Source organism: Ptychodera flava, chromosome 21 (genome assembly GCF_041260155.1).
Source record: "Ptychodera flava strain L36383 chromosome 21, AS_Pfla_20210202, whole genome shotgun sequence".
Lineage (NCBI taxonomy): Eukaryota > Metazoa > Hemichordata > Enteropneusta > Ptychoderidae > Ptychodera > Ptychodera flava.
The window spans coordinates 7,164,722-7,236,810 of record NC_091948.1 but is presented as its reverse complement, the minus strand read 5'-3'; the positions used below and the strand labels follow the sequence as shown (position 1 = coordinate 7,236,810).

The window sequence follows — 72,089 nt, the reverse complement described above, 5'->3', positions numbered from 1 at the left end:
ACCCATTTTATTCATTTATCTAAATGGAGCGAAGGAAAATTTAACCATCCATGTAACTAAAGTGCGACCCTGACCTATATATGAACTCACACGCAACAGCTGTTGCGCAGCAGTGCATTGTCCTGAACTAAGCGGGAAATTCCCTGCTGAGTCAGGTCCTGGACTTGCGCAATACACTAGCTATGACTCACCCCCACTATCAAAACGGAACGACATTCTATTCTCTCTCTCATTTGTTAGATAGATTCTGACTGAGCCGTACCGGAGCCGGTCTGCTCTTCAACCCGTACCGGAACAGTTCCGAAGGTGCGGGTCTCGTTTCTGGATGTGAATTTTATCTGCTGGCTGTTCCCTTTTCACTATGTTGGAGTCGTCGGAACGAGCGGAACCATAGGGATGTTGCGCAATATCCCTATCAGAAAACTGTTGTGCAATACCCCTATCGGTACGTTTTCAGGCAGGAACTTTCCAGCAGGGAATTTCGCAATACCGCTTTCGCAATACCGGGCTTCGAATGTTGCTTAGTAACTTGTGATGTCATGTTCAATGTCTGTCATTCTACAGTTTTCAGAAAATCGTTCCGATAGGTTTCTGTGGAATTTTTTCTGAACGCTCTAGTTAACTTGTTCACCCGATAGATAAAATTTTAGTAATTTCCTCTGAACTTAAAATATGTCGGAAGACCATTACTTCAAACAAAATGAGACGTTTCAGATGAATGGTACTGATATCTAAAGTGTTCACTCTTTTATCTCTACGTACAAATGTAGTTCCTAAGTCGTTCTCTATTCTATTCCCACCAACAAAACATTCAATACTCATTTCCCCTCCCCGATCTTTATCAATACTTATAATAATATCACAAGTTGTTCTGTTATCTGTTTTCATAGCATAATATCCAACCAAATCGTCAAACTCGTCTCCCGTAGCTAACTTTACACATCTAATGAGAACTGTACCATGTTGAAGTATTTTCATATTATCAGTCATCTGTTGATTTACAGTCTGTAAAGTGAGAACAGCTGCCTCATCACCGACACTTTTAAGACCCAGTTTCTTTAAAGTTGTGTCCCAAAATAATCTAACTGGAACTCCGCTAGCTGTATACGAGCAATAATTCTCCCCCTCGTTTATCCACCTTCTTAGTGTATTATCTGCCTTCATTATTGTATTAAGAGGACTAATTTTAAGTGAATCGGTATACCAAGAAGTGCAATGTATGGATTCGTAGGAGTAAGCCAACTACGAAAATCTAGCAACTTGTATTTGTTTACATTGCTATCAAAATAAATCACATTCGGAGTTCCTGGTGGTTCAGCAACACCTCCTGCAATTTCACTATCCAATATATCTAAGATGTTACGCGGCACATTATAAGGCATGAATTTCTGACTATCCTCATCCCATGTCAGAGCAAAGGAGTAGGATCATTCGAAGCCTTTGTGGCGTCAATTACAGTTTCATCAATGTCTTTAAGTTCGGAAAATTCTACAGCATGCTCGTGGGATTGCACCGCGGCATTGGCTAAAACGAAATATTTTTCGCGGTCTTTATAACGAAGGACGTAATCCTTATTATGATTAGCAGCCATCTTAGTATTATGTTAACTTTAACATCACTCAGATCTTCAAGCTCAAGATTTTGCATACGAATTGTACCTAGACCGAAGCCACTTGGATCAGACATACTCCGTAGGGACCTATATACAGTGAAAATTAAAATAATACCTTGTAATATACACAATCATGGCTTCAGCTATAGGAATGACAGTTCTCGGTGCTGTATTAAATGCAACGGCATTCACAGGAGGAAATATTATCGGACAAAAGCTTTCTGGTAATGGTGATGCTCTTATTGAAGAGAAAGTCCGACATGATAAAGCATTAGAAAAATTTGAACATGATCGCAACGTCTGGTCAGAAAAAAGATTACTACAGGCTGACTGGGAAAGAGAAAATCAAGCAAAGGATGCACATGCTGCGGCAGAATTAAGAGATACAGATGCAGAAATCCTGGAAGAAGCAGAAGCGGTGCAAAGCAACTCTACGTCAGGTCGTTCCGAAGGGCCAGTTCAATTCTCAGATTATTATCAACCCAGTCCTGAGCAAAAGAAATATGAAATGATATATATTGCTGGAGGATTGGTCGTGGGATGGTTTATCTTCCTATAGGGTTACACCGGCCCCGCTTCTGGACTACAATAATTCAATACAAAAGCTAATTGGCCAGTTATTGAAATCGATCATGTTTCCATCCTGATCCGTTATCCAGATACGAATTGAATTCATGTAATCTCCCCCTTTTCTCAATGGCATAGAAATTGCTCCGTTTTTAAAATCGTAAGTAACCTTTTCACTTATTTCTCTCGTATCCCGGATGGGAAGTATTTGTAAACAGTCCGATACTTTCCCCTGTATGTATCCTCCGGAGGCACCCGAACCAAATGAAACATAATTTCCAGTAACATCAACGACATCTGAATGAACTATGTATTTAGTGACTGTTAAGAAATCCACTTTCTTCGGACTCATAGTACTTTTTATAACTGGGTTGTTCTCAGGTTTATCTGAAAAGCCGACGACGTTGGCGAAGCTACCTGTGGCATTGAAATAGACTTTAATATCTTTAGCCAAAGTTAGATAAACATGGTTTGTCGGCAGATGTTTTTCAAAATTAATTTTTTGCTTCAACCCGATTGCTTTGTTTAACGTATCGATATTGTAGTTACCTGGACGTATTGATTTAGTCTTCTTTGGTTGGTCACCTTCTTGATATTTTAGTACATTATTTGTCGATGTTATGTTATGCCATGAATTATATAGTCCACACTCTAGCAGTCTTATCTTCGTAAACTGTGTCGTGTCAATACAAGGGTAAAAATTAACAGTAACAGGTTCACCTGTTTGGCTTTCAATCCAAATGATCATTGTTGTACGTCGTATGTATATATTACTAAGTATAATTTTTTGATGAATAATATTCCGAAGGTGCCCATTACAAAGTATAAGGTTCAGCAGGAATAATATTTTTCTGTTCAAGGAGATCTTTGGTCGCAACCGCGGCAGCAGTAGCACCGCCTAATTTTGCCAAGCGAGTTAAATTTGGTCGACTTGGATCGCCAACCTCTATTTTCAGAAATTTGCTGGAGATCATAAGATATCCCATCGCAAGTCCTGCGATTACAATTCCATCGTACATTGTGTTTACAACTGTTTTAGTATCCATGATTGCTGACAAGTATATAAAATAAAAAATAAAAAAATATGGGGAGTTAATCCATCTCATACAATGTAGAGGAGCTGGCCCCCGGAGCCGCTACTGGCTCTGTTTTTTCCGCTTTCTTATTTTGGGGAGGATCTTTCCGAACGGGACAAATATGCCGAGCACGCCCCCAATATAGCCCTAATGCAGTCAATGAAACTCCCACAATTCCTAAAACAAGATAACATTTATTATACCAGCTATCGCGTGAGCTATCGCGTGAGCTATCACACTGTTCTTTCATTGTAGGCGGTAGGTCTGCCGCTACCGCATCGCTATCATTCCCCACCATTGCTTGGCGTTTCTTCTCCTTGTTTTGCCTGTTCCATTCCGCTAGTCGCTTGCCCGCAGCAACTCTCCCTGGATGCTTCGGCGGCATTGTAACTTTCTCTATGTTGCGCTGTGTCGGAGTCGGGAAGGTCGTCGTTTGCGGTGTGGGGGTCGTTTCCGTTTGCTGAGTCGGAACCGTTTGCGAAGTTGAATCCATTTATTTCGGGTACTATATTAAACCCGATTTTTTTAAAATTTAAATGTTTACCTGTAATTAAACCGGTGGAAATTAGAGCAAGTATGGGCCCCCACGTGTAGGCTATCCGTCCTGATAATCGTTTTATTTCACTGTTTAGAATAAAATCCTTTTTAAGATCACCTGCATAGTTATCTCGGTCATTGATTGGAACTACCTGACTTATTGCGCGGGCTCCTAGATCTATGAAACTTTGAGTGATATTATCACTTATAAGAGAACTGTATTTCGCTTCATAGACTTTAAATGCTTTATTCACCGTTTCATCTCCCCATTTTTCTACGTCAGCAATTGAAATCTCCTTACCAAAAAATAACTTACTTTGACCACTTGCGATGGCCCAGAGTATTTTTTCACGCTTTGTTTCTATTATGGATCGAGCGTCCGACGCTGCGATTGGCCCTTCGGAACCGTTCCGATAGGGCACTGTTGTATTTGCCGCTGCCGATGACTTTATTAAATTCTCCATTGTTTGCAGTATGTTATCTATTCTTAGTAAAAAATAAAAAATTCGTTTAAACCTGAATCCGAAATATAATATTAACATGGTCTGGAATGTTAGTACCCCTAACGGAACGATTCCGATAGGAATTCCGGGAAAATTCTCCTCCATTAAAATCTATCTGTATATAGAAACACGAATAATGAGTACAGACGCATTCCCAGTTGCTTTTCAGTTGAATAAGACGAGCGTACCGACAGTACAGCATGCTGATATTCCTTCCAAACCGAATGGGGGAATAAAACCTATTCTCATGGACTTAGAAATATATGTAACGCCGACAGATAAATTTACTTTTCATCCTCGAGATATATTTAAAGATAACGTAATCACTCATCAAACAGCGAAAGAAAGTAATGTCTGGCTGGGCGGCCCGCACATGAAATACTGGGACCAGCAATTAAATTTTGCCGTATGGTGCAGCACTACTGGTTGTGGTATATCATTCGCCCATCTCTTCGATAAGAAATTTCCGCCACAAATACGATCATTCTGCCGTTTTCATGTATATTTTACAATACGTCGGATCCTTCATGAAATGGGCGTTGCACTTCCAGACGATACCCCCACCTTCAAAGCCGGCGACAATCCATACAATCTCGTTCAATATGAACTTCTATGTACAGAATTTGGAAATATAAGTCCAACGAAGTCCGACTTTCGTTATCGAAAAGGTCAAAACTCAGGTCTTGGTTATGGTTATGAATATTACACTAATCGTGGGCCCGTTCGACAGCCAAAAGCAATATACAATGGTCACGACTTTTTCCTCTCCGCCGACGGAGGCGTTTTCTATACACATACAATTTTTGGAAAGAAAAAACATGTACTGACCGACAAAGACCGACCACACTATTATTTCTTCCGAAATGATGGATCGGAGGAACAATATAATAGTTTCATTCCTCTGACGGGAGACTCAGGATTAACAAAGGCCGGTCTCGCTCGCCTCAATGAAAGCCTTGAAGCCTATGTATATTGCATACTCGGTGCACAAGCAAATATTCGCAGTACCATAGTGGGTGATACTGGCAGTGCAGAGCAAGTAAGAAAAGAATTCGGCGTTCTCCTCGAAGATGAAATTCGCAATACCGACAAAGTAATCAGTTATAGGCGATATCAAGACACAATAATGAATACTGGTGTCAAACTTGATATGGCAGTCTCACCCAATTTACTTCTCTTGCCGTCTAAGATGGTTATTCTTTCAGGCCCGGCAATCTCGGGTTATAATAATGAATTACAATACGCAACAGAATCTATGGTCTTCGGGGTAAATGGTGATATAAACACGGAAGTTCGAGAAAGTGCTATACACGAGATGGAAGGGAGGGAGGATCCTGTGAAGTGGCAGGACGAGCCCGGAGGACCACCACCTCACAATGACACGACTCGGTCCCCGAAGGCGCCTTCGGAACGGGCAGCAGCAGTGACCGGCGCAGACCCTATTCATGAATATGGTAAAATTGGTTTGTTATCTTTAGCAATATTCATTACATTTATGTACAGTATATAGATTCGATGTATGCAACCGTGCCATTCAACATGATTGTAACTGGACCGACAAATTCTGGCAAAACGGAATATGTAATGGATCTCCTCACCGGTCCGTACCTAGGAAAATTTGAATATATAGTTTTCATTTGTCCGACATTCATGAACAATAAAACGTATAATAAAAAATTCATTTTCACCGATGACAATGTGTTTGTGTTTCCAGTCGGACTCGATGCTGTGGATGATACACTAGCCTTCGTACGGAACGAATGGGCCGGTACAAACACTTTAATAGTACTCGACGACTGCGCTGCGTCCAAAGATATGAAGAAGCGCAGTGACATTTTAGTCAAACTTGGTTTCAGCGCAAGACACGACGGACTATCTGTCTGGGTTCTGACTCAACAATATACTAGTATTAGTAAACCATTCAGGGAAAACATACAAATGTTAGTACTATTTTACACACCAAGCAAGACAGATAACAAGACTATTATAAAAGAATATGGAATGGAGGTGTCAGAACGGGAGGCCACGGACCTGGTCAGACAATTGAAAAGTAGACCATTCAGTAAACTAGTATTTCATTTACGGCATCCGTACGGCATAAAATTTTTCGTATAATATAGCAATTATGGAAGCTGAAGGTTCTACCCCCGAAGGTGCTCTTAGAGAATTATATTACAACCCGAAAACTGGTTTTGGAGGTGTACAAAAATTGTATGACGCAGCACGGGCCAGCGGACTACACGTTACTAAGAAAGAGGTGCAGGACTGGTTAAAAACTCAGCTAACTTATAATCTACATAAACCGGTCCCTCGTACTCGTGGCGCGTTCCGAAGGGGCCGGCGCGTTTTCGTAACATCGATAGACGCCCAGTGGGAAGCGGATCTCGTGGAATTCCCTTCATCATTCGCAAAGAGAATAAAAACATTCGATACATGCTAACAGTAATCGATGTGCTCAGTAAATACGCATGGGCCAGGCCGATACAGTCAAAAACGGCTGATGATACGTTACAGGCGCTACAAGACGTGATTAAGAAATCCGGGAGAAGGCCCGACAAACTTCAGACAGATGAGGGGCGGGAATTTACTAATCGAAAAATGCAGGGGTGGTTGGAGGAGGCGGGAATTCACTGGTTTCACACCTACAGTGACAAAAAAGCTAGCGTCGTTGAACGTTTTAATCGGACTCTTAAGACGATGATGTGGAAATACTTTACATATAAACAGACACGTTCCTGGCTCCCCATTCTACCACAACTTCTCGAGAATTACAACAACACCGTTCACGGAAGTATCAAAATGAAACCCAGGGACGTAACAGAGGAGAACGATTGGCAGGCATTTTATACACTATTCGGTCTGAGTTGGCAGCCATGGGAGTTGACCCTGAATTCAAGCCGGGAGAACGTGTCGAATTACAAAATACAAGACCACTTTCAAGAAAGGATATTTACCAAATTGGACAGAGGAGATTTTCGTGGTTTCAAAAGTTGTGTATGCGGCTGGACTGGGAACGCCGCCAGTTTACAAATAAAAGATCTGAATGGAGAGAAATACTCGGCACTTTCTATTCTGATGAACTTCAGAGCGCCCTTTCGGAAGGTGCCGACGAGCTGTACAGAGTAGAACGAATTTTGAAGACGAAAAAAATTAGAGGAAGAAATATTATCTGATAAAATGGCGCGGTTATCCGGAAAGTTTCCAATAGTTGGGAGCCAGAAGAAATGTTATTAGAACTTCGTAAGTACTTCGTAAGTTCCTGTGCTGGTTCTTGTCAAGTACTAACGTAAGTACTAACGTAAGTATTTACGAAAGTTATTCAATAAGTACCATGGAAAAAGTCTTAATTTCTTGAAAGAAGAAAGTGTCAGTTACCACCTCGCTTCCACCCACCTGGCCAAGTATTTATCATGTACTGTCGTAAGTAATGTTCACTTATTGCATCTTTTTCGGCAGTATGTGGATGAGGTGGTACCTCAGTTCCTGAACATATTAAGTTTGCAAGATCTTCAAAGCGACTTCTCATGTTGCCACGGTCCGTTCTTTCCAATCCTCCTTGTTCAGCTTTATCGATAAGTTCTGGCTGAAGTATAATGTACACAACTGACATGAACCATAGACAAGTAACTCCAAAGTCCACCCTTTTCATCATATCAAGTGCCCGTAAGTCAAACGGAGCATTATAAGCACACACTGTTTCACAAGCATAAGAAGTTTGTGTAGGTTCTTTAGTGAGACTCGAGGTTGTTCTAGTTGTTCTTGACCAGGTGGAAAGTAAGCTTTTTCAAGTTCCTCCTCCTCGAAACCGTCTATTAAAAATCCCTGGCTGCCGCCGGTCCATGCAATTCCAAAGTCAAAAGCTTGTGGAAAATCTACTGGTCCGACTGTCTCGGTATCAATTGTTGGATTAAGTATATTCTTGAGAACTTCAGGCGTAAGAGATTGATGAATTACCAAACATGGAAGCCTGTAGTCGTGGCAAATTTCTAAGAAAGTCTGTTTGAACTTGTTGTGAATCTCTTCTAGTTCTTTTAAGGCGGTTATTTCGTACGACCTGGCTCGAGTCAACACATTCCGCCTGCAATAATCCCAAGGCATATCTTTGAATATGATAATGAAACTATGCAAATGGTCAAATGCTCTAGAAACAATCTTTTTTTCTTCCCACTCCGTGGAAACGCCCCGGATTCTAGAAAAAGTTAGATGTTGAATTATGGAAGAGTCACAAATAATGTAGCGTTCCGAAGGAGAGGCCCTCCCAGCCCGACATTGTAAACTAAGAGTATGTTCTATAAACTGATTCTGAAAATCGGCAATCGAAACGTGGCGTCCATTATAAAAGTCGGCAATGTTGCTGGAAAAACTAGTGTCAAATTCTGGTACGTGAGTCTCTGCCAAATTTACTGCATCGTAACTCTTACCACTTCCAGTTGGTCCATTTATGAATATGTATGACATTTTGGGGGATACTATATCATAGAAATTTTTAAAAAAAATTTTTTTTTTTTATTAAGATATATACGATAAGACAATGACAATCCTTTCTATTTCAGATGCAATAAAAATACTTGAAACCGGAGAAAACATCAAAATTGATGATGGAGGCAAATTAGTATTTGGTGAATATGTAGATCCTTTCATATACGTAGACAGTGAGCTAGAAGTAGTTTTCAATATCGGACCTAAGTACGGTTCAAAAGATCCAGCTACATGCGATGGGGTGTGTGTCCGTTGGCAACAAAGTCTTCAAAAGTTTACCGATCTGATAGTATTCCGTACCCTAGGTGAAAGTTTCGATGCAAGCACTGCTAAAAGTTATGCTGCAAGCCTAGCCGCTCACTCCAAGAATACTACTGGATTTTACAATCCATCTAAAGTGTATCAGAAGCGAGGGAGCGGGGCACAGGGCGTGGCGTATTTTAAATTTCGGTTTAAAAGAGGGGCCGATTTCGATACATGTATTGATATGGTTCAAGAAATTGACTGTGCTTTTAAAACAGTGAGCCCATTGCCAGTCCGAGAAAATCCTGCTATTGTACCTCGTAATATCCGGAAAGGTAGTAAGATAGAATTCTTAGCATTTAAACCGCGCTTAAATAAACGTGCCCTTTCTTTCACTGTTGAGAGGTTATTTTGTGCTGCGCCTAATAAACCAGAAATTCAAGATGTGGAAGAACTAGTCGACTTAGAAAGATTAGGCGAGATATATAAACAAATAAATGCTGCCAAAAATATTATAGTGGATTTTGATGACCTATCATAAAATAATTATTTTTCATTTTTTAAAAATTTTAGGATAGTATATATCATAAAGATTATTATGGCCCGTCGATTACATACAGCATTCAAGGGAGCAGTTTTACGAAAAGAATTTCCTGAAGTCAAGCGAGTCGAGGATATCGGGGAGCTGGTGGATATTGAAGGTATGGCCAAAGAAAGAAAGATGTACTCTGTTTATACTGAAATGGAAGTCAAATTATCGGATCCGAAAACTGGTAATACACAACCGCGTACATTGCCTGTTAAATTAAAAGATACATACACAAAAGATGTAGGAGGGTCGGGTGTGAAAGAACAATTAGTAAAACGCTACGACGATATGCTTGATACAATTCAAGCTGTTGAGGGTTCTGGCCTCGTTCTCGAGGAGATACTTAATTTTAAAGTAATTCTAGTAGAAGTTTTACTCGGGGCTGGCGCAGTCCAACTTCCCGGATGGTTAAAAATAAGCATTGTGTTAGCGAAATTATTCTACCGGTGGGGTCTGAGAATTGTTTTCAGTATGCTGTCGTAGCAAGTATAAAGTTGAGCGATCCCGAGTTTCGCAAAAAGAAATGTGGTCAGGTAAGGAGAAAATGGAATACGTTTTACAAATTTATTGCTGACTACTGTTGGGATGGGGTACCATTTCCTACGCCCGCTGATCTGACCGTGTTCAGGCGCTTCGAGCAGCAAAATCCAGGCACGAAACTTCAAGTGTTTCAGATCTATGAGTCCGATCCCGACCCGTCAGACATAACTATGTTATATAGCGGAGTCCCTGACGGCGGAGCGGATCGGGTAGCAAATATATTACTGATAGTTGGAGGGGAGGGCGGGGGTCACTTCGTGCCAATTACTTCATTAAATCGTCTTCTTAATTCATATACTAATCGCAAGAATGAACACAGAAGGAAGTGTATTTGCTCGGTTTGTAAAAGAGGTTTTAAGTCAACAGAAGAATTAGAAGAACATCAGGTATACTGTGGAACAGACCTGCCCAGCCAGTTTTTCCTAAGGAAGTATGTCAATTCGAAGGACATCGGAAGAAGGTCCCCGCCCCCTACGTCGTCTATGCAGATACTGAGGCAATTATTGAGAAGGGGACCGGCCGACACATTCCAATTGTCTTTCGTATGTTATGGTGGAACGGGGGTGGACCCTTCGGAACGGCGGCCCACCGTTTATGGTAAAAGAACATTCACAGGTCTCTCCTGTGTTACAGAATTTCTAAAAGATATGAAGGGAGGGCTGAGAATTATTCGAAATCGTATTATTGGAAAATAAAACCGATGGGGGATCCTTCTAATTACGGCAATCCAGTCTGTATTGCATGTGGAGATCCGGCAGGATACCGAGTAGTGAAGGAGGAGGCGACTTTTTATTGCGAAGGATGCCGGCCGTCGAGAACCATTCCTATCTACTTTCACAACCTCAAGGGATACGATGGTTCTTTTATTTTGAAAGAATTACATGAAATAGATGATGGTCCCGGACAAGAGCCAAATATCATAGCTAAGACGAGCAATGGAGGAATTATGGGTCTCTCGAAAACATTTATCTTTAGCGCCTCAGTTGTTGTCGGTGGAGAGTGGCCGAACCGGAAGAGGGAGATAAAGAAACGTTTCTTTTCTATAAAGTTTATGGACAGTGCTCAGTTGATGATGGGGTCGCTCGCGAAGTTGGCAACGACTGTGCCGGACCACGGATGGACGGTACCACTTACGTACCCGGACATTCAAAGGGCGAAAGGTTTCTTCCCGTATGAATATTTAGACTCGGTTGACAGACTGGGAGAGGAGGAGCTCCCGGAGAGGGGGGAATTTTATAGCGAATTGACGGAAGAGGGGATTTCAGAATCTGATTATGAGCATGCATTGAAGGTGTGGGATGAAGTGGGATGTAAGACGATTAAAGATTATATGGAATTCTATTGTGAGACGGACGTTCTCCTTCTTGCAAATATATTCGAAAATTTCCGCGACACATGTTTAGAAGCTTACAAGTTAGATCCAGCCCACTATATGTCGGCGCCCGGTCTAACATGGGATGCTATGTTACTTTATACAGGTAATAAGTTTGGGCTCATTCAAGATGCTGAGCAGATGAATTTCGTACAGAGGGGGATTCGAGGCGGTATCAGCCAGTGTAATATTCATTACTTACAGACAAATCATCCTGCTTACGTCGCCGAAGGGGCTGGCGGGAATTACGACCCTGAGAAACCGTTAACTGAAATAAAATATCTCGATGCAAACAATCTCTACGGCTGGGCAATGAGTCAACCAATGCCCACGGGCGGACTTCATTGGATGACGATGGAAGAATGGTTAGAATGCGGAGCAGGCTTGGGAGGGTGGGGACCCGGTTCCACCTTTCCACCAAGTTTTCTAGAAGTAGACTTAGAATATCCGGTCGAATTACATGAAGAACACAGCGATTTGCCATTAGCGCCACATCACTATGAATTTCCGAGGCAGGGCACTCGATTGATTACAAGTGTGTTGGACAGAGAGAGATACGTCTTACACTACAAGTTGCTGGAATTCTATCTTCGGATGGGAATGAGATTGAAAAAGATTTATCGGGTGCTTGCTTTCGATGAGGCGCCATGTCTTGCAGAATATATTGACTTTAACACTAAAATGAGGGCAAAGGGAAAGACAGATTTCGAAAAGAATTTCTATAAGCTGATGAATAATGCAATGTTCGGTAAGACAATAGAGGATGTTCGAAAGTACAGAGACTTTAAATTTGTTTCGGACTGGAACGGTACGGATAGCGGCCGTTAAAAAGATTCAGAAGTATAATCCAAAGACGAAACATATAACTCTCATAACTTCCGAAGAGGATGGCGATTCCTGCGACAGTGCCCTACTGGAACTGAAAACGGATGAGCATAGATATGTAAAACCAGTTTTCATCGGCGCCGCAGTACTCGAACTTTCTAAGCTGCTTATGTATGAGACGCATTACAATTACTTTCGAAAGCGGTTCCCTGGAATACGATTAGCCTACATGGATACTGATAGTTTTGTTTACAGTGTGCCACTTCCCTCCCCGGACGTAACTTTCAATGATATAGTTCGGGAAGATGTGGAAAAGAATGGTAAGGAGTCGATCTACGATACTAGTGGGATGAGTGGGCCCAACTTTCCGAAGATTAATAAAAAAGTGATAGGTAAATTTAAAGATGAGTTGAATGGTGAACCTATTCTTGATTTTGTCGGCATACGCTCGAAAGTGTATGCTTTTCGAACTCCCGTTTCCGAGACGAAAAAAAATAAAGGGGTTAAAGATGTTTGTGTTAGAAAACATTTGAAATTTGAAGACTATTATGATCTGTTTAAAACTGGGAATAAGCCGGAGCCGGCACAATTTGTACAGTTTGTACGGAAAAAGGCTGGAGAAATTCGTAGTGAAAAGCGTAGTAAAATCATGATGGCGCCAAATGATATCAAACGTGTGCAGTTATACAATCCAGACACGGGAGAATGGCTGGCAGAAACATGGCCGATAGGAATGACCTACGTTACGGTTTAATATTGTAAAGACTTTAATCTACTATTTTCAACAGATACCTGGGCATCGCTAATAACATAAACGTGGGCAAATATATTGTCATTGTGAGCGTCATCGCCACCCCACGAGGCATCTTTCTTCAGGATCTCAAGCTGTATTCCGTCCTTTGTGTTCATTACTCTAAGACCATTTCCATGAAACTCAATATCTTTAAAACTACGCAGATCGATAAACAGACAGAATTTATTCTTCAAATAATCGACCTCATCTATATCAATTTCACACCAATCTTTATCTTCAGCAAAATACCGTCGTGTTTCTTTCCAAAATTGTCTTGGTATCATCTTCTGAGCGTACACTTTATTTGCAATGCCTTCGATTGATACAGACACAGATTCAATGGATGGGTTAAAGAAAAGTTCACTGTTCAGTTCTGTCTGATTCTGATTTTTAGTGAAGAGTAATAAGATACCTCTAATGCTACGTCGTGGCACATTTATATTTTCATTGATAACCGTGTCCGATTCTTTGAATGGGATTGTTCTAAAATAATGTATATGCTCGTAAAGGTAACTTTTTCCACCGTTGTAATAACCAGCAGTTGACCTCGCGAGTTCGGGGTCAGTTATTGTTTCGTATTCCATTTGAATGTTTTTTAATTTATAATTGGCTGTAACAACCTGATTACTAACAAGTAATTGGGAGGCAGGTGCCAACGTAATTTCCCATTCAATATGACTCCCTAACGCTTTTGGATATGCAACTCCATGACCTGTTATTAGGGGGTGAGTGAGACGAATAGCATATTTTGTTTTATATGTGTCGAAAAGTAACTTATCGCCCACGACGGCAGCATCTGCATCGGTCGCACCGCTTCTTAATTTTCTTAGATTTTCGTTCTGAATTCCGTACAGTGTCATGTTCGATCTCTCCTTTTTATGTTTGAAGAGATCGCGATAACATTCAATGAGGTTATATTTGTTCAAATTGAAAAGTGGCTGACCCTCAAATTTGAGAACCATACGCTCCACCAAATTTTTTGCAACATTTTGAACTACTCGGTTATATTCATCTCCCATTACTTCGAGATCAAAAACCAGGTCGAAAGTATCTGGAACTAGTACTACTCCGCTTTCTAACTTTGGACATCGTATGTTAAGTGTCTGGCCTGGATCTGCCACAGTTGGATTATGAGCAATCACATGATGAGTTCTTTCTGACTTCGTTCCCTTCGGTATTCGGTTGCTGAAAGTCGGTAATAATGATCTATCGTACCCCATTTTTCGTGTAATGTATATAGTAGAAGAAAAAAAGAAAATTAAGTTTCACTTCGTGTATATAATGACTTAGAAGAAAAAATCACATCTTTACGTAAATATTTCCGTCTGCCTGAAAGATAAATCGATTGCCTGTGTCGCGAATCAATCGAAGAACCCAATATTCTTGGAGATGTTGGACTTCCATTTCATCATTGTCAATCTCCTGAAAGACGTTTATGAATTCTAGTCGCTTAAAGAAGTTAGTCTTTTGACATTCCTTCACGAAAGCTAAAATGTTATGATACAGATTATCATCTTTGAGTCGGACACCTGGATTTGCTCGAAGGATATGGCGATTTACCCGCCGAAGTTTGCACCATTCCAATTCGACAGAGAAACCAAACAGGTCTTTATTTTTAGAAAGAAACTTTGCAATATTCTTTTCACCAAACATGCCGATTCCGTAGGGGGGTGATATATTAATACATAATTTTATTTATAATGACTAATGTTAATCCAGTCAAAAATATCCATAGCTGTTCTCCAACAAATCCGACAACCGATCCTGCTGTTTTTAATAGAAAACTGACAAGGGAGCCGATTAAACCTGGTATTGCAGCAGCACTTTTTGCGGCCAAGGTTTTTAACCATTCGCCAAATTGCTTTACAATTTCTTTCGCTTTTGTATATACTTTGGGCGGACCTGAACCTCCTGCGTTTGCTCCAGTTCCTGCTCCCCCTCCTCCTACTTTAGTCACAGCCAGGGCAATTGTTGATATTGTCATTCCAAGGGCAGTCAGTATTGCAGCTATTGTAATACCATTTCGTTTAAATAACTCTGTCAGCTTCAGCCTGAGTGACAATTCTGGATCGGAAATTACATCACGAAGAGACCTAGTCGTAGCCAGACTTTCACGTGCCCCGCTAATCTTACCATTTTCGTATTCAATTCGATTGTCAATTTTAGCTTCTCTTGTTATGAGTTCAGCTAGTAGTTTCTCGGCTTTTTCTTTTGCTTGGGTGTGATCTTTAGGAATTTCCTTTAACTGTTTTTCAACTTCTCTTTTCTCTAGCCTTATTTTAACTTTTTCATTGTTAAGCTCGCTAATACGCATATTCGCAATCTTTAATTCATCATTAATAGCTCTATATTCTGGGTTTAGATTGTTCCATTGTTCGATTTTATTTTCAAAAGCTTGTATTTTATCTGCATTACCAGAAGCATCTTGTCGTAAGAATGTCAGTTCATCTTTGTATACACCCATGTCTTCTGGCGTCATCTTCTCAGCCGGTATTTTATCGTTTTTCACATCTTCAGAATACAATGTTGAACTAACAAATTCGGGCTCTGCGCTGCTCCCCCTCAAACTATATACTTTACTTACAAATTCATATCCTCCTTCTTCTCTTTTTACTGTCTCAAGTGATCTAAATCCACGTCCTGTAGTTTTTGATAGCCTGAGGTTTTTATAATACAGCTTTCCATTCTTAATATTTGCATTCAAAATTAATTCGTTTCGTGCTGCTTCATCAGTAATATTATTCTCATCTAAGAATTGTTCAGCCATATCTATTTCAAGTTCTACTCTCTGTCCAATCACACGATCTACCTGCGGGCTCCGCGCGCTTGAGCTAGCAAGGAAAGGATCAGCTTCTGCAAGGGCATTATCTTCTATAAAGAATGTTTCAGGAGTAGCGTCATCATCATTTAAATTTGCATCATCGAAATCCTGGAGTGGTATATCTTCTCCTCCTTCTGCCATATTGTATTTCTATATTACTACAATTATTTTTTATCATCCCTTACATATACAGTAAAAAAATGCACATCTCAGTTGTTGAAAGCGTTGAACAATTGGCCGACTATATCGAAAGAACTAGCGCCGCATATCGACGAAGTTATAAATTAATGGGTCGAATTGATATGGCTCTTAATATTACTAAAGGAATTCTTGTAAGTTCTGCTGTCATAGCAGCAATTCCGACAGTTCCAGTTCTTTTAGCTTTAACTCCTATACCAGGTGTTATTATTGATGTGGTACAAGGAAAAACGGGTGTAGCAAAGAGACGAGAGAAATATAAACATTATTATGTGCAATATAAACAGCTGCTTACACAAATACAAGAAAAAGGTGCAACAACAGAGGCCCCGGGGTCAGAACTTATTCAGGACATATTTCATCAGGCGCTAGAAATTCAAAAACAAGAAGGATTTAGTCCACCTCTGGAAAGATACCTAAGACATTATGGATTGAATGGATATGAAAGTTAGATTCAGAAAAATTCTACAGAAACCTATCGGAACGATTTTCTGAAAACTGTAGAATGACAGACATTGAACATGACATCACAAGTTACTAAGCAACTGGAACGGTATTGCGAAAGCGGTATTGCGAAAGTCCCTGCTGGAAAGTTCCTGCCTGAAAACGTACCGATAGGGGTATTGCGCAACAGTTTTCTGATAGGGATATTGCGCAACATCCCTATGGTTCCGCTCGTTCCGACGACTCCAACATAGTGAAAAGGGAACAGCCAGCAGATAAAATTCACATCCAGAAACGAGACCCGCACCTTCGGAACTGTTCCGGTACGGGTTGAAGAGCAGACCGGCTCGGTACGCTCAGTCAGAATCTATCTAACAAATGAGAGAGAGAATAGAATGTCGTTCCGTTTTGATAGTGGGGGTGAGTCATAGCTAGTGTATTGCGCAAGTCCAGGAACTGACTCAGCAGGGAATTTCCCGCTTAGTTCAGGACAATGCACTGCTGCTGCGCCAGCTGTTGCGTGTGAGTTCGTATATAGGTCAGGGTCATACTTTAGTTACATGGATGGTTAAATTTTCCTTCGCTCCATTTAGATAAATGAATAAAATGGGTGTAAAATTCTTATTTTATCCCAAACCCCAATAAAAACTTACTACTGTGTTCGGAAGAATTGTGATGTAAAATTTATTAGTAGCCCCCTTAATGCCCTAAACCGATTCCTCTGAAAATTTCCAAACCCACTACACATTCACCCATCCAGCCTAAAACTTCTGCTAAAAAGTATATAGTTGATAAGAGGTCGGTCGAAGTATCTGTTGATATTATGTCCGATATCTTTGGTATGTATAATCGTGCAGTTTTTTTACTATTCACAGTTTTCATTTCCGAACCTGTCAAAGCGGCCCATATATATGGTATGCGCAGTTTATTGACAGGTTAGATATAAGTAAATGCAATCGTAAACCTCTAAATTGCGTTGGAGTTTAGTAGCGGATTACCCATATATGACCGAACATTTCAATCTAACAGTAAGGATGCCGGGTTATGCATTTAAATGGCGTAGGGGTTAGAGGTCAGGGGTTGTTTCGTAACTGTCGCTTGTTGTTATTGGCTCCAACGGAATCCTAATAGCATTTCATGTTTTAGTTGTTTTCTGGAATGAAACTCATCATAAATTATTCCGTATTTCGGTTTGTTGTGAGTACAAATTGACAAGATCAACGACTCACTTCATCAGTAAGTTCAGAACAGAGTAACTGAAAATTTGCTGCGTCCTTGTGTTGGAGGATATCACTATTTCCATACTCCACTACCCCCCCCCCCCCCAAAAAAAAACCCGCCTCGATTCCTCCGACCATCCTCCGTACCCAACCTGGTTTTGTTAATTTGTAGATACCTGAAGTTACACGATGCTTCAGATATTCATAAAACATATAAATTTCATTCACAAAGACAAAAACAGTGGGTGAACTTTTAATGCATTGTTAAAACCTCTGATCATTGATATGGACCGGTCAATATGCATGATATGATCGTAGATACATGAAATTTTAGTGTTGTGCATTTGTCAAGAAAGTTGTCGTAAAACAATGCCCATTATTTCAGCTTATGTCAACCACTGCGTGAAGAAACTTGAAATCATTCCCTTTGGAAATCAAGAACAAAAATTCGGGGTCATCATGCAAAATTTGGTACCAGAGAAACAAATAATCAAATATCAAATTGAAAATTAAAGTTTTTTCCATCACTGTGTATAACTCTAAGAAAGAAAAATCACCATTCGATTTTCATCAAACTAAGCCGATGAAAACTTTAGATACTCTATGAGCTTCAAAATGAGCCAACAGAAGTACTGGTAGGCCAAAAGTGTATTGTCAAAGTTTGTTACGGTCCGGAAAAAAATGTGTGTGTCCCAGTGGCATATTCCACCTTAACGTCTGACTGAATGCTTGTTCCGGGTTATTCAACACTTCGCTGCATACTTCTTATGTTCTGCCTTGGGGAAGCAACAGCAAATATTTATGTATTTACTCTGCGTGGTAGGCTGAGGACTGTGTGTTCCCGGCTACAGGCCTCACACCACTTGCTGTAGCTCCGGGCTGTAGCTCTGCCACGAAGAGCTACAACAAGTATATGGTTGTGTTAATTTTCTTTCTTTTGTGTCGCCATGCAGTCCCGTAGTTCCAAGAAAATCCCCCTGTTCCTTCATATGTCGTATTGTCTTCCCACTGGTAAAACGTTACAGTAGGAATACAGTCATACGTGTAGCCATGACAAGTGCTGAATGTCTTTCTCGGTCTACGTGTATGTGAACTGCTATGAACAATCTTTGCCCAGCGGATGAAGCCACAACAGTCGTGAAATATTTTCAAATACCGGGAAAATGAGATCACTTCGAGCCAAGCCCTACAAGGACTTTCGTTATCTTTTCGGAAAGATTTTCCTCGAAGCATATACGTCACCACATTGAATGTGGCAGCGAGAAAGTCTTTATCACTAAATAGTTGCGTAGTTGGGTTCAATGACCGAAACAGCTATTAACTCTCTAGTGAGTTGCATAAGGAAAATCGATAAATTTCCAGCAAGGTCATGGGAAAAGGAATTCTGCCTAGCAAACAGACTCATTATAAAGGCTTGTCAGACAACCACCTAGTTTGTGTAACTTTCGGGATCACGAAATAAGCACGAAATGAAATCAGAAATAATGAATGAACCATTAGATTTTAGGAGGGGTGGTCAGAATGCCAACATGCATTTTCATTTCTCACGTTGTTATCGAATTTTTAAAATGCCCACATACACTCCCCTAAAATCTCAACAATTTTTGCTGACCTTCATTTATGGATAGTTTTCCAAGAAGTGGCATGGTTACATTTTTTTTCTACGAGACTGTCCCGCTTTTCCGTAAACGATGTCTCTTAAAAACAGGACAACTTTCCAACACAGTGCTTTCTGCGTTTCCCACACTGCGTCAACTTAGTTCGACATATTCCATTCCGTTTCTTGAAATAAGAATCATCACTCGACACCTGTTTTAAAAATGGCGTTTCTATTCTCGTGAAGGGTTTTGCGACAGCGCTCAAGTCTTATTAAAATGTTACAAAAGGACAGGCATAGCACATCTTACTCTTTCCAATCGAAACGGACTTCTTTCTGTTAAATTGCTCTCGAGCTGAAACTCTTCGCGTTATTTCCACGATTTCATTTACTGATTTGTGTATTTTTACTTAGTGTACTAGTGAATATTGGTACGGACTGGAATGGCGTGTGCAACTTTGAACAAGGTAAATGATAAAGAAGAGACCCCTCAAATATGACCGTCTTCATGAGGGGAAAATGTTATATTGTGTTTGTACATAATAATTTGAATGTTGACAGGATATTGTAATCACCATCGGAAAACTTGAAACTGACCTATTGCAAAACTTGACACTAAACTACTTCATCGGAAAACATGACATGCACCGCCCCCACTGGGATGTTTTATTCGATGTTTTCTCTGTAATGTGAAATATTATTGAAAATGGCGGGAAATTTATGATGGCGAGTAAACAGCCAAATTTACATGCCAATTCTGTCACAAATCGATGTTATTTTAATGCAGTAAAAGGCTGTTTCGCTTAAGTAACAAAATCAGAAGAGTAATTTGAAGGATATCTTGATGTCAACATGTTACAAAGTGGTGCAGTTCATGGGCCTTGAACTTTCACCTTTGACTGCCTTCACATTCATATTAGCAGAAACATTTCCTTTGTTATTTCTTAATCTTGATGATATTTTTGAATACAGCCGCACACTTATTTTTTCGCCCTATAAATAAAGATATTTACCAGAAAAAATATCGGTTTGTTTTGCTTAAAATCTTTTGTTTCACGGGTATTGATGAAAGACTGGAAGTGTCCGTTTTATCATGCAGACTATTAGTGGTCTTTTATCTCTGACGATTAAAGGTATACAGTCACCTGTAATCTAAATACACCCATATATGGTCAAAGGGGCGTTCCTTGGCATTCAAAATGCCCATGAGAGGGCGATGTTTTTAAAAAGCGGCCACCCGCTTAAAATCTGTGATTGGTTAGATTTTCTCTTTCCATGGTAACTGTGGCAAAATTGGAACAGGTGACAGTATACCTCTAATTGAAATGTTGCTCTTAAACATTTTGCGGCACTGAAAAACCAGGATAATTCTTTATAGAAACACTTACACACTGGCACTTGAGCTGGCTGAGAATCAGATAGTTTCTGTAGAAAGGACTACGACTTTGATGACAATATGTCATTTGACGGGTATAGTATATGCCGTCACTTTCTCGTGGCTATGAATACGGGTTGTCATAGAAACCAGTAAACAAACATCCATGTTTGTTTATAATGATTCATCCGACCGTTTTGCTCATAAACTCATTTAATGAAATTGCCCCGTAAATATTCCGGTTGTCCACGCTTAGATTCCTGACAACCGTTGAATGGTTAAATTTCACTTGCGACAAGATGTAGGGCAAACAAGCGGAATGAAGGAGTTTAAAAAAATTGGACTTTGAACCTTTCCTGAGTTGAGTTTCAGGTTAGGTTTTCAGTCTAGGGAGGAGGGGACTTAAATATTTAGGAAGGATTTGAAAATTCTTCAGATACTAGTGCAAAATAATCTAGCCTAAAATTTTAAGAATTTTCTAAGAGTACAAGCACAGGCTTCGCAAAGCCTTAAAGCAGGCAAACTAGCAAAAAGGTCAGTGATTTACCACGATGGGCCAGATTTCAAAGCAATAAATGCTTGGAGTGATGACGTAAGTGCTGAACTAATACTTGAACATTATTATTCAAGCTCAAAACTAAATCACCAGTCTGGTCAATGTCATACACCAATTTACACCAATTTTTATGGGAATTCTAGAATTACTACTGTAAATAGCTAGCAACAGGAAGTCATAACCCAAAATTTATGGAGGCGTTTCTTTTAAATATTTATTCAGGTAAGTTGTGTACATATATTTTTTGTCTCTCTTTCCTACAGAAAATTTTCCTTATGTGTTTGAAGTTTGGAATTAATCCAAGGGATTATTTCGTCCAGTTTTACATGCGATATGAATTGAATTCTGAATTTCAGTAGAGCGGGCAAGCACTGGTTTCACCATTAACAATATTTCAAATCAACACTGTTCTGTTAGGTCCCATTTTTATTGTAACTGGAGGAAGGTTCCCCTAACCTGACGATTTTCATGAGGACGATTGAGCCCAGTCTTTTTCAGGCAAATTCCTGATTTTTGAATCGTCAACTCTCGAGAGACTTCGTAATTCGGGATCAGGAATTCTATGTCTGCACTCACTTAAGATGCTGCATTTTTACCGCAGGAACGGAAGCATTCACCCTATGGCAAATTTTCATACAATGAGGAGCCATCCAAAATTTCATTGTAACGTCTTCACCAATTAATTTTGTGCGATTATTTGAATTAGATTTTAAAGGAAATATCGGTTTCAATGACTAATCAGATCGTAGCCTAAAATGTGCTCAACGTATACTTCGATAACTTTGAAACTAAGATAATATCATGAATGTCGTTAAGCATGCACCATCATTGGCGTGAACTTCCACGTTGATGGCGTAGTATATCAGTCAAAAAGCCAACATCAACCCTCTAATAGCTGCAGTGTGTTCCAGGGTAATATGAAATGCAGAGGTGTTCATCTGAACGCATAAATATTTGTTTTTGTGAGGGGAAAATTGGAAAAATTGTAAATTGCAGTAGTCATTTCACTTTGTTAAACTTGCTGCCTGGATTCGAAATTACTTAATATTTCAATATATGTTCGTAATCTGACAATTCTAGAAAACAAACCTTAATAAATTGTAATGTAAATCAAACTTGCGTTTGGCCCTGTCAGTCTCAGAATGTATTACATTTGTGAGCGCACGACTGTAGTATAAACCGTCTTCAAAATTATCTTGGCTCCGTTTACTGACCATAATGACCGCGTTATGCACAAAAACTGTGATATCATTGTTTTCATCATCGTCGTAAACAATGCCCCAATTACGGCAGCGGCTTGGCGCTACCCGCAAAGAGACCGTGGTTGATTTTGCACATCGTCGTAAATCACATGGCCCTTTACGGCAACAGCTTGGCGCTTGATTCTTGCGTACGTCTGCGGAGCAAAATCATGCTCTGGCTCGCGAGAATGTGTTTTCATATATCGCAGGCGTGTTCAACAGTAACATATACTTCGCCTCGCTGCAAAACCTCGTTGCCAAATCACTGACACAGTGCATGTGCTAACACACTCCGTAATGTATTCAAGGTTAGGTAAACAATTTCGGTGGCAAACACCGACAGTTGACACTACCTGTCTTTGGAACTGGATCGTTATTGCGTCATTCTAGGGCAGAGTACGCCGATTGGAAATTCTCGGTAATAATGATGCAATCAGCCCACATGACAGCTTCATTGTGAAAAAAAAACGTTGTGGAATATACTCGCTGATTTCTAATATAATTAACGAATTCTGACAAAATCACAAGCGTCTTTCAAAGGCCAGGTGCAGGCAATGAAGCTGTGCGTGAAAAAATGGTGTTCGCAAGCGGTTTGTTAGAGGGAGGGCAGATATGTTATTATCTTAGTAGGCGAGGATATCTGTTTTATGTCAGTACGAGGGAAGAGGATATTTTATTTATTTATTTATTTATTTATTTATTTATTCATTTATAAACAAACAGGTTGCCAAATTACTGGCTCATTTATAGAAAATAAAAGATAAAAATGACAAAGAAAAACAAGAAAATCAAACACGACAAAAATGGACAATGAAAACAAAATATAAACCAAGAAACAAACAAGTAAAAACAGATTACACCGTGTATAAATCAAATCAGCTGATGTGAATTGCGTCTAAAAGTAATAAAATTAAATGTCTAAATGTTGTTCATTATAAATAGTACTAAAAAGTTTTGGCTCCGTGATAAAAAAGATAATTTTAAAATATTCTTACGATAAGAAACAGGTCTAAAAAGAAGTGTACGACGCAGAGCTTCAGGGGTAGTATAAAAATTAATCTGTGCAAGTACATCAGATATGTTGTAATAAGAATTTACAATTTTGTACAGGAGTGTAGTATCTAAAAGTTCCCGTCTGCTCTCCAAAGTGGGATATCTTTTTTCATGTCAGTGGGCGAGGACAATTTTCTTTTCATTTCACAACAGCTGGCAATGTTGTCATCGGATGAGGGTAAATATACAGGCAAGTTAAATATCATCGTCCGGGACTGGGGCCGCGTACCTGTGGCAATGACGCAATTCCACTGAAGCAGTTGTCAACATTTTCATAGGTTGGTGGTCACTACCACACTGACATACTTTACATGTGGAATGTATTAATAACAAATTCAGAATTGGTGGATTTTTTTATGTGGCGATGTTTTCTTACGAAAGGATAAACAGCATATTTCGTCAACTTGTTTAAGCAAAAACTGCAATTATACATGTCAGAGTGTGTCGCCAGTCAAAGTTTATTGTGGACGAAATTTTTCCGGCTAAAGGTAAAAATTAGTCAGTACGAACCTAAAAGACAGCACACCTTAGTGGGAAGGGCAAAATCATCCTAAGTGAGCAGACAATGGGGTAATTTTTGCTGTAGGAAGTGGGGGTTGGGATGGTTTGGTTGTGGGGAGGGGAGAAAAAATTGTTTGGAGGAGGGGAAGCTATAATACTGACCATAGGGCATTGATTTACAGCTTTTACTTTCCCCATTACTGTTTTTCGCCCAAATTCTTGTAATTGTTATATTTGTGTTTTACAAAAAGAGCGGCACTATATACAATTTATGATGTTGTACATTCATTCCTGCAATTGTCAATCTTTTGATATTGGCATTGTTATCGTATTGTGTTTTTGGACAAGAAAGAACCGAAACGATAAACGAAGCTGGACGTTCACTAGCGCCCTCAACCGCACCATTCAACCGTTAGCCAGAGATTCCCCTGCCGGACAACGATACATCATGAGATGTCAGTTTATCCTCTGGCATGGAGAGGGACAATATGTTTCTTCAGCTATTTACAACAAATGTAGACCGGGATTGATGGACTCGGCGGAACTTACAAGAGATGCCATGGGCCAAGACCCGAGTCGACGCCCTGTCCATGTGTTTTGTACTATTTTATTTGAATGGACAACCAATGAATGGTTAAAAAAGCCAATATATTCCATTACTATCGCTGTCGGTTAGAAATGCTTGACTATTAATCCATAATTTACTTTCGATAATAGTCTAGTTGTTTTTGGGAGTATCATGTATTTCAAAACTTCATCGAAAAATTTCTACCTTCTTTGAAGGGACATAAGCTGTAACTTGTGGCACAGAGTAATATCAGACAGAGTGGCAACAGCTATTGTTTAAGGCGTGAAGCGGTTACGTAAGCAATCCATGTTTGCCTCGCCTCACGAGGCTCTTGGCTCTCTTTTCCGAAGAGTGCCGACCATGCACCCTTCGGTAATTTTCGGATTTTCACCAATTGTTAAGCGAAAGTATGTTCGACAAAGCTTGTGTTGTTGTTGTCGTGTGGTGCTGATCGGAATTGATGTGCTGGCGAAAACGGGAGTGTTTTGAGCTTCAGGAAAGTGGGTTTACCGTTTTAAAAATTCCTCTCATATTTTTATGAATATATAATGAGTGTGTTTGAACCAAATTTGAAAGTCTTTTATCGATACTATCTGGTTTTACTCAATGGTTTACTGTCAGTCATACCGTCTTTTACACGTGCGCCAAGAAAGGACATGTTTATGAAACTGCTGGCGTGTTATGTTTTGATTGGCGTGAGGCAGTGTTTCTGGCCTGAGAGCTCACAAAGTAACTATGGTTGCTACGCGACTGGCAGTACGATGCCATCTCGTCGTATGTTTCGCATAATCTCGTGTAATTATCAACCACAAACCAAGCCTCCAAAACGTTTAACACCTTTTAAGCTCATTTTAATATGAAAAGCCAATAGTCTACCGAGACGACCATGGAACAAAAGGCATGCAAGTGTTGCCACTCTGTTTATGTTACTCTGTGCTTGTGGCAAGTTTTTCAGTATTCTGCTTCTGTATATCAACTACCGTGTCTAACCTTAATCCGTTTGTCATGCTGAAATTTCGAGTGTTCTTTTTGTCAACACAGCTTGAGCTTGTATGTGTGTAGTGATCATTGTTTATTGTTTACAAATGAATTCTAGTCCGGAAGACTCGAATACAATTTTCAACAATAACAATGTAGATTATACTCTTACAGGTTGTGTTGATATGCTAAATACTTAGCATTAAATTGCAGTTTTGGGATTCAATGCAGAAAGTGTAGGGAAACCACAAAACAAAAATTCTGAAAAAATAGCAAAAAGATACAGCTGATGGAGCTTTAACTTACATCAACACATGGCAACATCCTGTGACCAGGTTGAGTAAGGACGCCCAGGTTCTGTGTATATACAGTACATAGCTTCCTCTTTAATCCCGTACAAACCAAAATGATAAACGAAGCTGGGCGTCCACGAGCGCCCTCAACCGAACGGTTCAACGATACGCCAACGATACATCATGAGATCTCAGTTTGTATTCTGGCATTTAGAGAGATAAAATGTTTCTTCAGTTATTTACACTAACTGCAGACTGGAACCACTGTCCCTCCACACTGTGCTGGAACTGATGGCCTCAGTGGAACTTCCGAGAGATGGCATAGCCAAAGACCCAAGACGCAAGTTGATGCCCTGTCGATGTGTTTTGTACAATATTGTTCGAGTGAACAGATAATAAATTTTCATCATAGAAAATGTGAATAGTTTAATAAATGAGTGTCCATATATTCTCAGTACTATCGCCGTCGATTAAAAACGCTTAACTGGGTGTCAATAGTTTATTTTCGAGCGAGGTAGGTCACCTATAAATTCGTAATTATAAATACATGTAAATTTGAACCTGAAACAAACTTGTCTCATACACATAAGCATATTATGATAAGTTAACGGAGAGTGTTGTAAAAGAATCATTCAGTATTACTGCTGAGCATGTATGTCCCTTTCTTTCATCTCTATAAGACTGGGTTCACCCACTACGTCATCTGACCCATCAGCATCACTGCATGTGATCATATTCAAGGAGACCTGGTAAACAGAAACGAAAAGAGAAAAGACATTGCAGATTTCAACACTGATTCATTGAATATTTTTTGACATTCAAAAGGTGTGGCGGCTGATACCTATTTTTTGCTTTAAGGTTGTATATGGATCAGAATTAACAGTTTTAAACGTTTACATTTCGGCGGTGGACCCTTCCCGAAAAATCGGTAGCCATTCCACTTGAAGATTCGACCACTAGCCGGAACGCGGAGGTGACTCTAATTAGAGTAATCAGATTTAATTATCGAATAAATTGCAGTTTTTGGTACGTACAGAACTGCGTCCTGTTCCGGGGTACGGCGCAGAATTTGAAACGTCATTTCAAGACTTTGATTATGCACGCATGCGTATTGGGTGTATAATAAAGTTCGCGAAAGTGTGGCGTGGTGTGCACGTGTACGCGTGTGTGGACATGGCAGCGATATAGTGAAGCGATCTGGGCGATCTCTCCTTACCGACTCCACGAAAAAACGGAGGAAAGCAGCAAGAAACGCCGGCAAAATAAACATTTTTGGTCAGATTGATAGATGGAAGAAGATAAAGAGTGACAAGGGACTAGCACACCACGTTGATGTTGCGAGGTATTTAATCGATTGGTAAGTTGAATCCGGGGTTGAATCATTTTGTGGAGGGACCGTGATTTTTACGTCCTGTTTGAATGTGTCTGAAGCATGTCAGCATGCATGGGAGGTACTACTACAAGCGAGCGATAGCAGCAGTTCTTTAGTCATCGCCGGGGAAAGTTGTGGCCGAGGGAACGACAGCAAGGCTCAGAGGTAGCCACCTTCTGTTCTCCGTAGTGTGTATGATCATCTATTTTTTACATCCATGGTATGATGGAGCTAGAGCAGGCGTTCGGGCGTTACAATGTGATTTTGACTATCACTCAATCAAATGTTGCACATTTCTGGTCTGCAGACCTTGGCTGGCTGAGTATCAGTACAGAGTTGGAAGGGGACTCGAACTCGTCTGTAGTTAATCGAAGCATGGACAAATTGTGCATAGTGGCGCATGATAATATAACGTTATTTCCATGTGATGATGTGGGCAAAACACAACCTCTATCAATAGTATCATTAGAAGGTGTTGAATGTACGGCAACGCGGTCATGCTTCAGAGAATGAACAGTATTTGAAACAATGTGATGATGAGAAATCAGTGTTTTGTGTTTAATCCGCAAAATACAACATTAAATTTATGTCCCTGGACTACTTTTTTTCCCATTATCATCGAAACTAGTGTAGGCAATGCCATCGTTTTCAAAAACACAACTACGTAAGTTATTTACCATCCTTTGTTTGTTTGTCAGGTATATCTCTCCCCTCCAACCTACACAGGCATGGGTACATTGATGCAATGAATTCTATTGAACTTGCAGTATTGTTTCAGTCAGACATCACACGATTACTGTAACAATATTTTACCTTGGCTACTGCCAACAGAAGTATTGCAAACGTTTTAATGACAGTACAATTTTTTGTCAGGTACTATGCACACCAACATATTGGAGAAGCCCACTGTAGTGCCATTGTGACATCCACCCCAGCACCAAATCTGACAATTGTGAATGAGTCAAAGAGACAACATGAACCTGATCTGTCGGAGATTTCAAATCATGGGTGAGTTAGCGCATAGAAAGATCAATAATATGTCTTGCATGATAATATTTCTGATGTTTGGTGTTGCTATATGGATATCAGATGTGTTACATTTTTGTCAGTTTCAAATATTTGCTACAATCAGTCTGTGTGCTTCAAAATGATACGTACAGTTTTGTAAGTAATTAATTTTCAACAGAAATCATTTACTCTTCAAATTCAGAGAGAGTACAGTTTCCTATGTGTCAGGAATAGAAGATATAAATAGTGAAACAGAACAGCCTCTGAAAATGAGGATACATTCAAGCTAGAGTAAGTCATACACTCTTGTTTGTTTGTTAGCGCTAACATTGTGCTGATACCGTTCACAGGACATACTGTACTTATTTCTTTGTCTTGCTTGTGTTGTGATTAATCGACAAAGCACTGTATTTATTGAAGTATTGACGAGATATTCTTAATAGTGTTCAAAAGTCCATTTAGTATAAAACCTCTTGAAGATTCATTGTGTACTTGTGAGGTATTGATAAAATTTTGAATGGTCTCCTGCTTGGTTGCAAGGTGTTATACAGTTGTAGTAAATAATGAATTAAAAGAGTCAGAATGAGTAGATATGGTAGTAAAGGGCCCTTCCCTTTGTTGACAGGGAGGGGTGCACTTTGCCATGTTGGTTGAATTGATTGTCCAATTAGATTGATAAGCAAAGTGATTTTGAAGGCAAATCTTGATCAATGTACACAATTAAGCAACAATTTGTTGTATAAATTACAAAGAATGTATGTCATTATTTTATGTTACTCAACACTGGAACATATTTGTATCTCACACTTTGACAGTTACAGTCAAGCTAAAAGAATCCGTGTGGAGAAGACCATGTCACAGTCCTTCCTGATCCATTTGAGTAAGTCAATGTTAAATTCATCTGAGAATTTCTTGGCAATGTGTATAACCTATCTAACCAGGATTTCGATACATACCTTATAGTGAGAAAGGGAAACTAAATTTTTGTTCTTCAGTTTTTTGTGTTGTCCAGTAAAGCTTGTCACAGAGTTTCTCATTCAATCATAACTAATTGCAAAACCACTACAAATTTTCTATTACTGTTCTTGTGTTGTTACAGATTAAGTATTGATGTCACTTGTGATGAAGTTACATCCTTAGACTCTGCTGATGATACTGATATGGAAGATGATCCTGACTACATGCCACATTTTCGAATCATGCTTGGGTAATGTTTATTTTCAAAGAAATTATGATCAGTACAGATGATGGAAGGTAGATATGTAGAGTTTAGAAGGATATTCGTATCGTTGAGCACTTCATATATTCTTTGCAAAAGTACAAATGCTCCATCACATTATCAAATGTGACATATTTAGTGATGTTAATTTTGCCAGATGATAGATAGCTCAGATTATTAAGAGTATACACAAAGACACCTCAGTCTTTTGTTTCCAATCTTATTAGCATATGGCAGTTAGCATTTTCCTTTTATTTCTACCCTGCATTAGGCCTGTGAATGTTGATAGTATTCCCCTTGATAGTGAGCTGCTGGACTTAGAAAATAGTGATAACTTAGAGAGACAGGAGGTAGAAGAAAATAGTGATAGCTTAGAGAGACAGGAGGTAGATACTGTTGAGGACACAGATAAGGCAGTCAGACTTCACAATTTCTTTACCGAGAATAAGCACAGATGAAGACATTGTCACTTTGTTGGATGGAGAATATTGCATGACATTTATAAATCAGCTTTTGGAACTAGCTAGGGAAAGGTCAAACTCTCAGTGTAAAGTTGGCAGCTGTAAGAGCATTCCACAAATACGTACATTTTACAGAGGATCACTCTGTATCTGAAATGGGTATGTATTGTGTGAAAAGAAAATTGTACTGGAAATGTTCTCTTCATGGATCAGCCAGCTTTCTTTGGCACATGGAAACTTTGTTTACATTTTCATATTTTTAACTTTGACTTGCACAATCAGTGTTTCATCATCCTCTATTAAATCTTGTTATATTTAGAATTGTTATCTTGGTATATGTATTGTTAACCTTGCAGGTATGTGAAGAAGGTCATTGAGCTACTGCTGGTGTTCACAGCCCATACTCAATAGAAGAATGCATAGTGGTGACATCTTAACTGCCAGTGCTATTCTCATGTCAGGAAATAACTTTGGAAAAGTGAAACTGTTGGCAAAGATGCTGAATCTTCGAGTCCTTTCAGCTGATGTTTTCTATCGGATACAGCGCCACTACTTAGTACCATGCATAGATGGATATTGGCTACAACATCAAACAAGAGTTCCTCAGTAAATATGAAGGCAAAGATGTAATCTTACTTGGTAAGTACATTTGATGTGTTATACTTCTTTTGCATGTCAATGCATTGTCAAGTGGTAGGGTACCTTTACTGTCTTCCAGCTAAAACGAGGTATAGGTGTGTGCTCATAAGTGATCACATTTCTTGAAATTTTAGCAATATGAAGAAACTGTCAGTTTTTTCATTCTTTGTTCAGCATATTTATGGTGAAAAGATATCTGTGAATCGAACCTTTGGTGGAACAACAAACATATTAAAACAAAATGTGTGAGATTGAATTTATGCAAAGATACTGGTCATAAATGCATGTGCCATTCAACGTCAATACGACATCGATATAATAATTGATTTCTATTTTAATTCAGGTGACGGCAGAATGGACTCCCCAGGGTATTCTGCTCAGTACTGCTCCTATACTTTCATGGAAAACAGCACAAAGGATATCTTATCACTTACAACACTAGATAAGAGATTCACTGAAAAAAAGTCAACCAACTTAGAGAAAGCATGTTTTAAACAAGGAATTGAAGAACTTCAGGACAAAGGATTACAGATCTCAGAAGTAGTGACAGATGCCCATCCACAAATTGGAGCTGAGATGAGTGAGTGAGATCACAAATTATTGCATACACTGAATTGCAGAAAAATAATGAAAGAAAGCAAAATTGTCATGTGTGTTAATTTGAAAGGCTGTCCTCTAAAATGAAGAACCTCTACATGTATGAAGTAACACTTTATAAATGTAGACATTCAGCTTATTAGGTACATGTAATTCTTTCTTGCAGAGTCTAACTATCCAGAAATGAAGCATTCTCATGACATTTGGCATACTGCTAAAAACCTCACCAAGAAAATATTAAGGTAAGTTTGGCAGTGGAGCCTTGAGATAAGGCAATTTACAATTTTAAATGAAGTTTTCTATGCCTTAAAAAATAATGCTTTGATCAATTGTAGCAGATGTGTAGTCATGAATGTATGAAAAAAGCATGAGAACAAAACTCACTCATGTAACACCAAATAACATGTCAATGCATGCATTTTTTCAGGCTGGTCAAGATAGGGAGTGCAGAATGCTGCAAAAGTGGGCTAAGCATATTGCCAACCACTTTTGGTACTGTTGTCAGAAGGCCACCAGTGAAATAGAATTTCGGGTGAGCTTTGCATTATAACAGGCTACTACCTGAGAGATTTCAAACTGGATTAGTTTCATATCAAATAAATACATTTAGACATTTTCATGTATTTTCATAGCCTGGTAAAAACCCAGCCACTACTCATGTTCGTTTGTGTACACATATTATTTCAAAGTCTTTCTCAGTCGCTGTTGACGTCAAATCTTTTACTTGTTTTTCAAATTAGCTTAAAAAGGAGTAAGTCTGCATGGAGTTGATGAATTACATGTACCTGATAGCTTGTTTCAGTTATGACTCTGCGTTCAGATATTCTGAGTGTTATTTAAAGCAGCAGGAGCTGAAATACAAGTAATCCATGATGTGAAAATTTAGCACCAGAATTTTTTGTGATTTCATTGAAAAATTATTTATGAAAATACCATTAGAATGAATTCTCAAATGCTGTTTGGGAATGCGTTGCATTACTGATGCATTCTGAAATGGCAAATACTTGTGTTTACGTAGATATTGTTTGCACCAAAACACTTTAAAGTTTGTGTATTAGTACAGTAGATGTACATGTAACCTTGTCTATTTCGGATCACAGGGAATGTGGGGTGGTGTTCTGCACCACGTCATCAACGAACACGAGTGGATAGTTTCAATTGGTTCAACTGGATCTAACCATTGTCACCATGGCCCTTTGGCAGAGAATGCTGATGAGGAGAAGGAATGGTTAAAAAAGAACAGTAAAGCCCACTCAGTTCTGCGAAACATCATCTTTGATAGACGTTTCCTGAAGAAGATTCCATTTTATTTGAATGCAAGGTAGGAACATTATATAGATGATAAATATTAGTGTTTACCATGACCTATTAAACACCAACCCAGTATTACCTGGTCATGAAGGCAATTGCACCCCACTATTACCCCGAGGGGCCGTGTGTTACCAGAAACACATCGCTATTCCCCAAGGCCATAGGCTGAGGGGTATTGCAATGTGTTTCTAGTAACACATAGCCACGAGGGTAATAAACGGGCACTATAGCCCGAATGAAGACTGGTAACAGGTGTTTTATAACACACCACACGCTCATGTTGTATTATGTTGTAGTGTATAATGTGTTTGATATTTTGCACTGCAACAATCCATTGTGACAAGTTTACTGGGCGATGTTTCCACAGCGCTTACAGTTGTACATGGTGCCACTTTCTTTCAAAAAATATTGTAAGCATACCTAGCAACATCCTTGGTTGCACTTAAATCTTTTCTGTCAGTGAGCTGTTAAAGTTCCTACGCTGTTGGAATGTTGTGGAAAATCCATTACACAGAGAGGTTTGTCACACATCCCGGACACACATCACATTCTAGTCGCCTGCCATTGTTGCAAAGCTGCAGACAACACTATCATGTGACTGGCCCAAATTTAGTCAAAACTATTTCCCCAGGGAAATAGGTTTTCAAAAAATATCCTCTGACGTCACTTTTGTAGATTCAGCAGGAATTAGACATCTATTTTCTCGCCACATGACATATCTGGCAAATGGCGACACGGAATGAGAACGTGGCGAGTTATAAAAAGTTTTAAAACCAACTCATGCTTCAACATTGAAGTCCAATCCTTTACCAGCAAACCTATGTGAATGTCATCCCAAAAAATATTAAATTTGTTGCCTCAGTCTTCCAAATATAGTGAAATTTTACATTTTTTATTTTTGCAAATAAAGAAAAAAATTGATGTTTTATTCACTAACTCTATATCCATCAGTCAGTGACTTTCACAAAGGATTTCAGCTTCCATCCATGCCATGAGAATTTTAAACAATTAGAAAGCCATGCTGTTGTAGAAAGTTGCTGTGTCATGTTACAATGGGCAACTTGAGCTGTTGATTTTAGGGGAAGGGGAAGATGAGAGGAGAAGAGGTGTACCATGATGTGAAAGAACTGAGAGAGATGTATCTTGTTTCCAAAGTGTGATATCTCAATTCCTAATGAGCTCTGTAATGTTTTCTGTTATGTGTATTCTCTAGAATTGGTGTTGCTGTGTCTGCTGCACCAATACCACATCATTGATGTGTGTCTGCTTACACATGAATACAGCAATACCACACGAATAGTACTGATATTTTTCTCTGTATTCATTTGTTTGTAATGAACATATCATCATTCAGAATCTTTTTTGTATATGAAGTCTACTCTTCTGTCACTTGGCAGGGATACTGGTGAATTAGAAAATTTTCAGCAGCAAATACTTCAGTATGCTAGTAAGAGGTTTGCCTATACACCGCCGGTTTATAGAGCAAGAAATCGTCTCGCAGCAATTGATCATAACATTCACTACAGCAGAAACATTAACAAGAATAGGCATGGTGAGATCATGTAAGTTAAACTCAATATATTTTGTTTCAGCCAAGCAAAAACCTACAGTTATGTAAAAAAAGACTACAAGTACATGATTGTATAGAGTCATGTCAGAACTCTGTGATATATATGGCAGGAACAACAATGTATATTGCCAGCCAAATGAACAGTTTCACACATTGTGATGTTACAGTACAAGGAGATACATGTACAGCAAATGAATGTGTAGCTCTATCTTAAATCCATTACTATGTTAATTAAACATTAAGAAATTGCAAGGCACAAACTTTGTTTTGAAAAAATCATCAAATAGGTAAATGGTTTTTTTTGGTTTTTTTAGGTATAAAAGAATCTACAACAAGAAAAGTGGGCGATGGATAGCCTCTCCACTGAAGGTAGAGAAGACTTATCCCCACATCAGAGAACTCAAAAAAGCTGTCATTCAAATGAGACTAGCTGATGAGGTTGGAATGTATCGACCAATGGTACTTGAAGACTCAGACCCAAGGAGGATCTCTGCAAACTTAGCTCCTGTAATACCACCACCAGTATCAACTTTGGTGCAAGAGCAAATTGCTCGCAGATCGTGAGAACACTAACAAGCATTGAAACTAAATAGCTCTGCACAGTTTGTATTGTATTCCTTCTAGAAATTCCACCATCATCATCTTATGGATGCTGGAGTCAACTGGTACAATACAGTGACTGTGTAGCAAACAAATACAGGATTTAAAAGTTTCATGTTTTGTAACATTTGAACTCATTAAATGGTATATATGTGAGCCTTTGATTCTCAGTGTGACAGTTTACATCTTGATCTGTGCAAAGACAAATGACAGAGACCAGCTGTCTATAAAGTTACAACATTTTGAAAGTCAAGTCTTCCGGTGATGTCACACCATCTGATATGCCTCCTTGTAACAATATCTTGAAAAAGTTGCCATGAGATGTAGTTTTTGTGGACATTTTTTCAAACTTAGTCCTAATTTTGCTCAATTCAGTGTTACCTGAAATATGTTGGTACAAGCTGGCCCACTTCATCCTTGTTTACAGTTTTTACCAGAAGTGACAACAGTCAGAAACTTTTGTTGAGACTTTCAGTTTTTGTTGTATCCATCAGTGTAGCTTGTTTCTTATACTCACTGAGGCCAAGAAAAATAAAAAGTTTGTTTCTCATCCTCACGTGAGTCAATTTAGACCCGCCGCATAAACCTTCGTTTCTGCTCATGAGGAAATAAAATGAAAAAACCCTCAAAAATATGCAACGATAGTGCATAACACTGTGCTCTATAAAACAACTACACAAAATATCAGACACTAACATTCCATTCAGAACTGTAGACATATGTCACTATTCTATTAAGCTGTCAAAACTCTGCATTGCTGCACTAAAAGTCAAACTGCAGAACTGTTGCTATACAAAAATACTACAGCAACACTGCTGTGCATTTATCTCTGCATGCATTCCTATGTTTTTTTCATGTTTTTGCGCGTTCTCGTTGGCTGAAGAATAATATTGAGAGAGAAAAAAGATGCGTCACTGCATCATTTTTGCAATATGTCTGGGATGAGAAACAAACTTTTTATTTTCTTGGCCTAATACTGATATACCAAATACAGTTCGTGGATGCAACATGTGTGCAAAATACATATTACGGTATAACAGGAATGCGAGCTTGAACTTGAGATATAATCATGTAACGTAAGGATCTGCAATTGATAATCATAGTAAAGTACAGAAAAAAAATTGGGCCAAAAGCAAAATGTTTTCAATATTTTGTTTAATGTCAAGTAAAGGTTCATGTTTTATTCCCTGTTACTGAGATACACAGTGTTCAGCTTGTCAACATTGCCAGTATATGAATAGACTACTTGTTATTGTTGACAAGTGTATTTCAGTCCTGACTAAAAGTCAAATGTAAACAACATTGAATAGAACAAGAATATAAACTTGATGTGACAATCAAAATACACCAGTGAAAAAAGCATCAAAAGTAAAGCTACTGTCCTGTCAAATATCAACAAATAGAATGTTGCAACAAGTACATGTAGCTAGATCATACACTACTCTAGACGAGATGGATGAAATCCTGTGTACTGGCCATAGGGATCTGGATAGCGATCCCTTATAGCCCAAACACAACAACTAGGTATAACACATCTGTTGCCAGCACCAAGACGTCCATGTTGCCACACAATGAATTGCCTATAAGCTGCATGGCGATTAGATTTACTCAGGTCGTCTTCATCATCCATAGCCAATATGTCATTCCTATATGCCCTAGCAATGGCAAGAATCAGCTCATTCAATACAACAACTTGAAACTCCTGGAATAAAAAAGAGCTTTTGCTGTACAATTTTGGTATGTAATACGTACACAGTATACACCACACAGAGAGAATGAAATAAGAAATCAATTTCATTGTATTTAGTAACTCACATTGTGAAAATTATTCTAAATTGCTTGTTTTCATATGGTGTTACTCAATTCTGCAGCAAAAATGTACCAATGTGCTCTAAATGTTTTATTGGCACATTTAGACTTGTAGGCTTACTGAATGTTTGATCATATTTCTGTTTGTTTTGAATATATGAAACTTACTTCCAGCCTTGATACGCAGTGAGGTGGGAGTCTCTTACAGCAAAGTCTTTCCCTCTCTGTTGGCATTTGCCTACAGTTGCCACAGATACACCAGTCAGGTTTGCCTGCTTGAGGTGGTGGATGGTATCCACCAGACTTGTGTTCAGTTGGTTCCAAAAGATTAAAAACCAAGCCTGGTTGCTGATCCACCATTTTCAGAACAAGATCTTTTAACTGATCCTTTTTCATGTTATTTACTTGTCTCTAGATTGAATAGAGAAATAAATGGTCATTTCAAACATGAAAACTCTGCAGTATTGATGACATTTGAATTAAATTATGGCAATAATGAACAAATGCAGTTGTTCAATATTCAACTTGTATAATCTAAAACATCTCCAGAAACAAGTTACCTTTCCAGTCCCCATTTACAGAATTTGAATACATCGAAACTTGACTGAACTGCACATGTCTTGTCACAATTTTAATCTAAGAAAAACTTGTCTCCAAAAAGCAGGGCCTTCTGTATGAGAATTCCTCTTGTCTTTGAAAAATACCAGCTATCAGTATTGACACATGGATATAGCTAAAATGTAAAACTTCGTGGCCTGCATCCAGTCTGATGTATTATGTTTGTTCACCGAGGAAGATATCTGCAGACAGGTACTTACTGTAATCCTTTGTTTTCTCTGGGCCAAGAGATCTTCTGTGCCTTCTTGGAAAGTTGCCTGTTGTACTACCCTTTGTCTTTGTCTGACTTGTCCACTTCTATTTCCAGCTGTCAACCTGTGTCCTCTCCCTCTCCCTCTCCCTCTACCTCTCCCTCTACCTCTCCCTCTTTGTCTTCTCCCCCCTCTGCAGTTAGGATTTTCTTCTTCAGAGTCTGAGGTAGCACTTGACATGCTGACCTGCCATTAAATAACATTCATGGACAATGAAAAAGCGTTAAACACTGAAATTACTCAATTTTTCATCAAGAACATTTTCCATGAAAAGTATCTGTGGCGTGATGCAATCAAAATAGCACTACTCTCAGTTCCACAAGCTGTAGTCTGAGATGGCAGCCAGTTGACCATCAGCATGAACGTGGACCCTCTTTATGGTCTGTGATTGATGTAGCAAACAATCAGTCAAGAATGTTCCCATGCCATAATAATATGGAACCTGTAATATGTGTAACAGCCATGGTTTTGTTCATAAGCAAAGAAACGACGTTCTAGTCTCATCTACCTCAATCGAGCCTGTCTGTCAGGCAACTGCCGGTCGCCAGCAGTGGCGGGTAAATAGAGTAACTGAACTCGACAAAATAAATTTAGCATGCGAATTTCACGTTCTTGTCAAAATATAATGAAAAAGGAACCTATTACACAACGGGGAGAGGATTGTGGACAGAGAGGGAAGCGCTCTCGGAAACGGTAGTATATGCATGCGGTACTAGCAGAAAATTTGTGTTCAATCTCGTCTGGATCTGTACGGTGATCCGGAAGATGCCGTACCACATTCGTCGCTGATGTATTGATGAGAAAAATCATTTGCACAGCTTTAATTTTTATCATATTATTACACTACATTCCCGAAACTTCCGGAGATGTCAGCTGGTTGTGAGCTCGGTCGATGCCAATCACGGCTATGTCGGCCAGTGGGATCGTCGGCCAAGGCACGGTTACTTCTGGCCACTTTCAAAGTTTCGTCATGTATAACAGACTAGTGCATTTCCATTCTCATGAAGTACAAACATCTTTATTAGTGTACGCCTTATACACACATGCGATCTTGAAATATTGATTCCACACTTTATTTTGTTCTGTTTATGGCGAATTGGATATGATAACAACTAGCGAGCGCGTGGTCCATGCTGAACACGTATTTACTTACGTGTTTCTGCGGATCGCCCGCGTACGATCGATCGAAAAGTTACACATCTTAATTACAGAACATCGTAGGTAAAGTTTCTTTCATCAGACTGTGGAAGTTGTCATCGTTTACGGTTTAGTTAGAATTACATCTACGTGCCGCCGCGACTGGCCTAGCTGGTTAACTTGCCGACAACTCCAAGCTCACGAGCTCAAGCCGCGGCAAGTACTCCGACAGGCCGACTGCCGAGCTCACATCAGGCCGACTTTCTCGTATTCTTTTCGAAACATAATGAAGCGAAGAAAGTTTGGCAAATGCAAACTTTACTATGAATTATTCATTACTTACTTCAAGTTCCGCCATTGCATCAATATTGCTGTTCGAGTCTTGTGTACAATTTCTCAGGGAGAGAGAGGAGATCATTGACGTCATCAATCTTGGCGGTCTTGATCACGTGTACAGCAGAAAATCCCAATGTTTTTGTTTGAAAGTTTGTTTACAAAACAGCTTTTCTAAGCGGCCGAAACGCATCAAAATGAACGAGTTTGTGTGCCGGGAGTGGCGAGAGGTCTATCTAAGAAGAGTACTTCACCTTAGTATGGCCTATTCGCTGTAGTTTTACAAAAAATAATTGACAATTTTGATCCATATTGCAACTTTAAGGTTGTATGCGCATCGAAATTGAAAGACTAATTAACTTTTGCTGAAAAACCTTCCGCAACGAAACTTTAAACCATTCCTGTGCGAAATCAAGAATTATAGGGGTCGCCGTGCACAATTTGGAACACAAGAAACAAATCACCGGATATAAAATTACCGACGCCTGAAATTCAAAATGGTCCCCATCCTGTTGTTAAATTTATAGCAAAATTAAAGTTTTTTAAAAAAAACTAAGGCGCCTAAAACTTAGGTTAGTTCGTGAGCTTCACAGTAAGCCCCCACAAGTGGTAGATCAAAATAGTATCGTAAAATTATAGAGTCCCAATATCTGCATAGGTGCATATTTAAACTACGAACGCCTCTCGAGCCGGAAGATCTCGTCTTGTGTACCATCATTTATTTGTCATAATGTAACCAGGTGGAGGGACCTTGATGTAATTGTCTACTGTTCGACTATCAGAAGTGTGTAAACTGAAAAAGGTTTTATCAGGTTGGTAATGCTATATTTGCGGTGAAAAATTGCATGTGGATGATGCGGCAAGAGTCGTCATTAATGTAAACACTAAACTCGTTCGATGGTAAGCTGTGTTTTTAAATCGTTCTGAACATAAACGACAGTTATCTAGCTTTTCTAGAGTGGAAATCCAGTTCATGATCATTGATATTGCTTTGCGTGTCAAACTTAAGCCAAACTGTATTAATGATGTGTGGTTGCTTTCTGTAATGTTTGAGTCACAAGAACTACAACTTAAATACAGCCCGTAAAATCCTAACTTATTTTGACCACTACAGCCACGCCTAACAGTGCATGTTTAGGTGCAGTTCACAGATCTTCTAATGTTGGAAACGCACGTTGACAGTGATATTAATTAAGTCAGCTCTCGAGACAAACTACGAGTCAACCTTAAAGCTCGTTTCGGCAATCCTGTCAAAGGACTCGATGTCTGAAATGCTACTTGCTACAGTTCAAAACAAACAAGCCAGAATCGTACGAAGACATAAATAACTCGCCAACTATAGAGATTTTTTCTTTACCAGTTACGGATGTCATGGTATCTCACCTCTCCATTATGAAATCACACACCTATGCCCTCAAATCTTGACAAAGGAGACAAGTGAACACGGTTACACGCTGAAACTTCTTGGGTCACCAAAGTTCATTCTGGGGACTACGATTCTACCCATTGAAATTTGTAAAAGGGCGTACAAGAAGGTACAAGAATTGAAATTTCTATCCATGGAACTTCTACTTTAGAATAGTACTAATTCCTTACGCAAGCAGACTACTGCTTTCTCACCCTAGCTCTAATCTCTATTTCTACATTTTGGATTGCCAAGCCATATTCATTAAATGTCAAGTGCTGTAGTTTTTCAAATCAAGACTAAAGACTTACTATTTTGAGAGAACATAATCGTGCAACACTGTCTAACATGCCGCTGTTCATTTTTGTGGATACCAGACGCTACATAAATTACTTATAGTATTGTTTCGTATAATAGTTTTTAATGTTGTGCATCAACAGGTGCCATGTCCACGGTGACTTTTATATTTCAAACTCAGTTGTATGTACTTTTATAATTATGAAACAAGCCTTTAACGAAGAGAAAGTGTCGGAATATAATGCCAACATTGCATAAATAGGAATTAGAACCAGAGTGAGTAAGCAGCTCTTGAACGAGCTTCGACCGTTTTAGTTAGCAGACGACACTTCACAAATACACCGTGGTGTAACCATAGTGCTGCTTCCCGGAATATTTTCGATATTGATGTTCTTTTAAAGCAATCTGCAGAGCCACGCTTCTCAGTGTTGCTCTATATATGACATGTATAAATGAAATGCTATTTTTTCTCAAAGAAATTCAGAATATAATGTACAATTGAAATGTAAGCTTCAAGTAGCTCATCGCCCTGCCAGCGTACACTTATGCGAATTCCTTGTTTGGTAGGTTGTGTTATGCTCAAGTTACTTGAATACAGCAAAGGAGATTGTGAATAAGCGGTCCAATGGTAAAATTCAATGAGAAGCAAAACACCAATAAACAAGTCATTGTGTATGAAATAACCATTGGATCAACTGTTCGAGGGACCTGTTGATCCCTGTGCGGATGCCATTTGGGGTGTGAAAGTTCTTGTCCGTGATTGGTGAATGATACCGCGGAATTGATTAAGATTTTGAACATCGGCATTGGCAAAGTCTTTCAACACCAGGTTAAAGCCTTTTGAAGTAGCAGCACATTTAATTCAAATGGGAAAAGAATTTCATACTTTCGTCGCATGATACCTAAAGGTTCTTTTGTCCTCATTCATTGGAAAGTAAATATTTATGAGAGACATTTAGCGTGTCGAAAAAGAGTTCACATGGCTCATGTCTGCTAATTAAAGGCTGAATAACTCACAAAGATAACATTTGCATTGCATCACAAACAATTATAAGCCGTAATAGCTGGAAAGTAAAAAACAGTTTTACAGTCATAACAAAGGGTTCGCAACAGAGAAAGAAATAGGGCATATCGAAAGATATGCGTTTGCTTCTTGCAAGTAAACAAAGCAAACATCCCCATGCATTTCATAATTCATGCTCACGTACCAGCTTTGAATGAAATCTATCCAATGACGCAGTATGTTTCAGATGTGAAAAAAATCGTCACGAAATGATCCCAAGAGGACATCTTGGTTGATACCACGACAATGGTTAGGGTGCATGTGAATATCATATAGTACAATGAACTTGTACCGGAATGAATGAAATCAGTTCAGGTACTTCCCAGTGATAGCTCTGGACATGACAACAATTGTTTAAACATGGCCCTAGCAGCCATATTGGATCATATCGCGACTCCAATAAATATCCGTATGTAACGACATGGATGCTAAACATTGTTTCAAAACGATCGTCAAGCCTCCATATCTGATTCTAAGTTTAAGGGAGCGTTAAGTTATTACAGCCGGGGGTGGGCCGGCAAAATCAAGGGGGGGGGGTCGCCTTAAATTTGAAAACTGCAAGGGGGGGGGGTTATATATTTTTCAAACAGTTCAGGGGGGTCACTTAATTTTCATAAGTATCCGTTCCGTCAAAAAGAAGTTTCAGTGTTCAGAAATATTCTGGGAGATAAAAATGATCCGCTGCATGATTTCATTCTCTGAAGTCATTTAACTGTAAATCTGAACGAAAGTATAATTATCTGTCACATGAACATCTTGCCTTGGCAATTCTGAGGCTTGTCTTATTGTAAATCGAGCTCACTGAGGGCAATGAACAATTCCTATTACTTACATATTAGAGATATAGCAAGTTTTGTCAGGGAAAATATTTAACAGTTACCTGTAGACTACTAGTACCATGAAAAGTGAAATTATACTTTTAAGTGAAATTCCAATATCATAATTGTTGTCCACATCAGAACTTTCAAATACCCTATTTGAATCAAGTACATTTGTATCAACTGTCAAACACCTATAAAAGCAAAAATTAATCTAGTTTAGCATTGTAAAAAAATTATTAATAGTTTTCTAATAGACTCCACTGTATAGTTAATCACAGGGACTGTGAGTTAATCAACATTTCGGTGAAATTTCAAAATCCTATTTCTTGCACATATATCAACCTTTCACCATCCTAGTCTACCTAAGTACTTTAACATGAATAATCAAACGTCCATAAATACACAGATTTAAATAGTTTTGTATTGAAAAAAATTATTCATAGTTTCCTCATAGACTACTTTGTTTAGTGAATCAACATTTCGGTGAAATTCTAAAAGCCAATTTCTTGCACACATATCCATTTGTTACCACCCTAGTCTAATCAAGTACATTAATATTAATAATCGAGAGTATATAAATACACAGATTTACCTACTTTTGTATTTGAAAAAAATTATTCATAGTTTCCTCACAGACTCCTATGTATAGCGGATGAACATTTTTGGTGAAATTCTAAAATCAGATTTCTTGTACACATAATATGCACCTTTAACCATCATATTCAAATAAAATACAATTATGTTAATTATTCAACGTCTGTATATGCACAAGTATAGCAAGTTTTTCATTGGAAAAAAATTATTAACAATTTTATCATAGACTCCCATGTATAGTGGATGAAAAAATTTTGTGAAATTCTTAAGTCAAATTTTGTCCACATACCAGTTGTAACAACCCTATTCCAATTAAGTAGATTTATGTCAATTATCAAATATCCATAAATGCATAGATATAGTTTTGTATTGGAAAAGTATTACCGGTACATAGTTTCCTCATAGACTACCATGTATAGTGAATCAACATTATCAATAGCTAATTATCAATTAAATCCAAATATCAAAATTTTGTACACACACTTGCGCAAAAATATTGCGATCCACCTGTAATTTCTGTCTAATCCCTTTGAGGGGGAATTTCAAAATTATAGCAAGTCAGAATGGGAAATTTGAACACTTACACCTTGTGAGTTTGTAGGGTGGGTCATTTGAAAAAATCTGAGAACCTTTTTCTGGGGGATTCTATCGCACCCCCTCCAGAGGTGTTTGTGTATGCAGATTTACTCAAGCAATGGGGGGGGGGGGGTCATGAAATTTTGGTCATCTTGAAAGAGGGGTCATCAATTTTTCGGTGCAATGGGTAGGGGGGTTCACTTATTTTGACTGATGCGCAGGAAGAATTTGCCAGCCCACCCCCGGCCATAATAACTGAACGCTCCCTAAGTTTACCGAAAAACGTAAATCATAGTACACTTGAAATGTACCATCAGCTTTGGATGAAATCGGTTCAAACTTGTCTTAGTAATGGCTCTTGATATGAAAAAAATTGTAGTAAAATGACCATCCTATACTGAATGGTCCGGTATCGTGACCAACATTGACGTGCGATGCATGATTATGTACATCATTATGCACTGTCCCATTGCCAACTTTGAAAGACAGGACTGAAGCTCTTCGTCTCTGCCTAACTGAATTGCAGACACATTTGAAGGTATCACTTCCAAACCGACAAGTATAATGTAAATCGTAGCACATAATACCGGTAACCTAAAAGAGATATTGTCCAAACATGTCTGCGTAATGGCTATTGACATGAAATAATTGTATCAAAATGGCCGCCTGCAGCCATATTGGTTCACATTGCTACACAAATTGACGAGCACCTATAGGTCATAGTGTATTATATTTGTACCTGGTTTGAAGGAATTTGGTCGACAAAGGTCAGAGAAGTGGGTCCGGACGCACGAACTGCGGTGATTTAAACACTTGTAAAAAACAATTTGATAAGCATGATTACATTTAACTAATTTAGTCTCAGTTGAGCGCAAGATTTAATTCTTGAAATGCAGCGAACTGTTTGTTTTGTTTTGTTTTCATTTTTTCGAGGTGATCAGTACAGTCACCTGAAATTTATAATCAGCAAAGTGAAGTTGTCAACTCGGACAAACGTGACCAGAGAAGCTCAGAAAGTGAGGTCGGAGTGTAAGAGACTGTTGGCGTCGTGAGTAAATATGCGAAGACACGTGATTGGGCCAGACGCTGAATGAAAATCAATTCAGATGGTCACGCATCGATAAACAAACAACTTAAAATACGTGAAGTTGCGTTAGTCACTATTACAAGGCCGCGGCTTGTTTAACGTGTGACGTCTATTACCTAATAAGGGGTCAGGCCGGGGTAGCAAACTGTAAAAATGCGTTGAAGTTGTGGGAAGATGAAAACAAACTGGAGTTGTTGTGTACGTGAATGGAATTCACGGTTTTGACATTAATTGTTTCCACTTTTGACGCTTTTTGCTGTGGTGAGTGTGCCTTTAATAAGGAGAAGGTGATTTTCATTTCGTTCAAGAGTTATACAAATCTTCCCATTTTTAAATACCTTTTATTCGACCTCTATAAGAAATAAATATCACATCAGAGTCTGGCTATAATAGTTTAAAGAGAGGTGTTACGGTTTTCGGAGGTTTTTATGGGCTTGCAGATGTTTACCTTTAGCCTTAAAATTTCTTAACATGGATTTCCACTCTTCCTTTCCACTGGCAATAACGCTTCGGTTTTTTCTACATTGTGTACTGATGGAGTAAAGTTGTCGAATGAGGGAACTTGAGTGTATTGGTGTGACAGCTAGCGTCCATTCACGGTTTACGTAGGCAATACAGTCCGTGTTTATTACAAGAATGTACACGTTTGAAGATGATTTACCTTTATTCAGACAACCGAAGCATGACCTGCCCTGACCCACGCCAGTTTCTTTTCACCGTAAGGTTGGCAGCCTCAGCTGAGGGCTGCCAACACACAAACGAATATCACCAGCTTGAAAGAAAGATAAATATATACATGCCACATTAGGTAATTTGCGAAACTATCTTTTTTTTGAAAAATCCCTACTGACCAAAATGTTGTATCATATTCAAGAATATAGTTGCTCGCTCGTAGTTAGGGGAATTACGAGTTGAGGAACCACTCTTGTGCCCCGTGTTTGAAAACCACGGCTAGAGGTCAGACGGTCAAATTTGCTCTATTGTGATTGACATGTGGAATATACATATAAGGGAACACGTGACCTGTCCAATACGTGCTGCACCGTAACACATCCTCCGACAGTCGTACGTGAAACTCATGCAGATAGCATCGCAGACGCTAACACGGCAGTAAAGCAATGACAATGGCTCGAAGTGTACCTGCAAAATTTGTCCTAGCCCTTATAAGTACCTGCTTCTTAGGCCAAGCAGCTTCACAAGGTAAGCCGATCTCGAAGAACACCACATCTGTAGCAGTTTATTCGGAAGATTATCATACACACTTCGTTACCTCATTTGGTTGCAATGCTCAATTCTAAAATAGTGCAAGGTGTAACATAAGAGCTCATGGACCGATATGCAGACGAAATTGTCTTATCGTCCCCACCTCTCTCTTTCTGACTAGATGTAGCGTTGTCACTGAAAGTTGGCACGCGAAAGTGTAATAGATCTACATATCGCCATGCTACACCCTAGAAGAAACTAATCGAGCACATTGGGTTACAACATAGACAGTAGTAACATTTCTACTGTCTATTGTTACAAGTTTGGAGCATCCCTATGGCTAGTGCCCGTAGCAGCGCGTTGGTGTTTGTGGGTGTCAGTGCGGAAGGTGCAGTCGTGAGCTTCCGACAACATTTCTATGTGTTCAAAACACTTAGTATTAACGAGATCCGCGTTCACTTTTCACCCCAAACTGTTATGTGAATTTTCTTGGATTGACAGTACGTATTGTTGAAAAGTACATTGCCCTGGGCACTTTGCCTTTGAATTCCCCGATCTAGTGGTTCATGGAACTCATTCAAGTTTAAACTTTTACTCCAGTCATTACGGTGTGCATGCTACGAAGTCACCCTGTCTTTTATGTAGAGCTAACCACATCGTGTCTTGGCCCTTGTTGATCAAATATTCAGGAGAGCGCATGAAAAAAGTTTTTTTCTAAATCGGTTACTGAAAAATGTTGTTGCGAGCAAGTCTTCGCTTAATATCAAATCGACGTGAGATGAGGAAACGCGCGAAGTGATACAGCCGAGGATACTATTGACTTTTCAATCTCAGTCTGTTTTACATAAGCTAAGAATTTCTCCAGACAAAAGTTGTATTATGGAACTTTTACTGCTTTGTTACTGTTTACATTGAAATCGGTCGTGCTGTTAGGCAACGGGCTCTCTAAAGGTCAGGCCTGTTCGGCGTCAGACGGTACGCGTATACGCTCTTACACTCAGACAGCTTCGCAACTTCGAGTTTGTTAGCACACTGAACGGTCTTGCTAGGCCCTCAAAAATGCAAACTTGTGGTGAATTCGTAGCTGGCTATCTAGTCGCTGAGCCGGGCTATTAAAGCTCAAGTCGAAAATCCGGGTAAGAGACTAGTTTATTTAGTTAGGCTGCGTTCACAAATAATGGTGAGGGGGTGGAGGAATCACAATTGAATTTTTTGTTTCAGACAACCCCCTCAATACCATAAAAAATTCAAGGACCTTCCGTCCATATAATCAAATTTTTTCAAGTACTCCCTGAAATTATCATATAGCCGCATATTTATTAGGGATGCACGCAAAGAAAAAGGAACATGTATAGCGCAGTTCTAATCCCAGATGTTTGACACTACTTGTTATCAGCAGTTTGTAGATCCATATTTTTATGGCAAGTTCTTAAATTGATTCATTTTTAAATGCATCAGTTGAATTTTTGGATTCATCATTCTAAGCCGACTTGAGTTTATCCAACTCTTGCCAGGACAATGGCACCTTCTGAAGAGCACACAAAATGACAATCATGAGAGAGTATGCAAATTGTGACTTCGTGGCTACAATTTGCCAAATTGTGAAAAACTGAGTAGAGTGACCTACCGATAAACATATTTTTTCAAACTTACAAGAAATATATGATTCAGATGCTATCTATAAAAGTTTTAAAAAGTTGAAAATACAGGAAGGTTAAAATATTCCATCAAATAAATGGTTTAATCTCTAACATTTTGGGTTTAATAATGAAAAAAATTGGTCAAAAATAAATATTTCCATTTAGCCACACATTTTTCATGGAAGTTAGAGTCTATACTGTTCAAAAAAAATAATCGCAATAATACCAATCCATATCCAATGACAGTAGGTCAGAATTCGCAAGACAATAGTTGTAAACATAGACACAAAACAGCACAGAACAGACAGTAAATAGAGGTACACAAACAAAGTCATAATTATGAAAGAAAGATATATGGACCTCTGGCCAGAAGACCAAGAAGTGATGTCAGGTGTTTCCAAAATAGTAAGCGCATCCTGCCCCACATTTGGAACCACATGTTTTACTTTTGTGTCATTTTACGATGAGAATGTGAAATTTCTTTCATTGCATGAGCTTGAATGGTTTTATATTTTAAGTGCTTTTCGTCAAACCAGTGACATTTTATCGTACATTTGTGGAAAATCAAGGTTGGCGACACCATCTTTTTGCTTCAATATGTGATTATTCTATTTAATATCCACATTTGATTTATACCACTCCGAAAAAAGACAACATCACGTATGCTTGAAGTCCCCGTTTAACAGTACAAAGAACAGAAGTCAGTATCTTCGATAACTCTGTTGTTGAACATTTTGAAGATCCTGCGATAAACCTAGCTTTGTAAGGTGTTTTGTGGAGCTTTGGTATCCAGTATAAGCTAGGCAACTTATTATGGTCATCCTTTATTGTACCATTAAAATTATCCATGAATGACTTATGGTTTGCCAAAATTTCAGATTTGCTGAACATTGATTGTCTGTAAGTGGAGTTGGTGGAGGTCTTAGTTACACCAAGTTCGTCTATAAGACATTCGAAATAATACTTCTTACAGACAAATACAATGTTATTGGCAGCTTTATCAGCAGGAACGACAACATATTTGTCATGGATATCATTCAAACACTTAACAGCATCAGGATCTTTAAATACAGAATAGGGTCTTCTGCAAACATGTGATCTTAGTCGACCAATACGGCCACGAACTATTTTCCTCACAGATTTGACCCATTCTGACAATGTGTCCAACTCTACATCCTCCCTTTTAGCCCATTTCCTGGCATATTCTTCAACAGAGTCCATAACGATCTTAAAATTATGGTTCCAGTTGATCCTGCGAGGTTCTCTTAACTTGGGTACACAAGATAATATCTTACGAAGGTGATGATGTTCAACCAAGTTCAGATCACCAGTGATGATATGGCCAACTTGAGTGTATTGAAGGGAGATGTAGAGCAGTCACAGGATGCTGGTGTTTGAAGGAATTCATCAATTTTTAAGTGCCGCAATGCCTTATTGTAATTGAATATTTTATTGGAGATTGTCTTGGTGTACTGATATGACAGAATAGGTACAGACTGGTTCTTAAAGTATACAGGTATAGTTGATGTAACCTTTTTGTTGTGCAGTATATTGCTGATATTAATGGCATCAATTCCTTTGTTAGTAAATGGAAGATGTATGAAATGACGATGATCATCAGTCATAGGTTCAGCACGAACAGGCTTGTATAGTCTGTATAGTGCAATATCAGCAATAATACTGACCAGTCTGTACGGTTGTTTGTTCGGATCTGTCAAAGACAATCCTAATGCATAGGCATGCAACCTTCTCAAGTCCTTGATGGAAAGAGCAAATAATGAAGTACGAATGTGATGGAAACCTAAAGGCTTCTGTAATAAAAGAAGCAGTTCATGAAATGTGTCATGGCAGTTGGAGGTAGATGTATCCAATTTAGGCCGATGGTAACGCCTATGTCCATGACTACGTCTTCTACGGACAGAAGACTCAAATAGGCCCATCACATTCACTTCTGAACAACCAGGACTTGAGAGATTGCCTATATCTTTGATGTTGTCATTACAACCATAAGGCATTGCGGTACTTAACTGTCTAATCCAGTGGTATTCTCTCTGTCTACGGAATGGTGAACTAAGTGTGGGGCTGTGGTTGGATGGTATATTTTTTCAAGAATACGGACACGCATAGACAAAGTGGAGTGATCGTCCTGGTTAAAATTCTTATAAAGTTGCACATCCAAAGATCGATTCACTCCACTGCGATGTCCATTCATTCCAGATCGTAAGCTGTTTCCTGTTTCACCAACATAAATGAGCCCACACAATGAACACTCAATTCCATAGATTACGTTTTTGGTAGTGCAATTCAGAGGTTCCAGACATTTGGTAGAATAGGTCTTCCCTGTCAAACTACTACTGAACTGTTCTGTAGTGATGAGCATACTACAAGTTTTGCAGTTTTTAATACCACACTTTGTAATAGAACCTGTATAATGACAAACAGGAGATGACTTTAAACAGTCTGTCAGTAGCAATTTGCATGGTTTAATTGTCTGGTAGATTTCTCCATTTCTGTGATAAAATTGCCCTCTGATTGCACGTATGAGGTCTTAGTAACATCCCGAAGGATAATCCGAGGGACGCACGGTTTTGAGCTACTGTGTCCCGTGTGGCTGGTCGAGACCTTGTTAACCCGGGCGACGTCCAAGCCGGTATGAATATATCTCTTATACAGTCTTTCATTATCATGTACAAGTACCAGGTGGATGATGCCCTCGGGGACAATATGTCCACCAGCAGGAGCATCGACCTGGTCGTAGTAAAATAATCGCAATCATACCAATCCATAATCCAATGACAGTAGGTCAGAATTCGCAAGACAATAGTTGTAAACATAGACACAAAACAGCACAGAACAGACAGTAAATAGACGGTACACAAACAAAGTCATAATTATGAAAGAAAGATATATGGACCTCTGGCCAGAAGACCAAGAAGTGATGTCAGGTGTTTCGAAAATAGTAAGCGCATCCTGCCCCACATGTGGCACCACATGTTTTACTTTTGTGTCATTTTACGATGAGAATGTGAAATATCTTTCATTGCATGAGCTTGAATGGTTTTATATTTTAAGTGCTTTTCGTCAAAACCAGTGACATTTTATCGTACATTTGTGGAAAATCAAGCATGGTGACACAATCTTTTTTCTTCTATATGTGATTATTCTGATATGCCAGAATTCAAAAATCCCTGATGACTGTCAAGTCTCCTGGTCTTCCGTGTGTTGCCCTCTGGCCTGATCTTATGAACAAATATGTTTCACAGTATAATGAGCATCATATGACCCAAATTCTTCTTAGTCAACTTCATCTGAGTCAGAGCTGTCTCTGTCACTGCCGGTATGCAGTGACAGTGACACTGCCCGTAGGCAGGAGCAGGGCAGTAGGTGTATTAACTCTGATAATTTTGACAATATTTTGTTCAATTTATACAACTACGTTCTTTTTCTTCTTGCAGCATGTTGAACGGTCCCGTATTCAGCTTGCCGCGCCTACACAGCCTGTTTATGTGTACCTTGCATATGTATCATTGACAAATAACTTTCAGTTTGGACCCTAATTCAGCTATCACAAATATTCATATACAGGCTTTGTTGATAACTGAATATGGTGTGTTTCAGCATACTGTAGGAAGACAACAACAAACTGCATTTGACACATTGCAGCGTCTTCCCCGTTAGAGACCAACTTGTTTTTTTTTTACGAAATTCAATGATTCACACATTTTTAGATATTTTCGAGATAAAATAGAAAATGTAAAAGGTAAAAGGGAACCCAAAAGTGTTCAGGTTCCCCTTAATGGTAAAGCAAAATTTTCAAGTCCCACCCACTACCCCCAAAATTTTCGAATCCGCCCTGAATCCTCCAGTCCCCCCTGTATTTTGAATACAATGTCCATCTGTGCATTTATAAAATTTGATAATTGATATATTGTAAATTTACTTCCTTAGGTGCACGGTAACATGTGCATATGTGTATAAGAAATTCCATTGTGGAATTTCACCGAAAATGTTGATTCACTGTATACATTGGAGTCAATGAGAAAACTATGAATGATTTTTCTTCACTACTAAAGTAACTAAATCTGTGCTTCTATAAGTGTTTGACAATTGATACATACTTTATTCAAATAGGGTGTTGAAAGTTCGGATATGGACAACAAATATGATATTGGAATTTCAGCCAAAATTATTTTTTCCCTTCTTAAGGTAGCTATAGTCTACAGGTAAACTATGAAATAATTTCCCTGACAAAGTTCACATAACTGTCAGGAAAACTGGACAAAATTAACATATTTGTATAAAAGGGACATTTGGTGTACCTTTTGGCCAATCAAGTATGTTTTGTTCTGTGTATCGACTGCAGTTTCTTGTTCTACTCCCCATAGCATGCTAGAATAACTTAATTTTGTTTGGCAAATACTCTGTATATGCATGTGTAAAGATCCTTGTTATTGATGACAGATATATTCTAGTCCGGACTTGAATTCAATATTAACCAATAGCAATGCTGACAATGCTGACTGTACACATATGGCTGTGTTGATAAGTTAAAAACGTGACTTTTCGTTACGCTTCAGGGAGTAGAACAAGAAACTGCAGTGGAAACACAAAACAAAACCACTCAAAAATTAGCCAAACGCAATATCTTATAACTGACATCCCAACAGATATTTCACATCAACCAGAGACAGTTTTTTTGCAAATGCCCCTTTAAGTCTCAGAATGCTTTCAAGTGCGCCAACATGTCGCTTGATATTTTTAAGTCACCCCGGTCAATTCTCCCGCCCCAATTTGATAAGCATGATTACATTTAACTAATTTAGTCTCAGTTGAGCGCAAGATGTAATTCTCGAAATGCAGTGAATTGTTTGTTTTGTTTTCATTTTTTCGAGGTGATCAGTACAGTCACCTGAAATCTATAATCAGCAAAGTGAAGTTGTCAACTCGGACAAACGTGACCAGAGAAGTTCAGAACGTGAGGTCGGAGTGTAAGAGAATGTGGGCGTCGTGGATAAACATGCAAAGACATGTGATTGGGCGAGACGCAGAATGAAAATAATTCAGTTGGTCACTTATCGATAAAAAAAACCTTAAAATATGTGAAGTGGGGTTAGTCACTGTTACAAGGCGGCGCGGCTTGTTTATCGTGTGATGTCTACCTTAAGAAGTCAGCTTTGCAAACTGCAAAAATGCGTTGAAGTTGTGGGAAGGTAAAAACAAACTGGAATTGTTGTTTACGTGAATGAAATTCACGGTATTGACACTAATTGTTCGACTGTTGATTCTTTTTGCTGTGGTGAGTGTGCCTTTAATAAGGAGAAGGTGATTTTCATTTCGTTCAAGAGTTATACAAATCTTCCCATTTTTAAAAACCTTTTATTCGACCTGTATAAGAAATATATATCACATCAGAGTCTGGCTATAGTTTCAGGAGAGGTGTTTCGGTTTTCGGAGGTCTTTATGGGCTTGCAGACGTTTACCTTTAGCCTTAAAATTTCTTAACATGGATTTCCACTCTTCCTTTCCACTGGCAATAACGCTTCGGTTTTTTCTACATTTTGTACTGATGGAGTAAAGTTGTCGAATGAGGGAACTTGAGTGTATTGGTGTGACAGCTAGCGTCCATTCACGGTTTACGTAGGCAATACAGTCCGTGTTTATTAAAGAATGTGCACATTGAAGATGATTTACCTTTATTCGGACAACCGAAGCACGACCTGCCCTGACCCACGCCAGTTTCTTTTCACCGTAAGGTTAGCGGGCACAGTTGACGGCTGCCTACACACAAACAAATATCACCATCTTGAAAGAAAGATAATTTGCATTGGTCTGGACAAAAAGCCATTTGTAAAGTGGCCCTTCTCTTATTTTTGTCGAATGTTTAACAACAAGCATACACACTGTGTTTGCCTAAATAGGTAAATGAAACGAATAAATAGAATACACATAAACAAACACACACACATAATATATATATATATATATATATATATATATATATATATATATATATATATATATATATATATATATGTGTGTGTGTGTGTGTGTGTGTGTGTGTGTTGGTGTGTGTGTGCCATTAGGTAATTTGCGAAAGTATCCTTTCTTGAAAAATCCCTACCGACGAAAATGTTGTATCATATTAAAGAATATAGTTGCTACATTTTCTTGTGCCAGATCCAGACGGTCAAATTTGCTGTATTGTGATTGACATTTTGAATATACGTCGTAGGGCACACGTGACCTGTTCAATCGCGCTGTACCGTAACGCATCGACAGTCATACGTGAAACTCATAGCATCGCAGACGACACGGCGGTAAAGCAATGACAATGGCTCAAAGTGTAGGTGCAAGATTTGTCTTAGCCCTTATAAGCATCTGCTTCTTAGGCCAAGGAGCTTCACAAGGTAAACCATTCTCGAAGAAAAACATATATGTGGCCGTTTTCTCGGAAGGTTATCATACATACTTCGTTACCTCATTTGGTTGCAATGCTCAATTCTAAAATAGTGCAAGGTGTAACATAAGAGCTCATGGACCGATATGCAGACGAATTTTGGCAAACACGTCTCAGCGAAATTGTCTTATCGTCCGCACCTCTCTCGTGCTGACTAGTTGTAGCGTTGTCACTGAAAGTTGGCACGCGAAAGTGCAATAGATCTGCATATCCGCCATGCCACACCCTAGAAGAAACTAATCGAGCACATAAATTTGGTTACAACATAGACGAAGAAACTACTCGACGAGCACATTGGGTTACCACATAGACAGTAGAAACCTTTCTACTGTATACGGTTACAAGTTTGGATCATCCCTATAGCTAGTGCCCGTCACGTAGCAGCGCGTTGGTGTTTGTGGGTGCCAGTGGCAGTGCGGAAGGTGCAGTCGTGAGCTTCCGACAGCATTTCTATGTGGTCAAAGCATTTATTATTAACGAGATCCGCGTTCACATTTCACCCCAAACTGTTATTTGAATTTTGTTGGATTGACAGTATGGTACGAATCGTTGAAAAGTACATTGCCCAGGGCACTTTGCCTTTGAATTCCCCGATCTAGTGGTTCATGGAACTCACTCAAGTTTAAACTTTTACTCCAGTCATTACGGTGTGCATGCTACGAAGTCATCCTGTCTTTTCGTAGAGCTAGCCAAATCGTGTCTTGGCCCATGTTGATCAAATATTCAGGAGAGCGCATGAAAAAAGTTCTGAAAATGTCGTTGCGAGCAAGTCTTCGCTTAATATCAAATCGGCATGAGATGAGGAAACGCGCGAAGTGATACAGCCGATGATACTATTGACTTTTCAATCTCAGTCTGTTTTATAAGCTAAGAATTTCTCCAGACAAAAGTTGTATTATGGAACTTTTACTGCTTTGTTACTGTTTACATTGAAATCGGTCGTGCTGTTAGGCAACGGGCTCTCTAAAGGTCCGGCCTGTTCGGCGTCAGACGGTACGCGTATACGCTCTTACACTCAGACAGCTTCGCAACTTCGAGTTTGTTAGCACACTGAACGGTCTTGCTAGATCCTCAAAAATGCAAACTTGTGGTGAATTCGTAGCTGGCTATCTAGTCGCTGAGCCGGGCTATTAAAGCTCAAGTCGAAAATCCGGGTAAGAGACTAGTTTATTTAGTTAGGCTGCGTTCACAAATAATGGTGAGGGGTTGGATGAATCACAATTGAAATCGTATTTTTTTCAGACCACCCCCTCAATACCATAAAAAATTCAAGGACCTTCCGTCCATATAATCAATCTTTTTCAAGTACTCCCTGAAATTATCATGTAGCCGCATATTTATTAGGGATGCACGCAAAGAAAAAGGAACATGTATAGCGCAGTTCTAATCCAAGATATTTGACACTACCTGTTATCAGCAGTTTCATCTTTAAATGCATCAGTTGAATTTTTGGATTCATCATTCTAAGCCGACTTGAGTTTATCCAACTCTTGCCAGGACAATGGCACCTTCTGAAGAGCACACAAAATGACAATCATGAGAGAGTATGCAAATTGTGACTTCGTGGCTACAATTTGCCAAATTGTGAAAAACTGAGTAGAGTGACCTACCGATAAACATATTTTTTCAAACTTACAAGAAATATATGATTCAGATGCTACCTATAAAAGTTTACAAAGTTGAGTAACCTACCGATAAACATATTTTTTCAAACTTACAAGAAATATATGATTCAGATGCTATCTATAAAAGTTTTACAAAGTTGAAAATACAGGAGGAAGGTTAAAATATTCCATCAAATAAATTGTTTAATCAAAATTTTGGGTTTAATAATGAAAAAAATTGGTCAAAAATAAATATTTCCATTTAGCCCCATTTTTTCATATAAGTTAGAGTCTATACTGTTCGCCGTTTTACTTTTGTGTCATTTTACGATGAGAATGTGAAAATTTCTTTCATTTAGTGAGCTTGAATGGTTTTATATTTTAAGTGCTTTTCGTCAAAACATGTGATATTTTATCGTACATTTGTGGAAAATAAAGCAAGGCGACACCATCTTTTTTCTTCTATATGTGATTATTCTGATATGCCAGAATTCAAAAATCCCTGATGACTGTCAAGTCTCCTGGTCTTCCATGTGTTGCCCTCTGGCCTGATCTTGTGAACAAATATGTTTCACAGTATAATGAGCATCATATGACCCAAACTATTCTTCTTCAACTTCATCTGAGTCAGAGCTGTCTCTGTCACTGCCAGTATGCAGTGACAGTGACACTGCCCGTAGGCAGGAGCAGGGCAGTAGGTGTATTAACTCTGATAATTTTGACAATATTTTGTTCAATTTATACAACTACGTTCTTGTCCTTCTTCTTGCAGCATGTTGAACGGTCCCGTATTCAGCTTGCCGCGCCTACACAGCCTGTTTATGTGTACTGTGCATATGTATCATTGACAAATAACTTTCAGTTTGGACCCTAATTCAGTTATCACAAATATTTATATACAGGGTTTGTTGATAAATTGAATATGGTGTGTTTCAGCATACTGTAGGAAGACAGCAACAAAGTGCATTTGACACATTGCAGCGTCTTCCCCGTTAGAGACCAACTTGTATTTTTACGAAAATTCAATGATTCACATATTTTAAGATATTTTCGAGATAAAATAGAAAATGTAAAAGGTAAAAGGGAACCCAAAAGTGTTCAGGTTCCCCTTAATGGTAAAGCAAAATTTTCAAGTCCCACCCACTACCCTCAAAATTTTCGAATCCGCCCTGAATCCTCCAGTCCCCCCCCCCTGTATTTGTGAATACAATGTCCATCTGTGCATTTATAAACTTTGATAATTGATATACTGTAAATTTACTTCCTTAGGTGCACGGTAACATGTGCATATGTGTATAAGAAATTCCATTGTGGAATTTCACCGAAAATGCTGATTCACTGTATACATTGGAGTCAATGAAAACTATGAATGGTTTTTCTACACTACTAAATTAACTAAATCTGTGCTTCTATACGTGTTTGATACATGCTTGATACATACTTTATTCAAATAGAGTGTTGAAAGTTCGGATATGGACAACAAATATGATATTGGAATTTCAGCCAAAATTATTTTTTCCCTTCTTAAGGTAGCTATAGTCTACAGATAAACTATGAAATAATTTCCCTGACAAAGTTCACATAACTGTCAGGAAAACTGGACAAAATTACATATTTGTATAAAAGGGACATTTGGTGTACCTTTTGGCCAATCAAGTATGTTTTATTCTGTGTATCGCCTGCAGTTTCTTGTTCTACTCCCCATAGCATGCTAGAATAACTTAATTTTGTTTGGCAAATACTCTGTATATGCATGTGTAAAGATCCTTGTTATTGATGACAGATATATTCTAGTCCGGACTTGAATTCAATATTAACCAATAGCAATGCTGTCTGTACACATATGGCTGTGTTGATAAGTTAAAAACTGGACTTTTCGTTACGTTTCAGGGAGAAGAACAAGAAACTGCAGTGGATACACAAAAAACCACTCAAAATTAGCAAAACGCAATAGCTTAACATTGACATCCAAACAGATATTTCACATCAACCAGAGACAGTTTTTTTTCGAGTGCCCCTTTTAGTCTCCAAATGCTTTCAAGTGCCCAGACATGTCGCTTGATATTTTTAAGTCACCCCGGTCAATTCTCCCGCCCCCTACAGAGATGTTTGTCAATGCAGCCTTAATGGGTTGACCTGTGTGGTACCTAACGTCTGCAACCAGGGCAATGTTGTCAACCACCCCTGTTTTTATGTCTGGGTGTATATACAGAAATGTTTTAGAAGGTGATGAAATCAGTCTCAATACTATAGGAAAAAATTGCATTCTCGCCGTGAAAATAACCACTCTCTCTGTGCTTGGTGAAAATTTCCAGTCTTAGTCGTGAGAATCTGTTATCATACTTGATTGTCACCAAGGAGTGCATTTCTCACTGCTCACCGGTAAGAATTAAAAAAAATACCATTAAAGAGCGGTGAACATAATAAGAGATTTTAACCGATTGCGAAAATGCGTCACTTTTTCGCTCCAGTCTCGGAAATTTTTCCTACAGTGATATTGTAAAGGGGCGCACAGCCAATTAGCTTGTGCCAAGCAAATTTTGGACGGTTGGATTTTGGCCGAGTTGGTTTTTGGCCAAGTCGACTGTGAAACTCCATGATCACATCTCTTTGACCATTGTCTTTGTAGCCGCTGAGGATTGGAACCGATGGGCCAAAGAAGAATTGGAGAAGACTTTAAAACTGGAAAAGCTAAATACGAACATCGCAAAAAATGTGATCGTGTTTCTGGGGGACGGCTTTGGAATTTCTACATTGACATCGGCAAGAATCTACAAAGGTCAGCTGGAAGGTAAAACAGGCGAAGAGGACTCATTAACCTTGGAGACGCTACCACGCTCCTGCCTTTTAAAGGTTGGTCGAATTTACATCATTAAAATGTTATACAGATCTAGAATGACCATTGCTTATAGGTAGTAAGTGCCTCGAAAATGAAAGACTTAAACTTTTTCTCACACTTTTCTTCAGAAAAACTTTAAACATTGTCTTTCAAAATTAGCGAATAATAACCAGGGGTAACCGTAAAAAGTTTGGTAACAGAGAAACAGATAACCTTAAATATACCAATATTGGGCATTCGAAATTGCCGCCATTCCTGTGTTCGATTTTCACAATAATAAGACGGCGACCATGAACCTTCACAAGTGGTAGACCAGTAAAATGTTGTAAAAATTTGACAGTCCGAATCTCTGTCCCCAAGGCGCAATGTATCTTAATCGCTCAGTGAGTCCTATAAGCCAAATCAGTTATGCGTAGGCTGCATGCCGTTGTAGTGTCGCCGAACATAACGTCACCATGATACGAGTTTTACAAGTTCACTGCTCTGTCAGATCCGAATGGCATTTGTAACAGTATTGTTAAATTTCATCCACAATCAAATTATAGTAATTCATTTTTGCTCCCTGTGTCTTTCTGTTCACATCTTAAATCAATTTAACTCTTTTTTTTTACAGACGTACAATACTGATCACCAGGTAGCAGACTCTGCTGGCACGGCAACTGCTCTTCTGAGCGGGGTCAAAACTAAACGAGGAGTGATCGGCGTGGACGATTCCGTGATTAAGTCCAACTGCAGCTCTACCAAGGCAGCAGAAATCGACTCGATATTTGACATGGCTCTTCGTCAAGGTAGTTATCACGTTACTACGTACATGAAGTCAACCTACAGGGTAGTTTTTGGTTTATTAAAAATAGACCAATTGAATACAAACAATTAAAGCAAAATTCTTTACTTATCTCTATCATGATGTTTAAGAAGATCTCTCAATGAATTTTAGCAAATTTTCATTTTTTAAACATGAAAACGCTCAAAGAAAAGCAGACACCATAGCGAAAGAAAAGGAAAATTCACTATAATCCTACCACTAAAATAACTTCAGGGAATTACGGAGTCACATGTGTCAGTTCTAGAGTCAAAAATTCAGCACCATTTCAAACAGTAAAGTCTTGCCATCTCTCAACATATTTAGATATAGTGCCCTTTCTTTCAGAACTTCAATTTTAACTTTTGGACATGTTTAGTGTATAAATGTAACAGCTGAAAGCTTGGATGCTCATCTTCAGTTTACATTTCTTATACGCAATTATAACAATACGATCCAACAAAATTGACCAGTCTTTGTTTCAAAGAATCACTGAGATAAAGGTCGATAAAGGATTTTCAGGACAATTGAGGAATTCTTTCCATGATTTACAGTTCATTCTGTTCATTTTATTTTTGGAAAATGTACAATCAACAAAAATGATGTGCCAACGTTTCTAATGTATTTTGACAGAATGTACAGGGATCTGAGCTTGCTAAAGGTGACTTTATTATATACAATGTTGCATTTGTTTGAAGGATATTGTGGTTTATCACAGTTCCACTGAAACTCTCTCAGGGTAACGCTTATGGTAACTTGAAAAGGCATTGTATTGATAAACTTCCAGACAAGTTCCTTTTCAACTAATCACTTACAAAAATATTGACTTTTATTGACACAAAATACTTACTACCGATCGTTTAATCGATATCTTCCAATATCAACCTTTGATTTGCAAGTTCTATCAACTCTTGTTTCGATATGAAGTGGTTCACTTTCCGAAATATGTTTTGGGTAGAAATTTATTGGGATTTCTTTCTATGTATAGAAAAAATGTCCACGCAAATCGTTCGAAGAGGTGGGATATGTTCTTGGAAGGTTGTGAGGTAAAGCTACGAGTATTGGTGATGGTATTCTACCATTCAGAGTACTAACAATGATGCTCACGCCGTTTTACATCCAGGTAAAGCTGCCGGCATCGTATCAACGGCCAGAATTACACACGCATCGCCTGCAAGTGTGTACGCTCATAGCGCCGATCGAGAATGGGAATACTCTGCCGACGAAGGCTGTGTCGACATAGCGGCTCAACTGGTAGAGAGGGCCACGGACTTTAAGGTTAGTGCTATATAGACTTACTGGACAACGTTACAAAATCAACTACAATCAATAGCCATACATCATAGTATCATGGTCTGCTTATTTTATTCACTCCATCTCTCTGTCCCTCCGTCTCTGTCTCTCTGTCTCTCTGTCTCTCCCTGTCTCTGTCTCTGTCTCTGTCCTGTCTCTGTCCCTCTGTCTCTGTATCTCTGCCTGTCTCTGTCTGTCTGTCTCTGTCCCTCTATCTCTCTGTTTCTGTCTGTCTCTATCTCTCTGTCTGTCTCTATCTCTGTCCCTCTGTCTGTCTGTCTGTCTGTCTGTCTGTCTGTCTGTCTCTCTCTCTCTCTCTCTCTCTCTCTCTCTCTCTCTCTCTCTCTCTCTCTCTCTCTCTCTCTCTCTCTCTCTCTCTCTCTCTCTCTCTCTCTCTCTCTCTCTCTAGGTGGTATTGGGCGGCGGTAGAAGAGCGTTTATGACAAACGCCACTGAAGATCCTGAGGACAGTTCCTTGAAAGGACGCCGCACTGATGGACGAGATCTCATCAGTGAATGGAAAGGCAATTTATCCGATGGATTTAGCGCTGAATACGTGTGGAATAAAACACACTTTGATGCCGTCGACCCAAAAAGTACCGACTATCTCTTTGGTGAGAGGAAGAAGCTATGCATCATCATTGACGTATTCTTTCTTAAATTAGCTCAATATCATGGATTGAAGGGGAAGTTCACCAAGGATGATTTTTACATGTGTGCCAGCTTTGTGGTCACTTACCCCGGAAAAGCTATTTTCACAATTTATAACTCTCGCGATTTTTTACAAAAACGATAAAAATAGTACAGGAAGTTGCCCATGTAATTTGAATAATGGGGAAAAAGCTCCAAGCGTTGAGCTTGCATCATGTGATATGGAAGGGACCATCTTCGGACAGATATGGCCCCAACATTGTCCACTCATCGTAACACAGTAGTAAACAGCAACACAAAATCTGTTAGTGGACAGTTAGTTATGACTGATTCATCGTTTATGCAAGGATACTCAGTATAAACAAAAGTTATGTAAATACACACAGCCTGGTTTGAGCGTGGGTTAGGGGACAATACCATACCCACGCGAAGATTGTCCCTACCATATCACTTGATGCAAGCTCCAAGCTTGGAGCTTTTTTCCCATGATTCAAATTACATAGGCAACTTCCTGTACTATTTCTATCGGTTTTTGTAAAAATCGCGCGAGTTATAAATGGCGAAAATAGCTTTTCCGGGGTAAGTGACCACAAAGCTAGCACATATGTAAAAATCATCCTTGGTGAACTTCCCCTTTGATGCCAAGCTAAAAAGAGAGTATGTTACGTCACTGGTCGGAGAAGGTTTTGAAATTTGGCAAAGTTTATCTGAAATCAATTTCTTTGTAAACAGGGCAGGGTGTTAGTTGGGTTTTGAAGGCTAACGCGGTTTCAGTGACAGAAACGTTGACACATAGCGTCCAGCTAATTCATAGAAATGTCTTGCTGAAACAAAATAAAACTGAGAATTAGGTTGCGTCTATTTGAGAAGTAGGCCTCTTGCACGTGATTACGTTAAACAGATAAAAGCAACTAAAACTGGTCTAAAATGGCAAAATTGAAACTCTTCTAATTTTGCGTTTCTACACAACAGGTCTCTTTGAATACGGCCACATGGAATACGAATCTAACAGGGTAAACGACACTGCAGGGGAACCAAGCCTTGCAGAGATGGTGGAAAAGTCCATACGAATGCTGAGTAAAAATCACAAAGGGTTCTTTCTGTTTGTGGAAGGTTAGTAGCTATCTCTATATAGAAACCACTGCTCGGTGATCAAAGAGTCAGTGAACGAGAAGCATATAGAGTCTTTGAAACAACGTCAGAGAGTTCCAACTTTCAAAGTGAAACTTTGAATCTCTGTCTCTTTCTCTGTCGCTCTCTCTTTCTCTCTTTGTCTGTTTGTCTGCACGTCTGTTTTTTCTGTCTCTTTCTGCGTGTATGTCTGTCTCTCACTGTCTGTCTGTCTGTCTGTCTGTCTCTGTCTCTGTCTCCCCCCTCTCTCTCTCTCTCTCTCTCTCTCTCTCTCTCTCTCTCTCTCTCTCTCTCTCTCTCTCTCTCTCTCTCTCTCTCTCTCTCTCTCTCCACATTAGTGTACGCACATGCCTCTGTTTCCATACCTCCATATAGTCGGCTGCATTTATGAAAAAAAAGACCTTACCCCAAAAAAATTGCTACAAAAGGTTTCTCAACGGATTTTGATAGAGTCAAATGTGCTTAATAACATATTAAAAGTCTACCAAAATCTGACCACCGGAAACGCGTCATTTTCAAGATGGCGTCCAAGATGACCGCCATATACTTAAAATGGCCATAACTATACAAAAAAAATTGCTACAAAAGGTTTCTCAACGGTTTTTGATAGAGTCAAATGTGCTTAATAACATAGTAAAAGTCTACCAAAATCTGACCACCGGAAACGCGTCATTTTCAAGATGGCGTACAAGATGGCCGCCATATACTTAAAATGGCCATAACTACTTAAATATTAAACCTAGACTAGTGATGTCTGTGTCTACCACCATGGTTTAGTGGTTTAGGAATCCAACTATCATATCTAGATTATAGGCAAGTGGTCATAAGTCCCATAATTTGCATATTTGTACATGTTTAAAAATAATCACTGTCACATTCTTCGTCCAGAACATGTTGCTCATGTGGATTTTCACAATTTCCGAGGTTAGGTAGTAAAGGGAAAGCAACTCCACACATCGTTCATATTTGGGTGTTTGCGTTTTGTGTATGAAATTGTGTATAATATAAGTGTATGTCATGTTTGGCTGTTTTAAGAAAAGTGTTGCTTAGCCATGGTGAGACGTATCCGTAATCTACGTGTCTTGATGTTACTCCACACTGGAGTGGAGAGACAAGTGTGACACTGCGATCCGTTGGCGCTGCATTTCGAAAAACAGAGTTTTCTTCATCAGTCGCTTGAAATTCATTCTTGATTGGTGGGACGTGTTGAATGGTTGATTGTTTTTATTTGGTAGTATGTTGTTCCACTTACATTTGGTGTTCAAGTAGGGAAGCTAGAATGTCTACTGGTTGGTCTTGTTGTGTTTGTGTAGGTTCGTGTGAACCTGAGTTCGAGCTGTCGTCGCTTTTGTGAAGTCTGGCACTTATAAGTGTATTGCCTATATTTCTGTTCCTTCTATATGCGATTATTGGTTGATTTTGGAACAGTTTTTTATTTAGTGTTTCGTCTTTTTCAAGTTCATTTCAGTTTTCTGTCAAGGCTTGCTTGATTTTTGTCATTTCGATGTTACGGGCTATATGTTGTTATGAAGACTACTGTATTGTTGGTGGCGTTCTTTCTTTCTTTTTGTTGTTCAAGCTGTTTTTTTCTGCTTTTATGATCTGTTTCTCTGATAATGCGTTCTATTTCATTTTTAGCTCATATTTGGTATGTACATAAATAACAAAAACAGCTTTTATGGTGAGTCGGTGGCGTCTGTGTGTCTCTATGTATGTATGTGGGTATGTTAGTGCGGATGTATGTCCGTCACACGCAAAAGCTCCCTTACCGCCAAAGCTATCATCTCAGTATTTGGTGTACAGGGTAGATGCAGGGGCTGAGACGTGACGTTCTTCAAATGGACGTCAAAATGTGCAAATGAGGTAAGAAAAAGGGAAATCCTGCAAATATGTAGGAGTGGTGGCATGCCAGTGACTGAAACAGGCTACTCCACTGACCTTGAGTCATTTCCTGTCATTGTTTTTGAACTGTTACATATTAACAGACCTGCTCAAACTAAGAGGGACTAGCTGTTTTTGCTATGCATGTTGCTAAAGTTGACCTCCAGTACCTAAAGTTTCAGACGTTATTTACTTTTGTCATTCTTGTTTTTCTGGTTTATATATTTCTTGTTGTTTTTCTGGCTGTACTGTGCAGAAATCATTGTCATAACATCAACTTGGAATTTTCCTGCACTGATAGAAACAACATTTATTGTTGATCTTTGGTACCCATACTGGTATGTACCAATTCAGATCAAATGTGATGGACACCGTATAATTGCGGTATTTTTATATTGTCGGTCTTGTAATTTTTCACTAAATTGTGTGACTTTCTCTGTAAAATCGGTTTCGTTGTTGCATGTTCTGATGTATCATAATGTTTCACCTTTGATCAGACCTTTGAATGTTGCTGCCGGATGGCATGAGTTTCTTTGTAAGAACTGGAATGTATCTGTTGGTTTTAAGTGTGTCTTGGTGTTGGGAATGTTCTTTTTGTTGTATCGACGACCTTTGTAGATAGTCAGGTCTAAATATGTGATTTCTTGAGACGAGCTTTCAAACGAAAATTTGAAAATAGGATGCATTTTGTTGATGTTTGACATGAATTCATTGAGTTCGTGTTGTGTTCCGATCAAAATCAGGAAAACATCGTCCCTGAACCTCAGCCAGGTCGGCATTTGTTGTTTGTGTTTCTGTATTATTCTCATTTCTGTCTCGTGAAATGTAATATCTGCTATTTCCAGCGACGAGGGAGACCCCATAGAGCATCCCATATTTGCCGGTAGAATTCATGTGTTAATTCAAATGTGTTGTTTTTAAAGATTATTTTTAGCAGAGCTATCATGTATTTTGTACAGTAGTCTTCATAACAACATATAGCCCGTATTAAACATCGAAATGACAAAAATCAAGCAAGCCTTGACAGAAAACTGAAATGAACTTGAAAAAGACGAAACACTAAATAAAAAACTGTTCCAAAATCAACCAATAATCGCATATAGAAGGAACAGAAATATAGGCAATACACTTATAAGTGCCAGACTTCACAAAAGCGACGACAGCTCGAACTCAGGTTCACACGAACCTACACAAACACAACAAGACCAACCAGTAGACATTCTAGCTTCCCTACTTGAACACCAAATGTAAGTGGAACAATATACTACCAAATAAAAACAATCAACCATTCAACACGTCCCACCAATCAAGAATGAATTTCAAGCGACTGATGAAGAAAACTCTGTTTTCGAAATGCAGCGCCAACGGATCGCAGTGTCACACTTGTCTCTCCACTCCAGTGTGGAGTAACATCAAGACACGTAGATTACGGATACGTCTCACCATGGCTAAGCAACACTTTTCTTAAAACAGCCAAACATGACATACACTTATATTATACACAATTTCATACACAAAACGCAAACACCCAAAATATGAACGATGTGTGGAGTTGCTTTCCCTTTACTACCTAACCTCGGAAATTGTGAAAATCCACATGAGCAACATGTTCTGGACGAAGAATGTGACAGTGATTATTTTTAATACATGTACAAATATGCAAATTATGGGACTTATGACCACTTGCCTATAATCTAGATATGATAGTTGGATTCCTAAACCACTAAAACATGGTGGTAGACACAGACATCACTAGTCTAGGTTTAATATTTAAGTAGTTATGGCCATTTTAAGTATATGGCGGCCATGTTGGACGCCATCTTGAAATGACGCGTTTCCGGTGGTCAGATTTTGGTAGACTTTTACTATGTTATTAAGCACATTTGACTCTATCAAAAACCGTTGAGAAACCTTTTGTAGCAATTTTTTTTTGTATAGTTATGGCCATTTTAAGTATATGGCGGCCATCTTGGACGCCATCTTGAAAATGACGCGTTTCCGGTGGTCAGATTTTGGTAGACTTTTAATATGTTGTTAAGCACATTTGACTCTATCAAAAACCGTTGAGAAACCTTTTGTAGCAATTTTTTTAGGGTCAAACCATATTTTCAGCCGACCAATACCATTTAATCACACTTAATCCATCATGCCGGCTTCAAAATTATTTTTGATATTCCACGAACAGGAGGAAGGATCGACCACGCTCACCATGACAACCGTGCTTATGACGCCCTCGTCGACGCAATAGCATTTGATGACGCTGTCAAGAAGGGCCTGGAGATGATACACAGGAAAGACACGTTAGTGATCGTAACATCCGATCATGGCCACGTGAACACTATCAACGGTTACCCAAAGCGAGGAAATCCAATCTTAGGTATTAAGAAAAGCCAATTTTAAACAGCGATCAAGATACGTTATTATGCATGCTATCTATATGAGTATATTGAAATTCTTGAGTGCAAATGTTAATGTTGAAATTCTTCAAGCATACAAAAGTCTAAGATAATAGCTTCCAAACGCACATGACACACATCATTATGTATAAAGGGCCAGTAACTTAACTTTCGATGATTTTTTCTCAATGTTTGTTTGCAAGTCAGGAGGAAGGATCGACCACACTCACCATGACAACCGTGCTTATGACTCAATTACAAATTGCTGTTCCACTCCCCAAATTATGTTGAAACGCCGACTATTTAGCTTGTCAACACAGCGTCTATACGTGTCAAATGAACTCTGATTGTTTACACCTGAATTCCTGTCCGGACCAGAATTCACTCGTCAACAATAACGATGCAGTCAACTCATGCACAGGCTGAGTTGACAAACTGAATACTGTGTATCTCGATATCCTTTTGGGATTAGAACAAAACGCTCCAGTTGACATTAAAAGTGAAAATAGTAAAAAATGTCATCAAATGTTACAACCACTGGCTATTTCAGAGTACATATTCAACCCGTGTGTCAAACGTTTGAAATGAGAAACTCAAAGTGACCATATCAAAGAATTTGTGAAGTAACTTGAAAATAGGGTAAACACGCGCTTTCTGTTGGGACATTTTGCGATTTACGTAAATCGTTCCTATGTTTCAAGGGAAATCCGGTGAAATAGCAACCGACGGCCTGCCTTACACTACTATTAGTTACACCAACGGACCAAACGGACTGGCGATTCAAGAATCCTTCAGGATGAACGGTAACAGGCCGAACATCACTGACGTTGACACAGGTAAAAAGCCATTAATTGTATGAAAATGTAACCAAAGCCCCTCCACTATAATTTGTACTTAAAGATCTATTAGCTGCATCTTATGATTTATATGACATCGTTTCATCCTTTATGTCTGTACCGTACTTTGCGGCCTGAAGGCCTGTGGTCCGGAGCACGACCCCCACCCGACATGTTCAAGAGTGAACACTCAAGTTGAATCGTCTGAAAGAGGCAAACAATTATCTGATGATAATTTAACAACGCCAGTGTTAAATGTTACTGCTGGCAAACGAGTTCTTGAATTTAACCGTCAACACTGACATATTACACTTTGTACACAATGCGTTGCGGTTGCGGTTACGGTTTTGTATTCCAATATTAGTTTTCCTAAAATAACAATAATGAAAATGCCATGAAAATCCCAGCTGTTGTAACTTCAATCAAGGTTCCAAGACAAGAAATTGACCATTTTAAACTAACAATTCTCTAGTGTTTAATAAGCTCAGAACCCTCGTAAATTGTATATTTTTAAAAAGCCTAGATATAGGGGAACATTTTGGTTACCATAGTGTCACCATTGTTTACATAATTATCACTTGACAGGTAATTTGCATAACCTTTCAAAAACCGGTTTTCTCTATGTTTTGTTTCAATGCTTTGAGATATGTGGCTGAAATTTGTGTGAGTGCAAGCTGTCCTACGGGTCTTCAAAAAAATGTCTCAGAATTTTTTTAAACCTTCTTAAACAGTTGTTATGCCTGAAAAACTTCCAGAGCAGTGAATTTTACCATAGTTGATTTCTTTAAAATTGTGCTCCAAAAAAACTAAGCAAGATATAAAAAATCTGAGACAAACTTTGGAAGTGTGTTGTGACAGCTTGCATTCCAGCAAGTTTGAGTCAGATATTTTGAAGTATTGAGACAAAACATAGGAAAAACAGATTTTTGAAAGGTTATGCAAATTACCTTGTCACGTGATAGTTATGTAAATAATGGTGACACTGTGGTTACCAAAATGTTCCTGTATATCTAGGCTTTCAGAAAATGTATACTTTACGGGGGTTCTGAGCTTATTAACCGTTAGAGAATTGTTAGATTAAAAAGGTCACATTTCTTGTCTTGGAACCTCAAGTGCCCGATGTTCACCTGTTTAATCATAAGAGATGTCTAGAAACAAGCACAAATCTTTGTAATGGTAGCTTTGCTGACAGGTTTCCAACACCATGCACTGCAGAACATGATGGAAAATGCAAGAAATAGGATGACTTGAGACCCAGAATGCGCCTATTTTGAAGTTGTTGACATTTACATATTGATTTTGAGTTCCATGTGCGAAACTTTGAAGGTTTTATTATTTGTTGAAATTACGCAGAAGCGCCAGACTACCTCCAGGAGACACTTGTGTATCGGGCATGGGAACTCATGGTGGCGAGGATGTTTCCCTCCACGCTGACGGACCTTACTCTCACTTGTTTCAAAACATCCACGAGCAGAATTACGTCGCTCACGTCATCAAGTACGCCGCTTGTCTCGGGGAATACGAAGAGGACTGCAAATCCCGAAATAAAGTCCCAGTAGTCCCGATCTCAGCAGGTACGTATCATACGAACTCCCTACGGGAGAAAACAAACGCACAGATTTGCCAGGATTTTTTTGAAATGCAGTATTAGTAATTACGTAATTGACACAAAACAAAGAAAATATCTAATGAAAGACAATTAATGGGAGGGGGTCTCTTATAGAGTCTGGCTGATCTTTTCCATAATTGTGCTATGGTCCTTCATGCCTTATCATCGCATCACTAGAGACAATAAACCGATCAAAATGGAATATCATGACTTCTAGCTCACAGTTGCAGTCCAGTGTAAGGTAAGATACTTAGAGAATTAGTGCATACACGTAGGCTTACAACCTACACGGATTTTCCCCTAATTTAGTTACTGTGTGTAGATTGTAGAAATCTTGTGCTAAATGTATGACGAATAATATTATACTCAACTTTTCGAGTGACGTCAACTTCCATTTTCTTTCTCCTCTCCTAATTTATTACAGGTACAGTGAGTCGCGCTTGCGTCGCTCAGGTCTTATGTCTCGCTGGAGTTTTGGTCGTGCAGGCAGCCAAGACATTCTTCTAGACATTCAAGTTGAACGTCGTCTGTTTAGCAGCAGTACCGAACACCGAGCAACTTCAAGGGCACCATGCTTTAATCACAGTGTTTCTTTATCAACAAACCCAAGAATATTACAAACTTATGTAAAATAGATATCTTTGCTGTTTATCTTCATTGTCTTGTAAGAATGATCTCATCAGCAGATAACTCTGAAGTTTTACTCATTTTGTCTAATGTCCAATAATCAAAATGCTGACACAATGTAAACCCCGGGCATCAACGTTATCTAGATCCGAGAACATGTGTTTTGTAAGAAGTCCCGTTTCGAAATCGTAATCTCTGCATTTTCGTTTATTTTATCCATTGAAAATTACTCCAACTAGCTTTAAAGGGAGGGGGTCGTAGAAACCGCGCTGAGGCCTCATACGGGCTAGTAACACATTATATAAGGTACATTAGTGATTGATGAAAATTAAAACGTGTGTGTAATGTAAAATATGTGTGTTACGGCCATGATGAAGTGACGTAGAGTTTCCTATTGGTATTAAATAGAAGGAGTAAGAGCATTAGGTGCCGTCTTACTTGGGACTTCCTGGGATTTTTAGCGAGATCGGACTAAGAAATAGTCAATTAAGATTTTTTTGTAGATGTAGTAGAGTTAACTTCCAATCCGAATCCTAAAGACGACAGGAATCCCACAACTTTTCAAGATATCGTGATCATACCCCGACAATATCTCATGGGAGATTAGAATAATCAATATTCCCAACAAATAATCGTCGACCCAGACTTTTATTTCCGATTGTGACGTCATGAGATTATAGCAATACATTGTAAACAGAAGAAATTGGTGTCATGGGTCAATAATATATGTGTTCTAGAACGGACTATGCCATATTAGTATCGTGCTGTTTTTGTCTTTTTAATGACTGATGTGAAATAGTCAATATGCCTGATAATACATGAGTGTACTCAGACAAGCTAGAAGCTGTTCGGCGGAACTATACTAAATATTAGTACTATGATTTAAAGGTAAAATTTGTTGATTATCCTTATGCCGATATCTGTATGTTAAATTTAATTAACCAGTACACTCTAAAACGGGCACTAATGTTTTGGCTTTCTATTTATAAACAAATCAATTAAAGTCTTTCTTGATTGTCTATCGATTTTCAATATACATATTCCTTTGCAATTAACTGGACAGAAAATAACATTTTGTGATCCTGATAAGCAAGCAATTCACTTTTTGATTGATTGCTTATTTTTAAATATTTATGCTAAAAGTTTTAAAGGATTTGCTAAACGTGTTTGCTTCTAATTTAATGTTCATCTTGTTCGTTTGTCACTTATTTTGTTTCTTTTTACTAGAAACCTCCTGTTTGGGCGGCTGTGTATGGTTTTAAACTGTATCATATCTGTGCTGTGTATGGTTTTAAAATGTATCTTATCAGGTGGTGTTGAGTTCAAAATACTACTACATAAATAACTGCCGACTTCATGTGCATGAAATTGGAACTAAGGAATGTTATGGTTTATGTCAATAATAATATTATGGCCACATTTAATACACTGACCTGTGAAAATTCAACAATCGTCAGTGAAAGAATAACTGAACGGATTTGACACGAACCGTCGATGGAGGGCGCTCTGTGCTCTCCCTTCCTCTCTTCCTGTAAGCAGCGCTCTTGAGTGCCGCTCTACTAGCTCTTGCATGTTTTTGCGAAAGATTTAAATGAGTACAAGCACATAAACTATAAATCTGCTTATTTATGCTCGTCGATCTGAAAATTTCATTATCAACATTCATGTACTATACGATAGCGGCCTCGCATGTTGTGAATCCTGTTGTACAGGGAAGTTATGTTCATAGTGTAACTTAGGTGTTGTCATAAGACGATAAGACTAACCATACAATGCCAATTACATAGCAACATTATTATATTAGCATTAGTAACATTATTATATAAGCATTTGTTTAAATTTAATTATTAATCATGCGAGACAAGGCATGGGATTGCAGCATGGGAGTTGTACCCGCTTGCCGCCATACGTTTCCAAGAAACTGTAACATATACCTCCATATTGCTCGGAAACCAGATCTGAACTGAAAATGCTCACTTGTTTCATTATATATTGCAGTTGTGTGTAAATTTGAACCTTTGCCACATGTTTGCAACTTCATTGAAAGCGTAATGATCAACATAAAGGATTCAAATATGCAATTAGCTGAAATAAAAATAATTAATTTCTTTGACTGCTGTCATTGTATTACCACTTTATATAGCAAGTGTAATTGCCTTTGGTCAAGTCCTTCAAGCTGTATATACCGAAATGTGAAAGCTCATTAGATATGCAAATTATAAATTAGCTGACATGAAAATGCGAAATGACTTTCAATATTGGTATAACCTTGTATAATCATCAATGTACATAGCATGTTTTGCCAACTTTGATCAAGTAAATCAAAGTATATATCACTAATTAGTAAAGTTCATTAGATATGTAAATTGGG

The 72,089-nt window shown here is 38.8% G+C and overlaps 3 protein-coding genes across 7 annotated transcripts; 2 read left to right on the top strand and 1 right to left on the bottom strand.

The window, feature by feature from the left end:
* The first annotated feature begins 27,060 nt into the window (after window positions 1-27,060).
* Window positions 27,061-34,914, top strand: LOC139121251 (uncharacterized). Of its 5 annotated transcripts, XM_070685976.1 has the most exons (12): window positions 27,147-27,338; window positions 28,227-28,361; window positions 28,564-28,652; window positions 29,177-29,241; window positions 29,461-29,568; window positions 30,398-30,680; window positions 31,024-31,260; window positions 31,444-31,519; window positions 31,705-31,809; window positions 32,378-32,598; window positions 33,986-34,150; window positions 34,473-34,914. In XM_070685976.1, the coding sequence occupies exons 9-12, from the start codon at window positions 31,729-31,731 to the stop codon at window positions 34,720-34,722; spliced, it is 717 nt and encodes a 238-aa protein (XP_070542077.1). In that variant the 5' UTR covers window positions 27,147-27,338; window positions 28,227-28,361; window positions 28,564-28,652; window positions 29,177-29,241; window positions 29,461-29,568; window positions 30,398-30,680; window positions 31,024-31,260; window positions 31,444-31,519; window positions 31,705-31,728; the 3' UTR covers window positions 34,723-34,914. The 5 variants fall into 5 exon arrangements, 4 of the variants coding, with proteins under 4 accessions (XP_070542077.1, XP_070542078.1, XP_070542079.1 ...); XR_011549250.1 differs by lacking the exon at window positions 28,564-28,652 and having other exon boundaries at window positions 27,061-27,338; XM_070685977.1 differs by lacking the exon at window positions 31,444-31,519.
* Window positions 34,915-35,932: 1,018 nt separating this feature from the next.
* On the bottom strand, window positions 35,933-39,248 carry LOC139121250 (uncharacterized). Its single transcript, XM_070685975.1, has 4 exons — window positions 38,917-39,248; window positions 37,386-37,622; window positions 36,736-36,978; window positions 35,933-36,460 (listed from the first exon to the last, which is right to left on the bottom strand). Exons 1-4 carry the CDS (start codon window positions 38,998-39,000, stop codon window positions 36,197-36,199), a joined length of 828 nt encoding a protein of 275 aa, XP_070542076.1. The 5' UTR covers window positions 39,001-39,248; the 3' UTR covers window positions 35,933-36,196.
* A 6,550-nt stretch (window positions 39,249-45,798) lies between these two features.
* On the top strand, window positions 45,799-71,831 carry LOC139121261 (alkaline phosphatase, tissue-nonspecific isozyme-like). The gene is made up of 10 exons (XM_070685994.1): window positions 45,799-45,949; window positions 58,283-58,506; window positions 59,106-59,280; window positions 60,418-60,572; window positions 60,997-61,201; window positions 62,211-62,351; window positions 66,436-66,627; window positions 67,348-67,482; window positions 68,836-69,056; window positions 69,516-71,831. Exons 1-9 carry the CDS (start codon window positions 45,868-45,870, stop codon window positions 69,039-69,041), a joined length of 1,515 nt encoding a protein of 504 aa, XP_070542095.1. The 5' UTR covers window positions 45,799-45,867; the 3' UTR covers window positions 69,042-69,056; window positions 69,516-71,831.
* The last annotated feature ends 258 nt before the right edge of the window (window positions 71,832-72,089 follow it).

What these genes read in the sequence shown, in the direction of transcription:
- LOC139121251 (XM_070685977.1), top strand. Translation starts at nt 31,729, where the DNA reads ATGCTGCAAAAGTGGGCTAAGCATATTGCCAACCACTTTTGGTACTGT. An exon ending in CCATTTTATTTGAATGCAAG is followed by an intron (nt 32,599 to 33,985) that starts GTAGGAACATTA and finishes GTCACTTGGCAG; the next exon opens with GGATACTGGTGAATTAGAAA. An exon ending in AATAGGCATGGTGAGATCAT is followed by an intron (nt 34,151 to 34,472) that starts GTAAGTTAAACT and finishes TGGTTTTTTTAG; the next exon opens with GTATAAAAGAATCTACAACA.
- LOC139121250 (XM_070685975.1), bottom strand. Translation starts at nt 39,000, where the DNA reads ATGACGTCAATGATCTCCTCTCTCTCCCTGAGAAATTGTACACAAGAC. An exon ending in ATGCAATGGCGGAACTTGAA is followed by an intron (nt 37,623 to 38,916) that starts GTAAGTAATGAA and finishes ATTTAATGGCAG; the next exon opens with GTCAGCATGTCAAGTGCTAC. An exon ending in ACTGCGTATCAAGGCTGGAA is followed by an intron (nt 36,461 to 36,735) that starts GTAAGTTTCATA and finishes TTTTTATTCCAG; the next exon opens with GAGTTTCAAGTTGTTGTATT.
- LOC139121261 (XM_070685994.1), top strand. Translation starts at nt 45,868, where the DNA reads ATGACAATGGCTCGAAGTGTACCTGCAAAATTTGTCCTAGCCCTTATA. An exon ending in GCGAGGAAATCCAATCTTAG is followed by an intron (nt 66,628 to 67,347) that starts GTATTAAGAAAA and finishes CTATGTTTCAAG; the next exon opens with GGAAATCCGGTGAAATAGCA. An exon ending in CATCACTGACGTTGACACAG is followed by an intron (nt 67,483 to 68,835) that starts GTAAAAAGCCAT and finishes GAAATTACGCAG; the next exon opens with AAGCGCCAGACTACCTCCAG.